Here is a 72089-nt window from a genome sequence, read left to right as displayed (position 1 = left end):
ATACTTGCCAAACTTGAGACCTCCGATTTAGGGAGGTGGGGGCGGGGCGTGGTTGGGGGTGTGGTTAAGAGGGGAGGAGTATATTTACAGCTAGAATTCACCAAGTCAAGTATTTCATATATATATATATATATACATATATATATAAGAAATACTAAGTCAAGTATTTCATATTATATATATATATATATATATATATATATATACACAAGAAATACTTGACTTTCAGTGAATTCTAGCTATAAATATATATATGTATATATATATATATATATATATATATATATATATAAAATAAATACTTGAATTTCAGTGTTCATTTATTTACACATATACACACACATAACACTCATCTACTCATTGTTGAGTTAAGGGTTGAATTGTCCATCCTTGTTCTATTCTCTGTCCCTATTTTTCTAACCATGCTGAACAGGACCCTCTCTGATGATGCATTGCTGTGTGGCACGCACAAAAGTGCTTTCATCAAATGCAGTAGATGGCAGTATTGTCCTGTTTAAGAGTGTCACAACATTGCTGTTTATGGCAGACGAACTGCTTTACGGTAGACGAAAACGTGACTGCTGTTGTGTGTTGTTGCCACGCTGGGAGGATGTTAATGAAACTGCCTAACAATAAACCCACATAAGAAACCAAGAACTCGCCCTCCATCATTCTACAGTTATAACGTGATTGGGCAGGTACGCTGTTTATATTGTGGGAAAGCGGACTCAGGTCCGCATGGACCTGAGTCTGCCTGAATTTCGGGAGATTTTCAGGAGAAAATTTGTCCCGGGAGGTTTTCGGGAGAGGCGCTGAATTTCGGGAGTCTCCCGGAAAATCCGGGAGGGTTGGCAAGTATGATATTCGATTGTAGGTTATTCTAAGCCTTCGGTGCTGAAAACCTCAATGCTTTCTTGCCCAGTTCAGTTCTTACTTTGGGGACGACAAATTGCAGAACATTCATTGAACGAAGATTGTGACTTCCTTGTTTCTTTGTTAAAAGACAAGACAGATAAGATGGAGTGACACCCAGAATGGTTTTGTAGATGAAAACATACCAATGATTGAGGCGTCGAGCACATAAAGATGTCCATTTAACCATTGAGTATAACACACAATGTTGAGTAAGGGGAGCGCAGTTGGTGATAAATCTCATCGCCCCGTGGTATACACTATCCAGCTTGTGGAGACAACCAGCAGTAGCATTCATGTACAACACATCTCCATAGTCAATAACAGGTAAAAAGGTTGTTTCCACCTATTTCTGTTTCACAGTAAAAGAAAAGCATGGGAATGTTAGGGGAACTGTGCCAGAGGAAAGTGATGAGCTTATAATATTTAGCACTGATGGACCTAATAATACAAAAAGCTCCTTGATAAGTTTCCCAGGAAGTGGGTCAAGCAAACATGTTTGTTTTATCCCATTTACACGCCGTAGCAATTCCCCTAATGTTATTTCATCAAAAAGAGAGACTATTCTGGAGGGCAGTATCCGTCGTATTTGACCCCTGTCTTCTGGTAGATGGAAATCAATAAAGGACCTGATCTTCTAAAATCCAAATAATGCACACTACGTGTACGTGTGCAAACTATGAAATTGTGTGTATTATTCGTGAGTATGTTGCGGGTGATCTACTACAGCTGACACCAGGGAGACACTGATTTCCCTCCACATTCATGTTATCATGCTCTCGAACCTGTGCTGTTTTGCAATGTTGATGAACCACCATTTCTGCAATATATAATCACAGTCAAGACAGCAGAGCCCCTTTTATGAGGGTTAAGGTGCGCTCTGCGAAATGGCACGACTGGTGTTTTTGCCACACAACTCCGGCAATAACTACGAAGGTGCACTAGAATGCTCCAGAGGCAAGACTTTTTTTTTTCAGATTATACACACACACATATATATATATACATATATATATATATATATATATATATATATATATATATCAGTGGTTCTTAACCTGGGTTCGATCAAACCCTAGGGCAGTGTTTTTCAACCACTGTGTGCCGTGAGATACAGTCTGGTGTGCCGTGGGAGATTCTCTAATTTCACCTATTTGGGTTAAAAATATTTTTTGCAAGCCAGTAATTATAGTCTGCAAAAGACGTGTTGTTGTTGAGTGTCGGTGCTGTCTAGAGCTCGGCAGAGTAACCGTGTAATACTCTTCCATATCAGTAGGTGGCAGCCGGTAGCTAATTGCTTTGTAGATGTCAGAAACAGCGGGAGGCAGGGTGCAGGTAAAAAGGTATCTAATGCTTAAACCAAAAATAAACAAAAGGTAAATTCCCCTAAGAAAAGGCTTAGGGCAGGGGTCGGCAACCTTTACCAGTCAAAGAGCCATTTTGACCAGTTTCACATATTAAAGATAACAATGGGAGCCACAAGAATTTTTCTGAAATTTAAAATGAAATAACACTGCATAAGAAGTTTTTATTTTTGCTTTGTGCTATGTATAAATCAGGGGTCTCAGTCACGCTGTCCATACATTACTACGGAATTTGAATGCTGGTGTGGAACGCGGGTTTTATATGAATGGCGCTTGTCTGCGTCATGCGTGCCGTGATGGTTCAGCATGTAGCACCCACTACAACCAGCGTGCCTGATCAGCCACACGTTGTATGTATGGGGCTTCCACTTGCTCACGTAGGTGACAGCAAGGCATACTTGGTCAACAACCACACAGGTTACACTGACGGTGGTGGTATAAAAAAAACAACCTTTAACACTCTTACTAATAATGCACCACACTGTGAACCCACACCAAACAAGAATGACAAACACATTTCGGGAGAACATCTGCACCGTAACACAACAGGACAAATACCCAGAATCCCATGCAGCCCTAACTTTTCCGGGCAACATTACACCCCCCCGCTGGGGTTGATGTGTGAGGGAGCAGGGTTGGGGTGGGGGCGGGGTTTGGTGGTAGCAGGGGTGTATAATGTAGCCCGGAAGAGTCAGGGCTGCATGGGATTCTGCATGGGATTGTTCTGTTGTGTTTATGTTGTGTTAAGGTGCAGATGTTCTACCGAAATGTGTTTGTCATTCTTGTTTGGTTTTGGTTCAAAGTGTGGCGCATTATTAGTAAGAGTGTTAAAGTTGTTTTATATGGTCACCGTCAGTGTAACCTGTGTGGCTGTTGACCAAGTATGCCTTGCTGTCACGTATGTGTGCAAGCAGAAGATGCATACTGCATAGCTAGGGGTTGGGCTGGCACACTGTTAAAAACAGAATGTAGAGGGAGCCAAATGCTGTACCATCATGGCACGCCCTTATTATAACTGTAAGGTTGAAATTCGGAGAATATTAATCCCGGAAGTTATCTGCGATAGGCACTGAAATCCGGAAGACTCACGGGAAAATCGGGGGGGTCGGCAAGTAAGCTGCAGAGCCGCATCACAGTGATCAAAGAGCCGCATGCGGCTCCGGAGTCGCGGGTTGCCGACCCCTGGCTTAGGAAAAGCTATGCAGAACGAAACTAAAACTGAACTGGCTTCAAAGTAAACACAAACAGAATGCTGGATGACAGCAAAGATTTACTGTGGAACAAAGACGGCGTCCACAATGTACATCTGAACATGACAATCAACAATGTCCCCCCAAAGTGTCACAATTCAATTAAAAGTAGAACAGAGGAACCCAAGGATGCAGATGGAATGTGAGTAAATAGTTCTTTACTAAACCAAAAAGCACTCACAACAATAATCCAAATAGAATGTAACAAAAAGCGACGGTGCGAAAAAGAGCACCGTGACAAAAAGAACAAAAGCTAATATACAAAGCTAACTAAACTTGGGTCGGAGTTGCAAGACGTGCAAACTAACAAAGTACATACCAAGCTGGATGGCACCGGAAATAGCCAAGAAGGAAAGAAGCACAAACACAAGGAGCACAGGAATCTTCATACAACAGGAGTCTAGGAGTGGAATTGCCGAGTGCCATCCAGCTGAAGAGGTGCTGCTTAAATAGTGTGAGGCTGATTAGACACAGCTGTGCACGTCTCACAACTCCGCCCACAGGAAAAGACAGGAACTCTGGGAAGAAGACAAACAATAAGAACCAGGTCTGCTGCACCAACAAAGGCAAACTGAACACAAACCACAAGTTGGCAGCAGGCGGTGACAGTATTCCCCCCCTAATCAACGGACGCCACCTGGCGGACCTCCTGGCTTACCGGGAAATCTATGATAGAAATCAGTAATTAGTGATTTATCAATAATAAGGGAACGTGAAATCCAAGAACGATCCTCTGGCGGGTAACCCTTCCAGTCGATCAGAAATTGCACCCCCCTACCCTGCTTCCTGGCGTCCAAAATGGTGTTGACAGTATAGGCTGGATGACCCTCCACCTGCTGAGGAGCTGGGGGAGACACTGGTGGAGGGCTAAGGTCGCTCGACTCAACGGGCTTTAGGCGGGAGACATGGTAGACCGGATAAGACTTAAAAGACTTGGGTACCTTGAGTCGAGCTGTGACGGGAGTGATCATCTGCTTCACCTCGTATGGTCCTATGAACCTAGGTGCCAGTTTCTTAGACTCTCCTGGCAGTGTAATGTCTTTAGATGATAACCAAACCTTCTGGCCGGGTTTGTAGTCGGGAGCTGGTCTGCGATGGCGATTTGCCATGATCTGGTTCCGACTGGCCGTACGAGACAAGGCGGCACGGGTATCACGCCACACACGGTGCACACGGCGCAGGAAGGTAGTCACGGAGGGAACTGTGGACTCGACCTCTTGAGAGGAGAAGATGGGAGGTTGGAAACCATGCACCACATGAAAAGGAGACAGGCCAGTAGATGAACAGATGAGGGTGTTACGGGCATACTCCACCCATGGGAGATAGGTGGACCACAGTGATGGATGCTGGTGACAAACACATCTCAGAGCCGCCCCTAAGTCCTGGTTGGCTCTTTCCGACTGTCCATTAGATTGTGGGTGGTACCCTGATGACATGCTGACAGTGGCCCCTAACAAGTTGCAGAAGGATCTCCATGTAGCGGATGAAAACTGAGGACCTCTGTCTGACACCACATCCATGGGGATCCCGTGAAGTCGAACCACATGGGTGACCAGAAGCTGGAGGACATGGAGGACATCCAGCAGGTGATGGGGAGTCCTTGATAGCCTCTGACACACGTCTCTCTACCTCCCACTGTACTGCGCCAAGGATCCGGGACTGAGGAAGGATAGTCTCTGGGGGAGTGTCTTCTGTCGGAGGAGAGAACATCCTAGACAAGGCATCAGGCCTTCCATTGAGTGAGCCAGGGCGAAAAGTGATACAGAAGTCGAACCTTGTGAGGAAGAGGGACCACCGGGCCTGGCGGGGATTGAGACGCTGGGCAGAGCGGAGGTAGGCTAGGTTCCGATGATCTGTGTAAATGATGAAGGGGTGTTTGGCACCCTCCAGCTAGTGCCTCCATTCTTGAAGGGCGAGGATCACTGCCAGAAGCTCTCGGTTCCCGATATCATAGTTCCTCTCCGCAGGGGAAAGGCGTTTGGAGAAGAAGGCGCAGGGGTGCAATTTCTGATCGGAACTGGAATGCTGGGACAAAAAAAGCCCCTACCCCGGTGTCCGATGCGTCCACCTCGACAAAAAAGGGGAGATCAGGATTAGCGTGGACTAACACAGGAGCGGAGGTAAAAAGGCATTTAAGGCGTCGAAAAGCGTGGTCAGCCTCCGAAGACCACACAAAAGGAACCTTAGCGGACGTTAATTTATTTAACGGTTGAGCTACTTTACTGAAGTCCCTAATAAAACGCCGGTAAAAATTAGCAAACCCCAAAAACCTCTGCAGCAGCTTCCTGGAGGACGGTGTTGGCCAGTCTGCAACCGCTTGGACCTTAGTCGGGTCTGGCTTAACCTGCCACCTCTCAACAATCAATCCCAAAAACGACACTGTGGGCGAATGAAAAGTGCACTTTTGGGGCTTGACAAATAAACGGTTCTCCAAAAGTCTCTGTAAGACCAAACGGACATGCTGATGGTGTAATTCAATGGAGCGTGAAAAAATAAGTATGTCATCCAAGTAGACTACCACAAAACGGCCTATCATGTCACGGAGTACATCATTAATTAAACATTGAAAAACACCAGGAGCATTTGTGAGGCCAAATGGCATGACGCAATATTCGAAGTGGCCAAGCGGTGTGTTAAAAGCAGTCTTCCATTCATCACCTTCACGAATGCGCACGAGGTGATACGCATTACGTAGGTCCAATTTCGTAAATACTACCGCCCCATGCAGGGGAGCAAATGAAGATTCTAGCAGTGGAAGAGGGTATTTATTCTTAATAGTAATCTTGTTAAGGGCTCGGTAGTCTATACACGGTCGCAACCCACCATCCTTCTTCTTAACAAAGAAAAACCCTGCCGCCACCGGAGCGGAAGAGGGACGAATGTGTCCGGCGGTGAGAGATGAGGAGATGTATTCCTCCATTGCCTGCTGTTCGGGGCGCGAAATATTATACAGCCGCGAAGAAGGTAGTGGAGACCCTGGAAGGAGGTCAATGGCACAGTCATACGGGCGGTGGGGGGGTAGCGACGTAGCCTGGTCTTTACAAAAAACATCACTAAGGGAGTGATATTCGTCAGGAATCAGTGAAAGATCAGGGGGCTGAAGACTGGGAAGAATGACAGGTTTAGTGGGAGACGAAGCGGAACGCAAACAGTGACTATGACAGAAAATACTCCAATTAGTAATCTTAGGTGTGGTCCAGTCTATACTGGGACTGTGACGTCGCAACCATGGAAGTCCAAGAACTACGGGTGCTGAACGAGAAGGCATTATCAGAAAATTAATCTCCTCACGGTGATTACCAGAAGTAAGAAGGGATGTGGCATGTGTCTGATGAGTAATATTAGCCAGGTGGCGCCCGTCAAGTGAGCTAACATTCTTAATACGTTCAATACACACAGAAGGAATATTTAAAGACTCCACAAGCCCACTGTCAATAATGTTCTCATCAGCCCCTGAGTCAATTAGTGCTTTAATAGGGCAAGAACCACCCACCCATGACAGAGTACCTTCCACTTGAAGTCTTCCCACTGTAGAAGATGCAGACGTTGCCACAGGAGCATGCGGCGAAGGTGGCAAACTCCCCCGTGGAAGATCTCCGGTGGAAGTGGAACGGCCCCCCTTGGGGCGCGCAGGACAGCGAACAACGACGTGGTCTGCAACTCCGCAGTACAGACATAGCTGCAACCTCAGCAGACGACTCCTCTCTGCTGATGACAGGCGGCTGCCACCCAGCTGCATAGGTATGGCCCCCTCTGGCCCCTCCTCCGGGGCACTGCAGTCAGAAAGCGGAAGCGACCACACCTTAGGCTTGGACGTAGATTGTGTGAAGCTGGTAGGTGACTGCCCTCTGGTGGATGGAGGACCCCTCCCCTTCTGGGCGTGTCGCTCTCGTAGACGGTTGTCCAATCGGATCGAGAGCGAGATGAGCTCCTCGAGGGTCTGGGTCTCATCTCGGACAGCCAGCTCGTCTTGGGTACGGGGGCTAAGACTAGCCAAAAATATTCCCCGTAATGCTCTCTCCCCCCAGCCACTCTCCGCTGCCAGGATCCGGAAGGAGACTGAATAGTCTGCCACAGAGGAGGACCCCTGGCATGTAGCGAGGAGGCGGCCTCCTGCCTCTCGTTCCCTCACTGGGTGATCGAAGACGCTGCGCAGCTCAGCAGAAAACAGGGGTAGGCTGGAACGAAGTTCGGGTTTGCTCTCACACACCTCCATAGCCCAGCGTGCTGCTCTTCCAGCCAGTAAACGGAGTACATATGCCACACGGGCGGAGTCTGTCGTATATGTGTGAGGCTGCTGTGCAAAAACTAAAGAGCATTGATATAAAAAAAAGTCTGCATTGTCCAAAGTCCCCCTCATACCTGGGCGGATGTGGTATGCTGGGCTCCCTGGTAGGAAAACCCGATGTCGAGGGGAACGAGTAAGAAGAGATTCCAGCTGCGGGTTGAGTAGCCTCTGAGCCTGGGAGCGGGGGAGGGACCAACAAGCGTGTATGCATCTCCTGCACAAGCGTTGTCAGGTTCAACAAAGTCTGTTCATGATGACTTATTCGTTGACCATGGGCCATGAGGGCCCGCTGGATCTGATTCTCATCTGCGGGTTCCATAATTGACTCTGTCACAATTCAATTAAAAGTAGAACAGAGGAACCCAAGGATGCAGATGGAATGTGAGTAAATAGTTCTTTACTAAACCAAAAAGCACTCACAACAATAATCCAAATAGAATGTAACAAAAAGCGACGGTGCGAAAAAGAGCACCGTGACAAAAAGAACAAAAGCTAATATACAAAGCTAACTAAACTTGGGTCGGAGTTGCAAGACGTGCAAACTAACAAAGTACATACCAAGCTGGATGTCACTGGAAATAGCCAAGAAGGCAAGAAGCACAAACACAAGGAGCACAGGAATCTTCATACAACAGGAGTCTAGGAGTGGAATTGCCGAGTGCCATCCAGCTGAAGAGGTGCTGCTTAAATAGTGTGAGGCTGATTAGACACAGCTGTGCACTCTCACAACTCCGCCCACAGGAAAAGACAGGAACTCTGGGAAGAAGACAAACAATAAGAACCAGGTCTGCTGCACCAACAAAGGCAAACTGAACACAAACCACAAGATGGCAGCAGGCGGTGACACAAAGAAGGATAAAAACAAATGAAAAATGTTTGATTGCTAAAACAAAGTAGATGCGGGAAATATCGCTCAAGGGAAGACATGAAACTAGAGATGTCTGATAATAACGGCCTGCCGATATTATCGGCCGTTAAATGCTTTAAAATGTAATATCGGAAATTATCGGTATCGTTTTTTTTTATTATCGGTATGGTTTTTATTTTAATTTTATTTTTTTAATTAAATCAACATAAAAAGCACAAGATACACTTACAATTAGGTACTATGGATACCCCCAAACAATGTTCCCTCTAATTTTCCATCTGATTTGCAGGTGTGTAATTTGTTGTGAGTTCATGCACTGTGTTGGTTTTGTTCTTTGAACAAGGTGATGTTCATGCACGGTTCATTTTGTGCACCAGTATAAAAAACATAACTTTTTTGTGAGTTTGAAAAAAAAAAAACATTTTATTTATCACTAAAGAAGGGTTCGGTGAATGGGCATATGAAACTGGCGGAGTTCATTACCTCCAACAAGGTTAAGAACCACTGATATATATATATATATATATATATATCAGTGACGTGCAGTCACTAGAGGCGGGGGCGGGGCCTCACCTGCCATCATGGAAAGAAAAAAAATGTAAAAAGAAAAAAAAAAAATTAAATTGTTATATGTATCCAGTGATTATACGATGAAGTTATTTTCCATTTAACTTCACCAGTTTTAGATTATTTTTATTCAAAATCGCTGAATTTTCACATTTGCCGTTCAAATACTGAGAAGAGACGGTGCGGTGATCAGCAGCCAGTTGAGGCACGTCACTCAGTGCCGCAACATGGATTGCGCAATGACTCGGCTAACTGCTGGCCTGCTGTGCAGTGAGACTGTATTGCTATATGAATTATATTATACATTTCCATAGTTTAGTTAGCTGAGGTATATAATGTACAGTGTATTTTGTCAACAACTGTATGTGTGTAAAGTATTTCTTGTGCTGAGCGATCATAAAACTGCTGCAAAAGACGCACTGGCTGAGGCTCGCCTCCTGCACCCCCGCCGTAGAATTTTTATATCAACTAAAGCCCACACTTAAACTTTCCACGTGCAAGATTGAATCTATTTTAAAAAATTATTTCATAAGAAGCCAAAAAGTGCAAAAACAATAATGTTGGTGTTGGAGGAGTTGTGAATGACTGCAGGGACACAACATTAGATACACCTGCAGACTGCAGGTGTACCTAATTCACAACTCCTCCAACACAAACATTATTGTTTTTGCACTTTTTGGCTTCTTATTAAATAACTTTTGTAACCTATTTTCATGGGCTTTCCTCTTTGTGATGTTAAGTTCCTGTTATGCGCTGTTATACAGCATATGCCTTGAGCTCTTATTTTGAAGGCGCTAAGAGCGGAAGTGATGTCACGTTGCGGAGGTTTTTGAAAGAAGGTAAACAAAGTGGTCCTCGTGTAAACTGGAGCCTCCGTGTTTGTTATTTTGTAGTTTCATACAGTATAGGCGACATTTATAAACCCTCGGTTACACTTTTTTAAATAGATTCAATCTTGCACGTGGAAAGTTTAAGTGAGGGCTTTAGTTGCGGCGCATGGACTTCATTTCTAAGTAAAGGTAAGACCATAATAACGTCTTTTTTATTAAATGTGCTTTTTGTGTGCTACAGTTTGTATGTGTAAAGTTAAAGTTAAGTTAAAGTACCAATGATTGTCACACACACTAGGTGTAATGAAACTTGTCCTTTTTGGTGATTTAACCCCCAATTCCAACCCTTGATGCTGAGTGCCAAGCAGGGAAGAATGCTGGTATGAGCTTTTAAACATAACCCGTTAACTGCTGCCAATCAAATGGTGAATAAGATACTCTTTAGGGTTCATATGTTTGTAAATCTGACTGTGATGAAGTCAGTGCCTCACCAGCCATCAACCTCACTGCACGTCACTGATATATATATATATATATACACACACACACACACACACACACACACATATATATTAACATCACGATTCGATTCTTGGGGGTAACAAGTCAATTCCCCAAAATGTAATAACTTATATATATATATATATATATATACACACACACACATACACACAAACACACTAGGGGTGTAACGATTGATCGATAGATATTGATATCGATATCGGTAAACCGATTTATATTCCTAAATTTCAGGTATATCGTTCTGTGCTCGGCAAGTTTGCCTTCCGGAAGATAGATATCGATCTAAGATTGCTTTTAAAAGGGAATCGGTCTATTTTATCAAAACTATAAAGAGGAAAACATTGGATTTAAGAATAGCAGACTTTATATTTACGTTTAACACTTTAAAAAAAAGGATTGGATATTTTTCCCCACCTGTGAAATCATCAAAACAAAAATGGCTGAGAAAGGTCACAACAAACGCAAACGGCAAAATAAAATATAATGAATTACAAAACAACAGCTTTGAGTTTCGGCACGATTGCAAAATCCATAACAAATACAAAGGACACAACACAATAATTCAAAGCCACGACACAACTTTAAGTTACAAAAACACCACGATGTGCGACACACAACACGACAACTGGCATCCAAGGAGAAGTAATTTGATGAGAAATAAATACATAGAAGAGATGGATGAAGGAGGCTATGGAAATTAGGAAGCTAGGGGCCAACACCATCAACGGGGATGAAGGGGTCATACAGGCTTCGGCACAACCTGGGTCACAGTCCGTCATTGGCGACGCCAGGGCGGAGAACAGATACTGTATTGCCGGGTCAGGGAACTTTATTTAGCAGGTAAAACTACTCTTAAAATTTTGGTTACTGTACTTGAATGTTAAAAATGTGAGCAGAGAGTGTTTCCTCCTGTTATGTCAACCTAAAGTGTGGGTTGAACTTTATTCAAAAAAGATGTGAATACATTAGCCATTAATTGTTGTTTACCTGCTTGTAATCATAATTCAATAATAAATGCAGCTGGGATAGGCTCCTTTTTGTGTTTTTTTTAAATAACGTCCCTGAATCGTATCGGCAACAACAAATATCGAATTGAATCTTTGTTAAAACAAATCGTTCAACCTTACTCTATATACACACATATATACACAATGTTAATAATGTATCTACTATATAAGAAAATGACCTTTGTTTTAGTGTTCGTTTGTCTCAAAGATGGAATTGCTGAACGGGTATGTCTGAGATTTTTTATTTCTGACAAAAATATATCAATTACCGACACAGCCACGAAGTCTCTCTCTCTCCATCAACGACTATACTGCCGCAATCGTCTCCTCCTGACTGCGGCTTGGCAATTTGTGTCTACTGTGCCAGTGTCAACTGTGATATCATGAGAGGCAAGCTCTCTGCGGGGGAAGGACACCAAGGATTAATGAAAACAAAGATTTAATGAAGGATTCTAGGGGGATTTACAGCAGTAAGGTTTCTCCAGCACAGTTAGGCCTCACCCCTCCTGTCGTGCTGTCCTGGTGGGTGTGGTCACCATCCACAATGGTCCAGGTCAGCGTTCCACATTGTTGTTCCAACTTTGGCGGACCGCCACACAACAACCTTCCGCTCGGTGTTCTCCTCTGCAGCTGAGAACAATTGGCTTTGTCTCTCCTTCCACGCTTTCCCTACAGACATGCCCGCTGGCCCTAAAAGCCCTACATGGCAATCTCACTAATCAGCCACAGGTGTGGGGTTGTGATGTGCCGTTCTCCACCAGATGGCGCCCAAAACTCTCGCAGGTTGGAGCCATCTCAGGGGAATATACTTCCCCTCCAGGACACAGCCTCTCGAGATGTCACACAACGCAGAACATTTTTAGAATTGACAAATCACAGTGCATGTCAGCATAGAGTATATTCTGCATATACGTGAAGGCAGATACGCTTAATGAGATGCAACACTCTGCGCACGGGATTAGTAGATCAGCTTTGCGTGCGCTATCAAGTTGGCGCATATTTTAATACAGGCAGTTAGATCAGGCCCACAGTGTTTAATACAAGCAGATCAGGACCCCTAAAAGGCTGCATGCCAAATAATAACAAAAATAATGTCTGTGAGGCGTCATTTTGACATTTAAAATGTTGTAAACAGGCAACAACCAACAGATATAAATTAGAGATGTCCGATAATGGCTTTTTGGCCGATATCCAATATTGTCCAACTCTTAATGACCGATTCTGATATCAACCGATACCGATATATACAGTCGTGGAATTAACACATTATTATGCCTAATTTTGTTGTGATGCCCCGCTGGATGCATTAAACAATGTAACAAGGTTTTCCAAAATAAATCAACTCAAGTTATGGAAAAAATGCCAACATGGCACTGCCATATTTATTATTGAAGTCACAAAGTGCTTTTTTTTTTTAACATGCCTCAAAACAGCAGCTTGGAATATAGGACATGCTCTTCCTGAGAGAGCATGAGGAGGTTGAGGTGGGCGGGGTTCTTTGGGGGGGGAGCTAGTATATGGTGGTGTATATTGTAGCGTCCCAGAAGAGTTAGTGCTGCAAGGGGTTCTGGGTATTTGTTCTGTTGTGTTTATGTTGTGTTACGGTGCAGGTGTTCTCCCGAAATGTGTTTGTCATTCTTGTTTGGTGTGGGTTCACAGTGTGGCGCATATTTGTGACAGTGTTAAAGTTGTTTATACGGCCACCCTCAGTGTGACCTGTATGTCTGTTGACCAAGTATCCCTTGCATTCACTTGTGTGTGTGAAAAGCCGTAGCTATTATGTGACTGGGCCGGCACGCAAAGGCAGTGCTTTTAAGGTTTATTGGCACTCTGTGTTTCTCTCTACGTCAGTGTACACAGCGGCGTTTTAAAAAGTCATAAATTTTACTTTTTGATACCGATACCGATCATTTCCGATATTACATTTTAAAGCATTTATTTATTATCGGACATCTCTAGATGCAATAGAAGAATGACTTGTGGTATAATGTAGAGTGGCAAGGCACACAAAAAAAAGTGGTAAACCAAAAATGCAGCACCTTACACCTGTCATCGCTCCTATTTTCTTGACACAGGCGAGTACAGGACCGTAAATACTTTCTGTAACTTAATAACACAACCACTGAATCTCTGAAGACAGTATAAAAATCTGTGTTAAAGGTGTAAAAAATACTGTTTGTATAATAAGCATGTCATTGTTTACAAATGAGGGTTAAGAGTTCAGTACTAAAAAAAAAAAAAAAAAGAATGTGGCTTAAGTACAGTTTTTTAATTGAGCTGCTGCATTTTTTGGTTGGGTTGTTTATTTATTTTGAGTAACTTCGACATTTCTAAAAGGGGAGGAATGTAATAGAGTGATCTATGTTTGTCTGTTGCCATCTCCTGGTGAATGTTGGCTATAGCGTACTGGGGTTACTTTTTAGTTGGCCAACGATTTACGTGGCGTTGCGCACCTGACGTCAAGTGTGTGAGTCTGTTCTGAAGTCTACAGTAAAGAGACGTACTTCATCACCTCGCCTGGTTATTGCCTCCAACTCAATATATTACAACAACATTGCTGTTTACGGCAGACGAACTGCTTTACGGTAGAATAAAACATGACTGCTGTTGTTGTGTGTTGTTACCGTGCTGGGAGGACGTTAATGAAACTGCCTAACAATAAACCCACATAAGAAACCAAGAACTCGCCCTCCATCATTCTACAGTTATAACGTGTTTGGGCAGGCACGCTGTTTATATTGTGGGAAAGCGGACGTGAATACAGGCTGTTGACACGTCACTCAGGTCCGCATGGAGCTGGAGGGGGCGTGGCTTCCAGCTCCGCCTGAATTTTTCGGGAGAAACTTTGTCCCGGGAGGTTTTCGGGAGAGGCGTTGAATTTCGGGAGTCTCCCGGAAAATCCGGGAGGGTTGGCAAGTATGGGTGCAGCTTTGGAGGCAGTTTGCACCTTACGTTGTTTGTAAGAACAGCATTCATGACACTTTGGCAAAAAACAAAACAAAATTATCCACAACTTGGCTCGATACATTCATCAAGTGCGCAGGGCTGATCCTGGAGCAGAGTCAGTTATTCCCTATGGGACAAAATGATGCAATTAATGAATTAATTAGACAAAGTTGTACTTACTGTTAGCTGACTGGAAGCCTGAGGCCGAATCAGTATCCTGGACATTATCATCCTTTCTTCCTGTATCCCTAACACGTTTTGGGTGCTTACTGTTATGTTGTCTACGCCGAATTCTGCACAGAATGATGGGGACGACTACGAGGATAATCAGCACAACGACGATTCCGGCCACAGCAGCAGAGAAGCTCCAGGGCGGACCTGGATCTAAAACGGAACATTAAGAAAAAGAGTCAGAGGGTTACACCTTGGACGCCTAGACCAAAGGCACTCACAGTTGGTCATGATCACGGCTTTGTCCAGCTTCGTGACCATCGCGTCGTCGGCGCCATCGAGTTTAAAAACGCACTCGTACTCCTCCCACTCGCCGTCCGGGATGGATGAGACGTTCAGGGTCACGCTCTTCTGGAAGGTTCCGTCGTGGTTGGGGAGTGTCTCCCAGGATTCCACGAGCTTTTGCTGGACCTCCTTGCCGGCTCTCCTCCAGAACATCTCGGCTCTCTCAGGGTAAAACCCTGTGGCGTAGCAGGTGACCGGCGACGACGGCGTCTTCTGGAGGAGCGACACCATTGGGAGCACTGCAGGGGATACGTTATGGTTATTGATTATTATTGGTCACAGTGGATTAATATGACCAGGGTCATCTCACCTTTTCGTTGCAGGAAGTCCCCCCCGTGGCGCATGTATTTCTCCAGTAACCGAGGACAGTCGTTCAAGTAGAAGTGCTTCATGAACGTTATTGTAACCTTCTCATCATCCCATTTCTCCTTGCTGGTGTGAGCCTCCTTTCTCTCGGCCACCCAACTCTCCGTCTCCAGGTCCAACCATATGAAGTCCTCACCGTTGTAACCGTACCGGTTAAACCCGGTAACCTTTCCGGTGTCGTAGTCCACCTCGCAGCCGCTCACCCGTTGCAGAATGTGGACCCCTGAGGAGGCGCAGGATACCTGTTTAGCATTTGATCACAACACATACTTGCCAACCTTGAGACCTCCGATTTCGGGAGGTGGGGGGGCGTGTTCGGGGGCGGGGGGGCGGGGGGCGTGGTTAAGAGGGGAGGAGTATATTTACAGCTAGAATTCCCCAAGTCAAGTATTTCATATATATATATATATATATATATATATATATATATATATATATATATATATATATATATATATGTATATATATATATGTATATATATGTATATATATATATGTATATATATATATATATATATATATATATATATATATACATATATATATATAAGAAATACTTGAATTTCAGTGTTCATTTATTTACACATATACACACACATAACACTCATCTACTCATTGTTGAGTTAAGGGTTGAATTGTCCATCCTTGTTCTATTCTGTCACTATTTTTCATGTCGATGTTATTGTCACATATGCATGTACAGTAGATGGCAGCATTGTCCTGTTTAAGAGTGTTGCAACATTGCTGTTTACGGCAGACGAACTGCTTTACGGTAGACGAAAGCGTGACTGCTGTTGTTGTGTGTTGTTACAGCGCTGGGAGGACGTTAATGAAACTGCCTAACAATAAACCCACATAAGAAACCAAGAACTCACCCTCCGTCATTCTACAGTTATGACATGATTGGGCAGGCACGCTGTTTATATTGTGGGAAAGCGGACGTGAAAACAGGTCAGGTCCGCATGGAGCTGGAGGGGGCGTGGCCTCCAGCTCGGCCTGAATTTCGGGAGAAAATTTGTCCCCTGAGGTTTTCGGGAGAGGCACTGAATTTCGGGAGTCTCCCGGAAAATCCGGGAGGGTTGGCAAGTATGTCACAACATCTTGCAGCCCATATCGGTGGAGTTTTGACATGAGAATATCATTGTCAACTGTATTAAACACTTTTGTGAGATCCCGGTAAACACCAGTAGCTAACATATTTACTGTGCGAACCCATAACCTGCATTGAATTGTGAATGCATTCTTCTCTGATTTTGTATAAAGATTTGCAATAAAAGTGGCTGTTGTAAGTAACTAAAGATGTCCGATAATATCGGACTGCCGATATTATCGGCCGATAAATGCTTTAAAATGTAATATCGGAAATTATCGGTATCGGTTTAAAAATTATCGGTATCGATCTCAAAAAGTAAAATGTATGACTTTTTAAAACACCGCTGGGTACATGAAGAAGTACAGAGCCCCAATAAACCTTAAAGTCACATAATATCTACGGCTTTTCACACACAAAAGTGAATGCAATGTAAATTTGGTCAACAGCCATACAGGTCACACTGAGGGTGGCCGTATAAACCAGTGTTTTTCAACCACTGTGCCGCGGCACACTAGTGTGCCGTGAGATACAGTCTAGTGTGCCGTGGGAGATTATCTAATTTCACCTATTTGGGGGAAAAAATATTTTTTTGCAAACCAGTAATTATAGTCTGCAAATGATGTGTTGTTGTTGAGCGTCGGTGCTTGGCAGAGTAACCATGTAATACTCTTCCATATCAGTAGGTGGCAGTAGGTAGCTAATTGCTTTGTTGTGATCACAATATGCAGACGACAGCGAGAGGCGGCGTGCAGGTAAAAAGGTATCTAATGCTTAAACTGAAAAATAAACAAAAGGTGAGTGCCCCTAAAAAAAGGCATTGAAGCTTAGGGAAGGCTATGCAGAACGAAACTACAACTGAACTGGCGACAAAGTAAACAAAAACAGAATGCTGGACGACAGCAAAGACTTACAGCGTGTGGAGCAGAGAAGGCGTCCACAAAGTACATCAGAACATGACATGACGATCAACAATGTCCCCACCAAGAAGGATAAAAACAACTGAAATATTATTGTTTGCTAAAACAAAGCAGGTGCGGGGAATAGCGCTTAAAGGAAGACATGAAACTGCTACAGGAAAATACCAACAAAACAAGAAAAAGCCAGCAAAATAGGAGCGCAAGACAAGAACTAAAACACTACACACAGGAAAACAGCAAAAAAGTCCAAATAAGTCAGGTTGTGATGTAACAGGTGGTGACAGTACACCTACTTTGAGACAAGAGCTATAGTGTTGCATGCTTGGTTATGGTTTAAAGTCATATCCGACGACTTTTTATTGTCAATATCGAGTTTCATATTTTATTGATTTCTGCTAGTGGTGTGCCTTTGGATTTTTTCAATGAAAAAAAAGTGCCTCGGCTCAAAAAAGGTTGAAAAACACTGGTATAAACAACTTTAACACTGTTACAAATATGCGCCACACTGTGAACCCACACCAAACAAGAATGACAAACACATTTCGGGGGAACACCCGCACCGTTACACAACATATGCTACGTCTTCGACGCATAGCTGCGATTGTCGTGTTCCTTCCAAGGCAGAAAACAAGCAGGAGTAGCGTGGAGGTAAGATGAAGTATTTTAATAAATTAAACGCAGGACAAAAAATACAAAACTGAGGACGGTAGCAAGCGTGGAGCCAAACAAAACCAAAATGTCACCAAGGGTGAAAAAACGAGGAAAATCACTAGAGCGAGGAGAAAAACCAGGAGAACGTAACTGTTGCCAATTGCAAACATTGACCCAGCAACTACTGCTGGGTGACAGGAAACTATACATTGGAGTGATTAACCAAAACACCTGGTGGGAACACTAATTGCAAAACTTAGACAGGTGAGGAGAATCAGTGCCCATGGAAACCAACAGTAAACAGGGAAAGAGGGTGCACCCAGGAAACAGACTAACACAGAAACATTACCAAAACATACATCATGCCATGACCCGGGTAACGGATCATGACAACATAAACACAACAATCCAATCCACTTTATTTATATAGCCCAATTAAACAACAAAAATGTTTCCAAAGTGCTGCACAACAATAATAAAAATAATATTAAAAACAACAGAACAAATACCCAGAAGCCCTTGCAGCACTAACTCTTCCGGGACGCAACAATATACACCCCCCGCTACCCCCAACCCCGCCCACCTCAACCTCCTCATGCTCTCTCAGGGAGAGCATGTCCCAAATTCCAAGCTGCTGTTTTGAGGCATGTTAAAAAAAATAATGCACTTTGTGACTTCAATAATAAATATGGCAGTGCCATGTTGGCTTTATTTTTCCATGAATTGACTTGATTTATTTTGGAAAACCTTGTTACATTGTTTAATGCATCCAGCGTGGCATCACAACAAAATTAGGCATAATAATGTGTTAATTCCACGACCGTATATATCGGTTGATATCGGAATCGGTAATTAAGAGTTGGACAATATCGGAATATCGGATAGCGGCAAAAAAGCCATTATCGGACATCTCTAGTTGTAACACATCAATCAATACCAGCTCCAATTTTACTCCCATTTTCATACCAACAAAGGAATATAAATAATGGACACAATAATGGAGTGTCATGGTTGTTCAAGGAATAGCATTTCAGGGGAGAATTCCATGTCGCATGCTCAACCGTGACAAACAAAAGGATCAGGACAGCGTCGGCGACATTTTCAGAAAGCTAGGTTTTTTAACTGCATGTGTTTTTAAGAATCTGCTGCAGAAATGTGAGTGTCTTTTTGAACCGAACTCGTGGGGCACCAGTTGAATAGCACAACAAATGCAAAAGAGAGGGCTTACAATAGAAGCTTGAGGAACACCCCAGAGCGAGGGTGTCCAAACTACGCATGTTTAATGGATCTTAAGGTCTGCAATAAAGTTTGATGATGATGACATTTACAAAACCCAAAACCAGTGAAGTTGGCACGTTGTGTAAATCGTAAATAAAAAACAGAATACAATTATTTGTAAATCCTTTTCAACTTATATTCAATTGAATACAATGCAAAGACAAGATATTTAAAGATCGAACTGGGAAACTACATTTTTTTGTGCAAATAATCATTAATTTAGAATTTAATGGCAGCAACACATTGCAAACAAGTTGGCACAGGGGCATTTTTACCACTGTGTTACATGGCCTTTCCTTTTAACAACACTCAGTAAACGTTTGGGAACTGAGGAGACCAATTTTTGAAGCTTTTCAGGAGGAATTATTTCCCATTCTTGCTTGATGTACAGCTTAAGTTGTTCAACAGTCTGGGGGTCTCCGTTGTCATATTTTAGGCTTCATTTTGCGCCACACATTTTCAATGGGAGACAGGTCTGGACTACAGGCAGGCCAGTCTAGTACCCGCACTCTTTTACTAAGAAGCCACGCTGTTGTAACACGTGCAGAATGTGGCTTCAAACCTTGTTTACCTTGTCCCAATAATCATCTGTTCAGTTTTTTAACATAAAAGTGTTTGATTGTTAAAAGCCACGAAATGCAACGGGTCCATCAGACCCACAAACGCTGGCTGAGTAACAACAATACGAACGTTGCACGGAAAATTTCTCTGCTAGTTTCTGCATCCCACAGGGATTCTTCCTTTGTGTTTCTGCGCCTGAGGTTCCCACACAAGGTTGCAACATTGTTTGTCAACACTGTCTGCTCTCATTTTCTCGCACAATTGACCCTCTGATGTTCTGTGTACCTACACTCTGTCCTCCTCCTGTCTAGGCCTGCTGTGTGTGTGTGTGAGTGTGTGTGTGTGTGTGTGTGTGTGGTACACAGAACATCAATTTCCACATTTCTATTAGCCCCGGGTCCAGTGGACCCGTCCAGGACATCTTTTATGTACAAACCCCGTTTCCATTTGAGTTGGGAAATGGTGTTAGATGTGAATATAAACGGAATACAATGATTTGCAAATCATTTTCAACCTATATTCAGTTGAATATGCTACAAAGACAACATATTTGATGTTCAAACTGATAAACTTTTTTTTTTTTTGCAAATAATCATTAACTTTAGAATTTGATGCCAGCAACACGTGACAAAGAAGTTGGGAAAGGTGGCAATAAATACTGATAAAGTTGAGGAATGCTCATCAAACACTTATTTGGAACATCCCACAGGTGAACAGGCAAATTGGCAACAGGTGGGTGCCATGATTGGGTATAAAAGTAGATTCCATGAAATGCTCAGTCATTCACAAACAAGGATGGGGCGAGGGTCACCACTTTGTCAACAAATGCGTGAGCAAATTGTTGAACAGTTTAAGAAACACCTTTCTCAACCAGCTATTGCAAGGAATTTAGGGATTTCACCATCTACTGTCCATAATATCATCAAAGGGTTCAGAGAATCTGGAGAAATCACTGCACATAAGCAACTAAGCCCGTGACCTTTGATCCCTCAGGCTGTACTGCATCAACAAGCGACATCAGTGTGTATAGGATATCACCACATGGGCTCAGGAACACTTCAGAAACCCACTGTCAGTAACTACAGTTGGTCGCTACATCTGTAAGTGCAAGTTAAAACTCTCCTATACAAGGCAAAAACCGTTTATCAACAACACCCAGAAACGCCGTCGGCTTCGCTGGGCCTGAGCTCATCTAAGATGGACTGATACAAAGTGGAAAAGTGTTCTGTGGTCTGACGAGTCCACATTTCAAATTGTTTTTGGAACGTGTGGACGTCGTGTCCTCCGGACCAAAGAGAAAAAGAACCATCCGGATTGTTATAGGCGCAAAGTTGAAAAGCCAGCATCTGTGATGGTATGGGGGTGTATTAGTGCCCAAGACATGGATAACTTACACATCTGTGAAGGCGCCATTAATGCTGAAAGGTACATACAGGTTTTGGAGCATCATATGTTGCCATCCCAGCAACGTTACCATGGACGCCCTTGCTTATTTCAGCAAGACAATGCCAACCACGTGCTACGTCAACGTGGCTTCATAGTAAAAGAGTGCGGGTACTAGACTGGCCTGCTTGTAGTCCAGACCTGTCTCCCATTGAAAATGTGTGGCGCATTATGAAGCCTAAAATACCACAACGGAGACCCCCGGACTGTTGAACAACTTGAGCTGTACATCAAGCAAGAATGGGAAAAACCTGAGAAGCTTAAAAAATGTGTCTCCTCAGTTCCCAAATGTTTACTGAGTGTTGTTAAAAGGACAGGCCATGTAACACAGTGTTGAACATGCCCTTTCCCAACTACTTTGGCACGTGTTGCAGCCATGAAATTCTAAGTTAATTATTATTTGCAAAAAAAATAAAGTTTATGAGTTTGAACATCAAATATCTTGTCTTTGTAGCATATTCAACTGAATTTGGGTTGAAAAGGATTTGCAAATCATTGTATTCCGTTTATATTTACATCTAACACAATTTCCCAACTCATATAGAAACGGGGTTTGTAATAGAAATGTGTAGGGGGGGGTGTATGGTGTGTGGTCATTAAATATGTATCCTGATATATGTTCTTCACAGAAAATGAGCCAAAGTCAGTGAGTTTCTGTTTGAAAAATTAATTAATTGTATCATTTTTCTTTCAATGAAAAATGAAAAAGGGTCCCACAGACCCGAACGCCACACTAAACGCTGGCTGAAACGGGGCTTAGGCGAGATAATTATCCGTTTAAGGGGTTAAACGACTTAATGTAGACATGGCTTAAGTTTTGAACTGAACTTAGGGGCCAGTATGGTGGTTTTGGAATAGCCCTGCATGGTCAGTGACTGCACAGAGGCGTGGGTTTAAGGGTAAATTATACGGTACCTCCCGACTGGTTAAAAAGGCTCTTCAGGTTGAAAATGTCGGCGTTGAAGTCTTGCTGGTGGTGCAGGCACTGCGCGGCGTACCACTTCAGGTGCAGCGGCTCCTCCTCCAAGTACGACTTGACCCAGTCCTGCTTGGCCTCTGCTTTCCTGATGTTGCTGTCATAGTAGCCCACCGGCATGTCATCCATCATGACCACGCCCACAAACTCGGGCAGGTGGGGCGCTCCAGAGGTGGCGATCAGGAAATAACTGAGGGAGACCTTCTCTGCTGGGTCAAGAAGAGTGAGTGTCGAGACGGACGAGTTAAATCGATTGCATACATTTGAAACGGGACAAACGGTAGAAAAAAAATGGATGAACCTGTCTTGAAAGAAATTGGATGTATTTTACACTGCAAGCCGCATGTTTACTTTTATTGGGTCATACATCCTTGAACTGATCGCCTGTCAATCATAGGACATACTTCATTTGTTTTGACTTAGCTATACGACCCTCCAGTACCAGAGGTGGGACCAAGTCATTGTTTTGCAAGTCTCAAGTCTCGAGTCAAGTCCCAAGTCAAGACAGGCAAGTCCGGACTCAAGTCCAAAGTCAAGACTGGAAAGTCTCAAGTCAAGTCCCAAGTCCTGCATTTTGAGTTTTGAGTCCTTTCAAGTCCTTTTAACCACCGACTAATATATTTACACAGATTGTATATGCTTTTAAAATGCTGTATTTATTTATTAAAACAAGTGCATTTGAAATTGCAGGAAAAAATAGTGCTGACATTACACTTCATAATAGCACTATTAACCAGTCATTTTAAACAATTAACTAATTCCTTTACAGAATAAACACATTTGAAAATAATAACTGTACTTATTTGCACAAAAGTGTTAACATTGTATTTCCATGGCATATTGCATTGTAACTAGTTCCACAGCTATTTCTATCCTGTTCTTACCTTATCTCATTGATCTCATCTCATACTGTATGTGTGTTGATGTGTGCGTACACATTAAATACATAACAAATACATGAACATAACAATAAAAAGAGTTGTACTTTTTAGATGTCAGGGCCCTATGCAATATGTACACATATTCTTAATATAGTATACATTTTAACTGACCTTTATTTGACTATGTTTGTCTTTAACCTTATGTGTAGGTACCTCATGCAACCCTGCTTAAAAAAAAATCACTTGACAAAAAGTATGAATAAGATAGTGAACTGCAGTGGACGCAACATATTGCAGTGTTTACAATGACGTTATAACCATAGACATCTTATAAGTAGACAGAGCATTGGCTGCTGTGACGCGAGCAATTTGGCTGCCATCTTGAAGTGGTGATGAGGAGCCGGCGTGCAGCCTAAACTGACAGTTGACAGGTAGAAAACAAAGAGAGTGTTCAGGGTTTTCCTGCTCAAATGAGCGGACTGTTGAAAATAGTAATCGGGGGATTACTTTTCACAAGTAAGATTTAACATTAACGTACTATTGGTTGTATTTTGTGAAAAGAATATTACCACAGAGTTGAGAAGGAGCAAAGATCTTCAATATTTGTATGTAAAAATCGCAAAGAAATCTACTGGGGGAGGATGACCCCCCTACAGGGGTTTGGTTTACAAACTTTCTGCCCTAAAACAAAAAATCACCAGCCGCCACTGATTATGATGCATTCTCATTTTAGGCAAAATATAAGACAATACTTTCTTAACAGTTTAATTGTAACCATAAATAAGTCTTCAAGTAACAATATTCAAATACTAACATTGTTGGGTAAGACAGAATTTGGTTTTATTCTGAATCCAGTGAAACAGATTGGTGGTTTTAGCTGATATAAAGACTTTCAGGTGTTTATATATGTTTATGTTTAAGTATTTGGCAGACGCTTTTATCCAAAGCGACATACATAAAAAATACATATAAAACAATCACTGTAAACATGATCATTTAAGGGAAGAATGTAATAGAAAATATCAATACAAAGTGTCAAGACAGAATAAACTCTCTGCTGCTGCAACAACAGAGATGCAGTTTAAGATGTATAGATATCTAATGTATTCATACATTGTTTATGTAGGATATACGCATGTATATATAACCTAATCATATTGTTTCTTCAAATTAAAAATAGCTGACCGTTTTTTTCCGCCTTCTCTGGGATTACAGTATATTCCCAGTTTTGATCTCGGACGTCTGGTCACTTATAGCATATAAGAATATCATACTTGCCAACCCTCCCGGATTTTCCGGGAGACTCCCGAAATTCAGCGCCTCTCCCGAAAATCTCCCGAAATTCAGGCGGACCTGAGTGATGTGTCGACAGCCTGTTTTCACGTCCGCTTTCCCACAATATAAACAGTGTGCCTGCCCAATCACGTTATAACTATAGAATGATCGAGGGCGAGTTCTTGGTTTCTTATGTGGGTTTATTGTTAGGCAGTTTCATCAACGTTCTCCCAGCGCGGCAACAACACACAACAACAGCAGTCACGTTTTCGTCTACCGTAAAGCAGTTCGTCTGCCGTAAACAGCAATGTTGTGACACTCTTAAACAGACTACTGTACATGCATATGTGACAATAACATCTCGGGCTTTTAGAGAGTGCAGTGCACAACTGCGCACACAACAAGGAGACGAAGCAGAATGCATCATCAGAGAGGGTGTTCAGCATGGTTAGAAAAATAGTGACAGAGAATACAACAAGGATGGACAATTCAACCCTTAACTCAACATTGAGTAGATGAGTGTTATGTGTGTGTATATGTGTAAATAAATGAACACTGAAATTCAAGTATTTCTCTGATAGGCTCCAGCGCCCCCCGCGAGCCCAAAAGGGAATAAGCGGTAGGAAATGGATGGATGGATATATATATATATATATATATATATATATATATATATATATATATATATATATATATATATAGCTAGAATTCACTGAAAGTCAAGTATTTCCTATATATATATATATATATATATATATATATATATATAGGAAATACTTGACTTGGTGAATTATAGCTGTAAATATACTCCTCCCCTCTTAACCACACCCCCCACCTCCCGATATCGGAGGTCTCAAGGTTGGCAAGTATGAAGAATATTCTATTACTGTTAAGCAAACTATGAATAATAAAACACGCCACAACATGTGTCCTTTATCATAGCTACACGTATGACAAAAACTGCGTGAAAATCAGTGGTATTCAATGAGGTAAGATGAATTAAATGTGCTGACAGTTCATTGCTCCTGCCAAATGAATTGTACTGAGTGGAGCAGATCACCACTCCAAGATGGCGGCCCCGCGTCTCGTCTGCGCCAGTAGGCAGTAGCGCTCGATGCTGCGTCTACTTATAAGATGTCTGTGGTTATAGCGTTAGTGAGTTCACAGCCTCACTGATTTAATTACACAACAAATAAAAGTCACGTTACTTAACCAATAAACGTTAGCTTACATTCAAAACTTACTTTTCCTTGTGCAACTAAAAATGTCGAACGAAGTTACTGACAGGAACAACACGCTGCCAAACACGCTGATAGATAGACACACAAGTACAAAATGAAAGATACGCAGCGATCCTGAATAACTTTTTAATCTTTGGGTTTTGGGGAAAGTAGCAAGTCATGTCAAGTCAAAAGGCTCAAGTCCAAGTGAAGTCACAAGTCATTGATGTTAAAGTCTAAGTCGAGTTGCAAGTCTCTTTACATTTCGTCAAGTCGAGTCTAAAGTCATCAAATTCATGACTCGAATCTGACTCGAGTCCAAGTCATGTGACTCGAGTCCACACCTCTGTCCAGTACCAAATTGTCGACTTGCAACAGCAGCACGTGGTGAAAGTAAAAGTAAAAGCTGGCGAGGTTTTAAAGTGAACAAATCACTTTTATGTTCGATGAGGTAAAAGTGTTGATAGCTTCAATTTACCTGAAAAGATCTGGCTGCTAAGCAGGAGGAGAATTAATGGCAACGGTATCATCTTCGTCTCTCACAAGAAGAACGAGTGACTTCAGCGCTGTTATGTTGGGCCAATCCAAGTGTTGGCTGTGTCGACACCACGTATCAGATTGATACGGCGTAATAAATCAATATCGGGAGGGAGGCTTGTGTAGCGGTTCGTATTACAATGTTGACATTGCTTTATTTATATATTGTTATACTTTTGATGAAGTTTCTTTTTTTTAATTTAGGATTACAGCATTGGCTTTATTTTGCACAAGACAAAAGGTCATATTTATATTATTATTACATTATTTATTGTGCACACTTTTAATTGGTCTCACATTTTTTTTCTTAAAATGTTTGTTCAGTGTTTTATTCAAATTACAATCATGATTTAAAAAAAGGGGGCAAATCCAGGGGCGTCACTAGCTTTTAAGGACAGGGGGGGCTTAGCCCCCAGGAGATGCACAGGATGTGAGCGAACGTAGCGCACAAGCACAAAACCTCACAAACGGCTAACAAAGACTTAGAAATTATTCATTGTTATTATTATTATTTCAGTCGGTTTATTTTCAATCTGTGTTGGGTACAACAAACATGGATTTGCACAGTGACATTTTGTTTACAGCAATCAACAAGAAACAATGACTTGCATGATCCTTCAAGATATACTGAAACACAATGAAAGTCATGGCATTAGCCTCTATGTTATTCATTCACAACATAGAGGCTAATGCCACCACTTTCGCTCACAATACAATAATTGTTTGTTCCCAAATATTTTGAAGTTGCACAGATTACATTTTCGGCACATATGTGACTAAAACGGTTGTAAATTCAAGCCCTGGAAATATTACTTAATTACTTGAATTAAAGTAATATCTGGATCGGGATAATTTGGCTTATATATAATATATTTATATATATATATATTATGGCAAGTCGTTAAGGAAATTAAATATATATTGAAGTCTGAATAGGAATGAGAAACGTTTAAATATACTGTAAATATAGATCTGCTGATCTGAAAAAGAGCCAAAGCTGTCAAAGAGCTGAGGGACCATCTTCAAAGTGCAATGCTGAAACAAATAATGCAAACAATAAAATGTAACTTCCAGGGTTTGAGATTAACGTAGTCCCGTCGTCCCGGGGACGGTAAAAAAAATGCACGGGACAAAATGAAATGCTCTCCGGGACGATGGCTTTTAACCATTTTTTTTCTTTTTATGTATTTATTCATTTTACATTTTATATTAAATGTCTTGGTTTTTCCTCCCTCTGAAAATCCTATGAAATGTTTAACAAGCCATCCTATAATAATACAACAGCTATTAATGTAACAATACAATCAAACAAATATATTTAATGATGTTTTTTTCATTATTTTAACAATAGGCTAATGTATATTACTTTATATGGATTCTACAAGAAACACAAAACTTAAAAAATAAATTATTTACAATTGCAGACACAAGGTTTCGTGCAGCTTCACTCATTGTAAAGGAAGACGGAAGTCCACGCAGGAGAAAAATGACTACAAAGATGGTGTCTGGGTTTTTGTTATATATATATATATATATATATATATATACATATATATATATATATATATATATATACACATACATATATATATATATATATATATATATATATATATATACACATACATATATATATATATATATATATACACATACATATATATATATACACATACATATATATATATATATATACATATATATACACATACATATACATATATATATACATATATATACACATACATATATATATATATATATACACATACATATATATATATATATATATATATATATATATATATACACATACATATATATATATATATATATATATATATATATATATAAAAGACTTAAAGGTATACGAGATAGGCTCCAGCTCCCCCCGCGACCCCAAAGGGAATAAGCGGCAGAAAATGGATGGATGGATAGAGGATGTTGTGGATCATGTTGACTATTGGTCCTCCTAAATGTCAATCATTCTGGTGATGATACGTAAGGACATACATATATATATATATATACATATATGTATGTATATATATATTGTAGCACTTTGAGATTTGGAATCAAATGTAAAGTAGATTACAAATACAATCTATTATATATATATATATATATATATAATAAATATATATATATATATATATATATATATATATATGTCCTTACGTAACATCACCAGAATGATTGACAATTAGGAGGACCAAAAGTCAACATGATCCACCCAGAAATAAATAAAACAAATGGCTTATCGATAAGCCATTTAAAAAAAAATTGTTTTAATATTTATTTCTATGTATCATTATTCTCATACTCACCTTTCCAGTAGAGGCCTCTCCTCTCTCACTTTATGTGCTCCTCTGCCCTGACTCCTACAGGTCAATAGGGGTTGTGGAGTGATTGTTATTATTATCTACTGATGATAGTCATACGTGAATGAGCTCAGCTCCTGTTCTCCTCCATGTGTAAAGTGAGAAATACAGCTGATGCTCCAGCAGGAAGTAACCCCAAAGATAGCAAATGGTAAAAAAGAGTGCACATTTAACTTTATAAATAACCAGGACCTTCATGATGCATTTCAGGCTAACTAGCTAATTAGGTAGCAGCATTGTTTTAGAGTGGGAATGTAACTTTTTGTCAAACACAGACCTGGTGTAAAGTGGAGCTAATACATTTTACTACAAGCACTGATGAATACTTACTTTCTTGAAAAAGTTTCTTATGTCCAGTTTGCATCCGTTCACGTTCTTGTTCTGCAGTGCTGTGTGCTAATGTGCTTCGTACACTTGCAGGACCGCAAGCAAGGTCGCAGAGAAAATGCGGACTGGATTTTGAGTGATGTGGACATTTTCTATATGAACAAGTCCAAGGACCGCAAGCAAGGTCGCAGAGAAAATGCGGACTGGATTTTGAGTGATGTCGGCATTTTCTATATGAACAAGTGGAATGGATTGGATACCGACGCACTAAAGGGTCTCTCTACCTTACGCTATATGAAGTGAGGGGAAACTGAGTGAATAATGACAGTTTATATTATTATTTATTTAAACTCATATTCGGGCCACTTTATAATGAATATGTCGGCATGTATTTGTAAAAAAAAAAAAAAAAAAAAAAAAAATTATTTTTATTTTTATTTTTTAACACCAAATTATTTAGGGGGGCTTAAGAATATTTTAGGGGGGCTTGAGCCCCCCTGAAATAGGCCTAGCAACGCCAATGGGCAAATCCACAAAATCAATCGGGGATCATGAAACATCAGGTGTCGGTATCGGATTGATACCAAAAAGATGACAGTATCGCCTACTCCTACTGTAAGACGGGAAGTCGCTTGTTGCAACAGCTCAGCAGTAACGGCCATGCAATGAGAGCAGCGAAGGAGATAGAATTACATTTTGATACAAAATATTTTAATATGTTCATAAGGCTTCATAAAAACACAATCATAAAAGCGGTAGAAAATGGATGGGTCGACATTGACATGAGCTGACTATATGGATGTATCAGCTATAAACCCCAAAATATTGGTTGAAGTACAAGACAGCAAAAAAAAAAGCAGATTTTTAAAGAAGTGCAAATGGATTTTCAAAATAAAAGCCACTGCACATTTACACTTGGGGTTTGGAGTGCACTAGTGTAATGTAAAATGCAGTGCACTGTCAGTACCCAGATGCTGCACTCAAAATGGTCAAAATGGTGAGTGCGCTGAGCTGGACATTTACCAGCTTCAATAGTCGCCATTTTTACAATATAATGATTTTTCATAATTTACATAAAACTTGTTATTCACTGAAACTCGATTATGCTCATTAGCACACATAAATAAAACAAAACAAACTCACACAAAAATTCAGAGTGCGTCTTCATCACAACCCTGAAATGTACAGTCCTGACATGTTATCATCAGCATGGATGACTGTCATGATCGCTGCCTCAAAGAATTCCGGTCCTTCAGTACTTTCACAGACATCACAGACTTCGTTGGGAACCCCTCCGGTGTGCACGACTCATTCCGCGAAGGCTTGGAATGGCGCAAGTGGGGGCGCGAGTTCAAGACCCACTGCAAGGAGAGATGACATTTGGAACTACTACCAACCATTCGTGTGTCTCAATTCAAGCACTTCTGTACTTACACTTTCCTTCTGAGTGCATAAGTGCGTTCACACTGAGTACAGCCAAATGCGTTGAACTGTAAATACCTAGATGTCATGTGCTTAGCTGTTGCGTAGCTGCTCGCTCCAAGTAGACTATATCCTATCATGTTTACCTTTTATAAATAACTTGACGAAAATATACGAAAATACCCACCTTGTGTGCTTATTGGAGGACATTGGGATGTTAACTGGCTGTCCAGCTTTGCAAAAGTCAACACGCTGCAGGACTAGTTGTATTACAGCTTTTATCGGAGTTGTTACGTGCAAGTCAATGTCAGCCGATACTTGTTTTTTTTTGCTGACATCGGAAGTGTGCGATTTGAAACGCAACCCATGACTGTCTCTCAATTGAAGAATAAGAAATAAGAAAATGCTTTGCACTGTCAGTACATGTCGCACTCAAGACAACCAAAATGGTAAGTGTGTCGTAATGGGCCCTTACCACCTCACTCGTCGCCATATTGGCTACATAGCGTAAGAAAAGGGACTAAGTTATATAGAGAGCCTGCTGACCAACAGCATCTCTGTCTGGACGGGAGCCTGCAATGCCTCAGACTGGATGTCTCACCAGAGAGTGGTGAGGACGGCGGAAAAGATCATCAGGACTCCTCTTCCTCCTATCCAGGAGATCGCAAAAAGCCGCTGCCTGACCAGGGCTCAGAAAATCTGCAAAGACTCCTCCCACCCCCACCAAGGACTGTTTTCACTGCTGGACTCTAGAAAGAGGATCCGCAGCCTCCGAAACAGAACCTCCAGGTTCTGTAACAGCTTCTTCCCTCAGGCCGTAAGACTCTTGAAGGCATCATAATCATCCCCTCAACTCCCCCCAAAATGGATTAACTCGCTGGAATAAAAAAGACAATATAACATACATCCATAAAGGTGGATGCATATGAAAAAGTGCAATATATTTATCTGTACAGTAACCTATTTATTTATTCATATATGCACCTTATTGCTTTTTTATCCTGCACTACCACGAGCTAATGAAACAAAATTGCGTTCTTATCTGTGCTGTAAAGTTCAAATTTGAATGACAATAAAAAGGAAGTCTAAGTCTAAGTCTAAGTTAAAGAAGCAACCCATACTAGTGAAAGGTAGCAAACTGAAGAAAAAAGCGGACAACAATTGCAATCCGAATCCCGAATACCTCAAGGCTTTGGATGTTGTGGGACTGTCGTGGCTAGGGGTTGCTCCAAGGGTACGGGGTCCAGGGTCCGTTGCTACGGGCCATTGACAGATGGATTGGTGCAGCGTCGGTAGTGATGCGGTCACTGTACTGGTCTGTTGTGGTCAGTCTACTGTTCCGAATGATCGAAAGGACAGGGTCACAAGTATAAGCGGCAGAAATGAGTTGTCTCCGCAAGATGTCTGGGATCACCCTCAAAAATAGGGTGAGGAGCTCGGTCATCCGGGAGAGACTAGGAGTAGAGCCACTGCTCCTTCACGTCCAGAGGAGCCAGCTGAGATGGCCTCCTGGACGTCTCTCTGGTGGGGTGTTTTGGGCATGTTCAGCCGGGAGGAGGCCTAAAGGAAGGCCTAGGACACACTGTGGAATGAGAGGAAGTGTCCGGGGATAGGGAAGTTGGGGCAACTCTGCTTAGACTGTTGCCCCCGCGACCCGGACTCGAATAAGCGACGGTAAATGGATAGATGGATGGATGGAATATTGCAATCGTTAATTCTGGTAAGTACACAACAGTAATGGATTTGGGACGGCACTAAACTGTCAAAATGGGCATACTTAGGAACTAAGTACACAGTGTACATATTGAAAATTACTGACAGAATCCATTGGAGACACATCCCTCGACTATTGGGTATGATTAGATGCAGGTGTACTGAATAACACCGTGGCCAATAACAGTATAAGGTGCATAATAAAATGTACCTACCGTTAGAAAGCTGGAATCCTGGAAGACAAAAAGACAGGGATAATCATGAGGATTATTGTTCAGACAACAAGAGGACTTTGAACTTGACTTATCCCCATTGTCATAAAGTCTATTGTGACAGTCAAAAACGGTCACGAGTGCTCACCGCTATATTTTCTTCTCCAAAGGTAAAGTCCAGTCATGGCGGCTGGCAGAAGGAGCAACAGCACCACGACACCTCCAGCCACGGGACCAGTGGGAAACTTTGGGGGAGGAACTGGAAGGAAGACAGAACTTTGAAACATGGAGCACCTTCCAATGGCCTGAAAGCTTAGTTAAAGGGCCTTACTGTTGAAAGGATGAACAAGATAGTTTGCAGTAACAAGGAACTTCTTTAAAGTCCTACTGACTACAGCAATGGTCATGTCTGACTTGACTCACCCCAGTTGGTTTTGATCTCAGTTTTGTTCAGTTTGATGACCAACTGGTCCTTGACGCCATCTAGTGTAAACACGCACTCGTACTCCCCCCACTCAGCGTCCGGGATGGACGACATGTTAATGATGACGCTCATCTGGAAAGTTCCGTCGTGGTTGGGGAGGATCTCACCATGTTCTACATGCTCGTGGACCTCTTCGCCGTCTCTCCTCCAGAACAGCATGGCCATGTCGGGGTAGAAACCGGTGGCATGGCAGCAGACTGGCGATGTGGGAGTCTTCTGGAGGAGAGACACCAAGGGAAGTTCTGCAGATTGAGACACCAAACAGCATCACATGATAAAAAAAAACATATACAATGTGTGTGTGCGCTGCACCATGCCATTGCAATGTCACCTTTTCTCTGTAGGACACTCTTCCCATAGTGGACGTATTTCTTCAGCCACTCGGGGCACCTATAAATGTAGTAGTTCTTGTTGTATTCAAGTCGGGCCGTCTCTGTGTCCCAAAGGAGTTTGGTGGTGAAAGCCTGCGGTTTTGGGGCAGTCCACGTCAAAGTCTGCAGGTTTAACGCAATGAAGTCTTCGCCATCGTAACCGTACTGATTGAAGCCCGTCACTTCTCCGGTCTCGTCGTCTATTTCACAGCCATTCATTCTCTGCAAGATGTGACTGCCTGGGAGGGATGAAGATCGTCAGGACCACTTCAACATCATTACTTGGAACCCACCAAGTCGCCGAAAACAATGAAGTTCCAAACCACTGCCCAGGACATCCTCAGCTTGCTTTATGGTTAACACTGCTGCTTCACAATAAGAATGTTCAACGTTTGACTCTCAGCTTTGGGTCACAAACATGTTGAAATTTTTTTCAAGAGCTGCATCTCAATTTGCATACTCACATATTACTTAGTCTTTTGAGTGGATGAGTGTGTTCACACTGAGAAACATGTCAAAATGCAATGCACTGTCAGTACCCGGATGTTGCACTCAAAAAGTTGAGTGCACAGCGATAGTCATTAAGGCAGTTTTTGACAAAGGATTTTCATAGTCAAATAGGATTAGTTAGATTTTGGGATCAATGGCATCAGTTTTTGTTTTGTGTTAAGAGCAAAGTTAGTGGGGATCCCCATAAGTGTGCTCTGCTTTTCTGGTAAGGTCTATTCAGGGGTACTGGAGAGGTGGCTCCACCGGATGGTCGAACGTCAGATTCAAGAGAAGCAGTGTGGTTTTCATCCTGGTCATGGAACTGTGGACCAGCTCTATACTCTTGACAGGCTTTTTCAGGGTGTATGGGCGTCCGCCCAACCAGTATACATGTGTTTAGTGGACTTGGAGAAGGCATTCCACAGTGACCCTCAGGAAGTCATGTGGCGAGTGATCTGGAAATATACCAGACCTCCAGATTGTGGCGGTCCGCTCCCTGCCTAATCAAAATCAGAGCTTGGTCCGCATTACCGGTGTTCTGTTGAATGTTGAGCCTTCCTCGAAAAAAGCTACCAAAACTGTGTTTAAAACGAAAATGTAAGCTACGATTGTTTGCGTCAATGTGAACTTTATTGTTTACATGGTTACTGTTTGGCGAACTTCGTCATGCTGTAATTATACACATGCCAACAGTCTGGTCAGAAAAGACAATGAGAGAAACTTAATTACAAATCACTATTTACTTGTACAGGGAAGAGGTGAAACATCTGGTTGACTGGTGCAGAACCAACAACCTGGTCCTGAATGTCGACAAGACCAAGGAGATCATCGTTGACTTCAGGAAGCACCAATCCAGCCACGCTCCACTCTTCATCAACGGCACAGCGGTGGAGATGGTAAGCAGCACCAAGTTCCTGGGGGTGCAGATAACTGGCAATATAACCTGGTCCCTACACACCGGAGCTCTTGTAAAATGAGCTCAGCAGCGCATGCACTTTTTGCGTCGGATGAAAAGAGCACAGCTCCCTCCCCCCATTCTCACCACATTCTACAGAGGCACTATAGAGAGCCTGCTGACCAACAGCATCTCTATCTGGACTGTAGCCTGCAGTGCCTCAGGCTGGAAGTCTCTCCAGAGAGTGGTGAGGACGGCGGAAAAGATCATCTGGACTCCTCTTCCTCCTATCCAGGAGATCGCAAAAAGCCGCTGCCTTACCAGGGCTCAGAAAATCTGCAAAGACTCCTCCCACCCCCACCAAGGACTGTTTTCACTGCTGGACTCTAGAAAGAGGCTCCGCAGCCTCCGAAGCAGAACCTCCAGGTTCTGTAACAGCTTCTTCCCTCAGGCCGTAAGACTTTGGAAGGCTAAAACACTGTCAAAATTAGTGAGGTTTAGTGAAGATTAATTTAGGGTTTTAGCGAGGTCCTCGGATTAGCCCTGCCGGGTTCCGCTTCTGCTCTGGCGGATCGCGAACAATCTTGACTATTTAGAGGGAGTGAAAGTCGAAACAAGGGTTTTGTATGTTAACTTGCGGAATGATTATTACTGTTGCCAGAGGAGAGCAGGGAAGGAGACCTCTTACCCGAGCAAATTGGTCGAAGCTATGACTCCGGGCAGAGGCAGCGCATTCTGGCGTGTGGTGGGACGGCGGGCTTCGTGTCCAGCAGTGGCCCTGTGTGCCCCATCTTGGAACATCCTCCCAACACACATGGGTACTCAACTCTCCCCTTTTTAAATTGTGAATTGCAATCACTTGAGTTAGTTTCTCCTTTGTCACTACTTAACCAAGATGGTGATGATTGAAGGTGGGTATAGTCACCCCTTAGAGCAAAACTGCGCAAAATACGGCCCGCGGGCCACATGCAGCCTGTTAAGATTTTCAATTTGGCCTGCCGGACGTTCTACATGATTTTTTTTAGACCTTTAACATCTTTCTGATCTCTCTCTCTATGTCCACTACTTGCTGTACATATCCTACCAAGTCAGACCTACACTGTTTCAATGTCCATTTCTCTGATGATGCAATTGTTGATGACTGAAGTGCTGATATCAACCAAACCTAACCCCCCCTCCACATCCCACACCCCGGATTGTAAATAATGTAAATAATTCAATGTATATACTCTGGTGATTAACTTGTGTGATGACTGTATTATGATGATAGTATATATCTGTACCATGAATCGATTTAAGTGGACCCCGACTTAAACAAGTTGAAAAACGTATTCGGGTGTTACCATTTAGTGGTCAATTGTACGGAATATGTACTGAACTGTGCAATCTACTAATAAAAGTTTCAATCAATCAATCAAAAAAACATCAAAACTGTCACCGCCATTATGATGTGCATTGCTGTTTTTAAATTACCATAAGTCTTGAACTATAGAAAGTATTTCAATGGTCAAAATCTGCGCTTTTGGGTGTTATACGAGTTATTACGGTAATCTACGTCGCAGCAGCTCAGACAAGGAACAAACCAGAGTGGGCGGGGTTTGTTTTCAGAGCAGCCAGTCCGAAACGCGTGTGTCAGAAACAAATGTGGAAGCAGATTTTTACGGGATAATATATCCTATTGTAGGTGTTTATTACACTTTGCATTCATATTTTGCCGTTTTTTACATTTTTGTTGTGTTTTGCTTGGTCTGAGAAGTAAAAGAGGAGCGACGTTCATATGTCTGTGCGATCATGTTTTGTTTTGGTTATGTTCAGTTTGGTTTTTGGACTCTTTGTGCACTCTTGTTTGTTTTGTCACCGTAGCGACCCATTAGTTTCACCTGTTTCACGTGTTGGACCCATGCACCTGTTGTCAATCACCACATCACTATTTAAAGGGGAACATTATCACCAGACCTATGGAAGCGTGAATATATACCTTGATGTTGCAGAAAAAAGACCATATATTTATATGGACAGATCAGCTTTCAGGAAAAGAGTGCGGATGAGGGTATGTCTACAGAATATATTAATTGATGAAAATTGGGCTGTCTGCACTCTCAAAGTGCATGTTGTTGCCAAATGTATTTCATATGCTGTAAACCTAGTTCATAGTTGTTAGTTTCCTTTAATGCCAAACAAACACATACCAATCGTTGGTTAGAAGGCGATCGCTGAATTCGTCCTCGCTTTCTCCCGTGTCGCTGGCTGTCGTGTCGTTTTCGTCGGTTTCGCTTGCATACGGTTCAAACCCATATGGCTCAATAGCTTCAGTTTCTTCTTCAATTTCGTTTTCGCTACCTGCCTCCACACTACAACCATCCGTTTCAATACATTCGTAATCTGTTGAATCGCTTAAGCCGCTGAAATCCGAGTCTGAATCCGAGCTAATGTCGCTATAGCTTGCTGTTCTTTCCGCCATGTTTGTTTGTGTTGGCTTCACACAGGAAAAATGGACGGGTGTTTATAACGATGGTTAAAATCAGGCACTTTGACGCTTTTTTTAGGGATATTGCGTGATGGGTAAAATTTTGAAAAAAACTGATTTTTAATGGTTTTAACCATTTTGAAATTGTGATAATGTTCCCCTTTAAGCTTGCAGTTGCCAGGCAGTCTGCCTGGCGACATTACCTCCTTGACACCCATGCTATCTGATATTCTTACTACTCATGCCATTGTCATGCTGCCATAGTTTTCTTGCTGCTCGTTTCTTGTCACAGTAAGAGTTATTTGTTTCATGTTCATAGTTTTTGCCCAAGCGCTAGTTTTGTTTTCTTAACCGAGTTTGTACTTCCGCCTTTGTGCGCGCCTTTAGTTTTGTACCTTTTATTAGTGTGAAAATAAAATCATGTATTTACCCCCAAGCCATGTCCGATCCAACTTTACTTGCATCTCGGGAAAACAAACACCCCATAGTCCACGTTATGACAAAATCCCACTTTCTTTATTTTCATGTACATTTTGGGTGTCCCATTCAGTAAAAAAAAAAAAAAGTAAAATTCTATTACTTTTTTTGAGGTGGTCTGTCGTAACGTTTTTAGAACTCTATCGGACATTGTGACTTTTGGACCCAAACACACATACTGTACAGCAGATTTTTACAGCTAAATGTGTATATATAATTTATACACACATACACCTTGGCCCCCCAGACACATTTTTTCTCTCAATGTGGCCCCAGAGTCAAAATATTTGCCAAGCTCTGACTTTGAGCGTGTCTAGTGCAACAAACGGGTACTGACAGTGTACTGTATTTTTGTGAGCACACTTATGCACTCAAAAGACTAAGTGTAAGTATAGAACTGTCCAAATTGAAATACAACATCTCTTTGTACAACTTGCAGCAATATCGTTTACATTCATTCCAATTGTGGTGTTGTAAAAAAAATGTCACGCCTCCTCATTATGTCAATTGCCCCCTGTGATAGAAGAGTGCACAAATACGCACCTCCAGATTGGTTTAAGCGTCGACTAAAATCCTCAAGTTTGGCTCTGAAGACCTGCTGGTTGCCGGAGCACTTTAACTTGTACCATTGCAAGTGATATGGCTCAACCTGGACCAGTTTCTTTATCCAGTCCTGTTTGGGCTCCGCAGACTGGATGTTGCTGTCACAGTAGCCCACCTGGACGTCATCCACCATGGCCACGCCCACAAACTCTGGGAAGTTTTTCATTCCCGACGTTGCGGTGAGGAAGTATTTGAGAGAATGTTTCGCTGAGGGGATGAGGACATTTTCGAATTAATTCTACTTGAAAAATGCACACAATAACAGTTTATTTCTAATTCGTGGGAAATGGGATTTTAGTTCTGGTCTCTTTTACTTTGACTGTTTTAGGGTGAATTCACATTTGCTGTGTAGTACTCTGGTCTGGAACAAAATTAAAACATTTAATGAGTTAGGCCAGGGGTCTAGAGCCGCATGCTACTCTTTAGCGCCGCCCTCGTGGCTCCCTGGTAGAGATGCGCGGTTTGCGGACACAACCGCGGAGTCCGCGGATTATCCACGGGTCGGGCGGTTGAAATAAAAAAAAAAAAGATTTTATCCGCTGGTCGGGTCGGGCGGTTGAAATAAAAATAAATTAGATTTTAAATAGATTCAGGCGGGTGGCAGTTAAACCAATTCGAAAATATATATACATAGTTAAATGTTGTTACCCACATACGAAAAACGAGCAGGCACCTGCAGCATATGCCACAACAGAAGAAGAAGAAAAAAAGAGATGGCAACGCCGGCAGCAAACGTGGTACGCGACAAACTAAAAAAGGGAATACTAAAGACCAGGGGAAAAAAAGGCCAGAAAAGTTCAGCGTGGACTCGTTTTTATGAGGTTGTAAATCAGGATGATAGTAATGCTGGCTACGTGATTTGCAAGAGCTGCGACGCGGTTTATGTCTACGGCAGTCACAAAACCGGGACATCTAACATGGTGCATCACATTTGTGCAAAACCCCGAACCTCCACAAACACCCTGAGCATGAGCAGTTTCGTCCGCCGTGATCCCAGAAGAGTGCCACAGGATGTTAAAACAAGATAGAACGCAGCTGCCTGCAGCAGTTTGAGTGGCGCGAGCGCGCTTGGAGGTGCGCTCAGCGCGGCTCCCAGATGATCGCGCACTGGTGTGCGTCTGGGCCGTGACAGCGTGGCACGCATTGAATGTCTCTGCTACATTGGATCAGTCTCCTTTCTTTAACAGGCAAAAGCTTTATAACCTCACTAATGATAAATGGGTTGTACTTGTATAGCGCTTTTCTACCTTCAAGGTACTCAAAGCGCTTTGACACTACTTCCACATTTACCCATTCACACACACATTCACACACTGATGGAGGGAGCTGCCATGCAAGGCGCTAACCAGCACCCATCAGGAGCAAGGGTGAAGTGTCTTGCTCAGGACACAACGGACATGACGAGGTTGGTACAAGGTGGGGATTGAACCAGGGACCCTCGGGTCGCGCACGGCCACTCTTCCACTGCGCCACGCCGTCCCTGCCTTGCATCGTCTATATTAGATATATAACAACGGGCGGGTGCGGGCGGGTGCGGTTTTGATTAAATGTTAGTTCGGGTGGATGCGGATGGTTGACGACTTTTGTGATGCGGTTGCGGATGAAATAATTGCCTATCCGCGCATCTCTACTCCCTGGACCTATTTCAGAAATGTGCGAAAATGGAAAAAAAGAAAAGAAAAAATGTCTATTTTTTGTTTTAATATATTTTCTGTAGTAGAACAAACATGACACAAACCTTCCTAATTGTTAGAAATCTCACTGTTTATGTTATACATGCTTCGCTGACGAAAGTATTTGGCAAGCACCGTTTTGTCCTCCTAATTTCAGTGAGCTTTGAATTCATCCTAGTTTGTTTACATGTACAACTTTCTCCAATGCTGCCACAGAAAGACGTGTTTTATGCCACGCCTTCTTTGTCTCATTTTGTCCACTAAACATTTTATGCTGTGCATGAATGCACAAAAGTGAGCTTTGTTGATTTTAATTGATTTGCTGGAGTGCTTATCGGGTGTGGTACAATGTCCAAATCTTAAACAGGAACAAAGGTGAATTTATAACAAGAGTTTTATTTACCCATAATCAAATGGTACAAGGTTGGATTGAATTGCCATGATTACAGACAGTTTTCTCCGGAGAAAAAGAAAGAGCTCCCTCAAGCAGGGAAAAAAAGGAACTTTAACCAGTCTAACCAGTTAGACTTGGTCTAACTGGTTATTTATCTGTCTCCCTGGTGGTTGACAACCAAATAACAATAACAACCAAACTTAACCCCACCCCACCCCCTCCACACTCCGGATTGTAAATAATGTAAATAATTCAATGTGATTATCTTGTGTGATGACTGTATTATGATGATAGTATATATCTGATAGTATATATCTGTATCATGAATCAATTTAAGTGTTCCCCGACTTAAAAAAGTTGAAAAACTTATTCGGGTGTTACTATTTAGTGGTCAATTGTACGGAATATGTACTTCACTGTGCAACCTACTGATAAAAGTCTCAATCAGTCTCAATTCAATCAAAGTTGTGTGTCCTGTCAACAGGGACCAGCTGTTTTTGGATCAACATTCTTGGATCTCTTCGCCATAACAAACAATCAAGATATAATTGTACAATGTCAGGGTGATGAGCCCTGTCCTCCTTAATGCTTTTCGACCTTGTTCTCGCACCAAAATATGGTACAAAGGTCAGAAATTCCACGACACAGGCATATTTGGCATACTTGCCAACCCTCCCGGATTTTCCGGGAGACTCCCGAAATTCAGCGCCTGCCTCTCCCGAAAACCTCCCGGGACAAATTTTCTCCCGAAAATCTCCCGAAATTCAGGCGGAGCTGGAGGCCACGCCCCCTCCAGCTCCAGGCGGACCTGAGTGACGTGTCGACAACCCGTTTTCACGTCCGCTTTCCCACAATATAAACAGCGTGCCTGCCCAATCACGTTATAACTGTAAAATGATCGAGGGCGAGTTCTTGGTTTTTTATGTGGGTTTATTGTTAGGCAGTTTCATTAACGTCCTCCCAGTGCGGTAACAACACACAACAACAGCAGTCACGTTTTCGTCTACCGTAAAGCAGTTCGTCTGCCGTAATCAGCAATGTTGTGACACTCTTAAACAGGACAATACTGCCATCTACTGTACATGCATATGTGACAATAACATCTCGGGCTTTTAGAGAGTGCAGTGCACAACTGCGCACACAACAAGGAGACGAAGCAGAATGCATCATCAGAGAGGGTGTTCAGCATGGTTAGAAAAATAGTGACAGAGAATAGAACAAGGATGGACAATTCAACCCTTAACTCAACAATGAGTAGATGAGTGTTATGTGTGTGTATATGTGTAAATAAATGAACACTGAAATTCAAGTATTTCTTTTATTTATTTTTATATATATATATATATATATATATATATATATATATATATATATATATATATATATATAATAAAATAAAATAAAATAAATATATATATATATAGCTAGAATTCACTGAAAGTCAAATATTTCTTATATACCGTATATATGAAATACTTGACTTGGTGAATTCTAGCTGTAAATATACTCCTCCCCTCTTAACCACGCCCCCAACCACGCCCCCGCCCACTGACCACGCCCCCCACCCCAACCTCCCGAAATAGGAGGTCTCAAGGTTGACAAGTATGATATTTGGTCAATCCATGACTGCAAGCTAATCGATGCTAACATGCTATTTAGGCTAACTGCATGTGCATATTGCATCATTACGCCTAATTTGTAGGTATATTTGGGCTCATTTAATTTCCTTCACTTGTGTCCTCTGTGTATTTAATTTATATTTGCATGTCTCATGACACATTATCTGTATGTAATATTGGCTGCATTTCTCATAGTTGTTTGTGTGCCATGTTGTTCCAGACCACAGCAAACGTTACCCAGCTTGCAAAGATTGTAATAAATCCATTAGAAGAAGACACCCTGCCGTTTCCTTAAAGGGGAACATTATCACCAGACATATGTAAGCATCAATATATACCTTGATGTTGCAGAAAAAAGACCATATATTTTTTTAACCGATTTCCGAACTCTAAATGGGTGAATTTTGGCGAATTAAACGCCTTTCTATTATTCGCTCTCGGAGCGATGACGTCACATCGGGAAGCAATCCGCCATTTTCTCAAACACCGAGTCAAATCAGCTCTGTTATTTTCCGTTTTTTCGACTGTTTTCCGTACCTTGGAGACATCATGCCTCGTCGGTGTGTTGTCGGAGGGTGTAACAACACGAACAGGGACGGATTCAAGTTGCACCAGTGGCCCAAAGATGCGAAAGAGGCAAGAAATTGGACGTTTGTTCCGCACACTTTGCCGACGAAAGCTATGCTACGACAGAGATGGCAAGAATGTGTGGATATCCTGCGACACTCAAAGCAGATGCATTTCCAACGATAAAGTCAAAGAAATCTGCCGCCAGACCCCCATTGAATCTGCCAGAGTGTGTGAGCAATTCAGGGACAAAGGACCTCGGTAGCACGGCAAGCAATGGCGGCAGTTTGTTCCCGCAGACGAGCGAGCTAAACCCCCTGGATGTCTTGGCTCACACCGTCCCTTATGCTACCGAAGATGATCAAGAGAAGAATATCGACCCTAGCTTCCCTGGCCTGCTGACATCAACTCCAAAACTGGACAGATCAGCTTTCAGGAAATGGGTATGTCCACAGAATATATTAATTGATGAAAATTGGGCTGTCTGCACTCTCAAAGTGCATGTTGTTGCCAAATGTATTTCATATGCTGTAAACCTAGTTCATAGTTGTTAGTTTCCTTTAATGCCAAACAAACACATACCAATCGTTGGTTAGAAGGCGATCGCCGAATTCGTCCTCGCTTTCTCCCGTGTCGCTGGCTGTCGTGTCGTTTTCGTCGGTTTCGCTTGCATACGGTTCAAACCGATATGGCTCAATAGCTTCAGTTTCTTCTTCAATTTCGTTTTCGCTACCTGCCTCCACACTACAACCATCCGTTTCAATACATGCGTAATCTGTTGAATCGCTTAAGCCGCTGAAATCCGAGTCTAAATCCGAGCTAATGTCGCTATATCTTGCTGTTAAATGTTATGTTTGTTTGTGTTGGCTTCACTATGTGACGTCACAGGAAAATGGACGGGTGTTTATAACGATGGTTAAAATCAGGCACTTTGAAGCTTTTTTTAGGGATATTGCGTGATGGGTAAAATTTTGAAAAAAACTTCGAAAAATAAAATAAGCCACTGGGAACTGATTTTTAATGGTTTTAACCCTTCTGAAATTGTGATAATGTTCCCCTTTAAACTTGGACACACACATCTGTACCTTTGGTCATTCTAAGACAGTCATTTCCAGGAGTTATCTCACCCTCTGAGGAGTCACCCTTTTACGAATGATTTCTAATGTTGCAAACAAGTGTAGAATAAAAATTAAAATACAACATTTCTGTCAACAAAGATTTGCATCAGCCTTTGATAGTAGGTTAATATAGCTATTATAGACACTTACATCATGTGTTGCCTTCACTATAAAACACTTACATAAGAATTTTAAAGTAATTTTGATAGTAGGCTAATATAGCTAATATAGACATTTACATCATGTGTTGCCTTCATTATAACACTTATATAAGGCTTTTAATTTTTTGCGGCTCCAGACAGATTTTTTTAATTTTTTTAATTTGGCTCTTTCAACATTTTGGGTTGCCGACTCCTGTGTTAGGCAAATAGGGCTGTGTAAAAACCGAGAGACACACTTCAAGTGTGAATGTTGACATCATTTTAAGTGTTTTATTGAAAAAATAATAATTCTAAAGTACACTTGGGATTCGGGGTAGCACAAATATGTACAAAAAATGTAAAATATTATATTTGATGGCATTTTTTTTTATTTTAAGAAGGGCACACACAAGCGATATCTTTAATGTAGTTTAAATGTATCTTTTAAAAACTGAATTTAATAAATATGCAATATGCAGGACACTTTACCAAAAGACATACCAAAGACTATAAAAATGGGACCCATTACCTCCCTGCTTGGCACTCAGCATAAAGGGTTGGAATTGGGGGTTAAATCACCAAAATGATTCCCGGGCGCGGCACCGCTCCTGCCCACTGCTCCCCTCACCTCCCAGGGGGTGATCAATTAAGGGGATGGGTCAAATGCAGAGGACAAATGTCACACCACCTAGTGTGTGTGTGACAATCATTGGTACTTTAACTTTAACTTTGCTGAATAAAAAAATGTAACTGTTCATTTTTTATCATTGTTACATTAATAACATAAATACCAGTGAATTTATATCCTCAAATATTAACGGATTAAAGTTCTGGTCTTTTGCAAACAAATGACGGCCATCGGTTGTCAGAATAAAATGCGGTACCGCTATAGTTGACGCCTAAATATGAAACCGAAACCTTGTGTCTTAACTGCGCACATCAAGTAAATGTGCCGACTTTGGGGGCAAAAACGCAGCAAGAAGTGAAGGCGAGCTCACCTGCTGATGAGATACCCAGGAAGAGCAGCAACACAAAAACCTTCATGTTGTTTGTGGTCGTGTGAGACCTTCTCGTCTCAAGTGGTGACAAGATGGAGCTGCGTCAACGGTGGGCGTAACGACCCAGATCTTCGTGTTATCGGTGTCTGGTCATATCGATACTTCTATGTTTGTTTTCACAAATATCTAGTCGCTGTGTTGTCCAAATGTATTAAAAAAAAATTGTCTTAATATCTGAATCGTCCACAAATATGTGTAACTTTTTTTTGTTTGCCTTGGCTTAAGACGATCATTCATGATCTTGAAAAATGTAAAAGTAAAAAAGTAAATTAAAAAAGTGTCAGTTTTTGGCTATATTGTTCTTGCATTTACTTGGTATCGGATCGATGCCAAACTTGGTAGTATCGCCCATCTCTTTTGCTCGGAAGGAAGTGGGTGGGGGCGATTTTTTTATCAGGCCAAGTATGTTTAACAAACAAGGAATTTGACCTGGTAGCTGTGCTTCCTGTGTTCAATGTAATAAATAAAAGAAGAAGAAATAAATCATAAATACAATACACATATTTAAAAGATCATGTGACTATAAAACATTGTGTCTTTATAATGTAACGACACAGTGTGTTATGGTCACATGACAAACAATTAAACAAATATAACGGTTATATTTGTTTAATTGTTACTTTTTCCAAACACTGTGTTTTGTCAAAAGTTAAGAATACGTAAACTTTTTTTTTTTTTTAAAGAAAAAGCTTTATTTTCTCGGTGACAATGAATAAGTTTCTAACCGGATGTGAAACCGTCACCAAGCAACACGAGATCCCATGGCGAAACATCTCGCGAGACTTCTCTCTCACGAACCCTCTCCACCTTCTTTTGTCACCTTGACATAATATAGAACTGGCTATTGTCTTGTATAAGCACTGGCTTGTGTCGCTGACATTATAAAACGTTTATATACAATCATTTATGAGCAAAAGTGTGGACGAAATGTCGTTACTTTTCTGACTGCTGACGGCAAGGGAGCAGCGAAGGAGGCTCGATTTGAATTTGGAACGCTTTCCCGCGAGATTTGGGCTTGTGCAGTTGTGCGACTGCCACGTCTCGGCTTGCAGCTACAGGTCGCATAAAACATAGCACAAAACACATAAAACAAGACACTCCACGCAGAGGCAGTCGGCGCGCAAACAGTGGGAATAGTGTCCACGCTCCGGTGAGAATCGATCTTTCTTATGAGCGGCGCAGTTTGTTTGCGTCAGTTAGCATGCTAACTATTAGCTAGCTGCGAACAGCTGCAGTTTTTGTTTGACGTCCGGCTTATTTTACTATTTGAGTTGGCGTTAAAGTTAATCCGTCTTAACCCAGGTAAGAGATAGTTGAGTTTAGTCAGTCACAAACGTGCATGAGAAAGTTAGACTAGGTCAACTGTTGTTTTTACTCTTGTAATATGCTCCCAGGTACAAACCCCGTTTCCATATGAGTTGGGAAATTGTGTTAGATGTAAATATAAACGGAATACAATGATTTGCAAATCCTTTTCAACCCATATTCAATTGAAAGCACTACAAAGACAAGATATTTGATGTTCAAACTCATAAACTTTTTTTGCAAATAATAATTAACTAGGAATTTCATGGCTGCAACATGTGCCAAAGTAGTTGGGAAAGGGCATGTTCACCACTGTTACACGGCCTTTCCTTTTAACAACACTCAGTAAACGTTTGGGAACTGAGGAGACATTTTTTAAGCTTCTCAGGTGGAATTCTTTCCCATTCTTGCTTGATGTACAGCTTAAGTTGTTCAACAGTCCGGGGGTCTCCGTTGTGGTATTTTAGGCTTCATAATGCGCCACACATTTTCAATGGGAGACAGGTCTGGACTACAAGCAGGCCGGTCTAGTACCCGCACTCTTTTACTATGAAGCCACGTTGATGTAACACGTGGCTTGGCATTGTCTTGCTGAAATAAGCAGGGGCGTCCATGGTAACGTTGCTTGGATGGCAACATATGTTGCTCCAAAACCTGTATGTACCTTTCAGCATTAATGGTGCCTTCACAGATGTGTAAGTTACCCATGTCTTGGGCACTAATACACCCCCATACAATCACAGATGCTGGCTTTTCAACTTTGCGCCTATAACAATCCGGATGGTTCTTTTCCTTTTTCCAAAACCAATTTGAAATGTGGACTCGTCAGACCACAGAACACTTTTCCACTTTGTATCAGTCCATCTTTGATGAGCTCAGGCCCAGCGAAGCCGACGGCGTTTGTGGGTGTTGTTGATAAACGGTTTTCGCCTTGCATAGGAGAGTTTTAACTTGTACTTACAGATGTAGCAACCAACTATAGTTACCGACAGTGGTTTTCTGAAGTGTTCTTGAACCCATGTGGTGATATCCTTTACACACTGATGTCGCTTGTTGATGCAGTACAGCCTGAGGGATCGAAGGTCACAGGCTTAGCTGCTTACGTGCAGTGATTTCTCCAGATTCTCTGAACCCTTTGATGATATTACGGACCGTAGATGGTGAAATCCCTAAATTCCTTGCAATAGCTGGTTGAGAAAGGTTTTTCTTAAACTGTTCAACATTTTGCTCACGCATTTGTTGACAAAGTGGTGACCCTCGCCCCATCCTTGTTTGTGAATGACAGAGCATTTCATGGAATCTACTTGTATACCCAATCATGGCACTCACCTGTTCCCAATTAGCCTGTTCACCTGTGGGATGTTCCAAATAAGTGTTTGATGAGCATTCCTCAACTTTATCAATATTTATTGCCACTTTTCCCAACTTCTTTGTCACATGTTGCTGGCATCAAATTCTAAAGTTAATGATTATTTGCAAAAAAAAATATATTTATCAGTTTGAACATCAATATGTTGTCTTTGTAGCATATTCAACTGAATATGGGTTGAAAAGGATTTGCAAATCATTGTATTCCGTTTATATTTACATCTAACACAATTTCCCAACTCATATGAAAACGGGGTTTGTACTGACTAGTACTTCCTACAAGTCCCAAGTTTAAGCATGCTTGTATAATAAGTCAGAAGCAAGTGGTTCCTTATTATGAAATGATTAAAAAATATATACTTAAATAATCTCAGCTATTACCCTTTTGTCCAGAGACTACCGTAACTTAATGATGATTCTCATGGTTTTTTGTTTTCCAGGTGATACTATGGGGTGCCGACATGTGCTGGCGGTGACACTCGCCACATCTGCAATCCTGCTGCTCGCCTTCCGTCTGAGTGACGCTCACGGCCACTCGCACGATGACCACGGCCATGGCCATCACGGCCACTCGCACGATCACCACGGCCACGGCCACGGCCATCACGGCCACTCGCACGGAGAGGACCACGGCCACTCGCACGGCCAGGAGGCGAAGATGTACCACGGCGCCAGCAAGTGGAGCGCTGAGGCCAACCTGTCGCCGGAGGAGGAGGACCATGTGCATCACCACGGGCACGCACACGACCACGCACACGACCACGCACACGACCACGGGCACGACCACGGGCACGCACACGACCACGGGCACGCACACGACCATTATGATAATGTTGTTCACCCAGACAAGAGCGAAGAGCCCAGACATGGAGGACTGAAGAGTGATGCAGAGAAGAGGACCATGACAGAATTGTGGATGCAGGTCAGAGTCTAAACAATAATTCATCTTCCTTAACAGCCTTCCTGATTCGGCGACACGCCCCCCTCTCCCTTCCCTCAGGCGATCGGCGCCACACTGCTCATCAGTGCCGCGCCTTTCCTCATCCTCTTCCTCATCCCAGTGCAGTCCAACAGTGACCAGCACCAGAACCTGCTCAAGGTGCTGCTGAGCTTTGCGTCGGGCGGCCTGCTAGGCGACGCCTTTCTCCACCTCATACCACACGCTCTAGGTAGGTGGCTGCTCATCATGATCAATAATCAAATCTCTGTGAGGTATTATTGTAGCAAAACAATGTGCAAATACTGTACATATCTCAATCAATATGTGTGTAATCAGATTTGCATGCCCACGTTCTAATTTGTGTGTCAGTGTTGCGATTTGTATGTACGTAAAAAAAAAAAAAATCTGTGTATATGTGTTCTATTTGTGTGTGCTTAAAAAAAAGATTTGAGAAATTTAAGTACAGTAGTTTTTAATATGTACCCAAACTAATGTGCTCTACTTCATGGGTGTCAAACTCTGGCCCGCCATGTAATTTCACTTGGCCCTTGAGGCAATATCATATTAACACTGAGCTGGCCCGCCGATTATATACAGCGGTGGTGCCGCGGTAACACCGCATTCACCGCTAATTCTCATACTTGCCAACCCTCCCGGGAGACTCCCAAATTTCAGTGCCCCTCCCGAAAATCGTCACGTCCGCTTTTCAGCCAGTCCAACAAGTGCTGGCCCAGTCACATATGTGCAGCTTCTGCACGCACACACAAGTGAATGCAATTCATACTTGATCAACAGCGATACATGTTACACTGAGGGTGGCCGTATAAACAACTTTAACACTGTTAGAAATATACGCCACACTGTGAACCCACACCAAACAAGAATGACAAACACATTTCGGGAGAACATCCGCACCGTAGCACAACATAAACACAACAGAACAAATACCCAGAACACCTTGCAGCCCTAACTCTTCCGGGTTGTAATATAAACCCCCGCTACCACCAAACCCCGCCCCCTCAATCCCGCCCACCTCAACCGACGCACAGAGGGAGAGTTAGGGCTGCAAGGTGTTCTGGGTATTTGTGCTGTTGTGTTTATGTTGTGTTACGGTGCGGATGTTCTCCCGAAATGTGTTTGTCATTCTTCCTCTGTTTACATTTTTACACTAATTTGTTACACTTTATTAAGCAGTTCTTACATGTAAATTTTTTTTTGCACCTTCATTTTCAGAGGTTATTTTTAAATGTTAAACGTGATTGTATAATTTAGTTTAAATTAATTGAGTGTTTTTCATGGTTGTGTTGACATTTCCTTTCTGCCTTGATAGCTGAGGGGATTACCGTATTTTCCGCACTATAAGGCGCACCTAAAAACCACAAATTTTCTCAAAAGCTGACAGTGCGCCTTATAACCCGGTGCGCTTTATATATGGATTAATATTAAGATTCATTTTCATAAAGTTTTGGTCTCGCAACTACGGTAAACAGCCGCCATCTTTTTTCCCCGTAGAAGAGGAAGTGCTTCTTCTTCTACGCAAGCAACCGCCAAGGTAAGCACCCGCCCCCATAGAACAGGAAGCGCTTCTTCTTCTACTGTAAGCAACCACCCGCCCGCGTAGAAGAAGAAGAAGCGCGCGGATATTACGTTTCATTTCCTTTGTGTGTTTACATCTGTAAAGACCACAAAATGGCTCCTACTAAGCGACAGGTTTCCGGTTCATGAAAAGACGCAATCTCTCCATCCGCACACGGATTACTATTTCACAGCAACTGCCTAAAGACTTTCAAGAAAAGCTGGCTACTTTCCGTGCATATTGTAAAAACAAGATAGCTGAAAAAAAGATCCGGCCAGAGAACATTATCAACATGGACGAGGTTCCACTGACTTTTGATATTCCTGTGAACCGCACTGTGGATACAACGGGAGCACGTACGGTGAATATTCGCACCACAGGGAATGAGAAGTCATCCTTCACTGTGGTTCTAGCTTGCCATGCTAATGGCCAGAAACTTCCACCCATGGTGATATTCAAAAGGAAGACCTTGCCAAAAGAGACCTTTCCAGCCGGCGTCATCATAAAAGCTAACTCGAAGGGATGGATGAAGAAAAGATGAGCGAGTGGTTAAGGTAAGTTTACGCGAAGAGGCCGGGTGGCTTTTTTCACGCAGCTCCGTCCATGTTGATATACGACTCCATGCGCGCCCACATCACGCTGGTTTTTAATATATTATTAAAGTTTGACTGACCTATCTGACTGTTTTTTTGACATTCCTTTAGCGCAGTTAGATGCGGCTTATAACACGGGGCGTCTTATAGGTGGACAAAGTTTTGAAATATGCCGTTCATTGAAGGCGCGGCTTATAACCCAGGGCGCCTTATGGTGCGGAAAATACGGTATAATCAGAGGAAGACTACCGTGTTTTTCGGACTATAAAGCGCGCTTAAAATCCTTTCTTTTTTTCAAAACTCGACAGTGCGTCTAATGTACGGAATCATTTTGGTTGTGCTTACCGACCTTGAAGCTATTTTATTTGGTACATGGTGAAATGATAAGTTTGACCAGTAGATGGCAGTCACACATAAGAGCTACGTGTAGACGGCAATATGATTGCAGTCACACATAAGAGATACGTGTCGACTGCAATATGACTGAAGTAAACACCAAAATTCTATATGTTCCATTGAAAATATACAACATTACACACGGCGCTCAAAAATCTATCAAAATATTTTAGTACGACTTCGGTAAGCTATGAAGCCGCACCGCTTAATGGACTGTACTGTGCTTCAACATACGTGTGTAAGGTAAGACATATTATCTGGCATTTTGTTTCGCAATATTATGCAAAAGCAACTTTTCTTACCTTCCGGTACCTGCTGATCTGTATTTGGGATCTGCATAAGTCCTGAAAGTTTGCGCGCTTCCGCCTTTGTAGTCCGTGCCGACAGCTTCTTCTTTTTCTCTATCTTCTTGTTATGGGACATTTATCCTCCGCTGTTGCCATTTGTAATATAAAGAAGCATAAAGTTTTTACTTATATCTGTCAGTAAACTCGCCATGAAAGCGCTAAAACATACCGGTGTAGTGAGTTTACATTATTCACCCAAGGAACTTTGTTATTAGAGTTCCTGTCAGATGGTTTTTCACGGGACACATTTCCGGCGTTGTTTCTTGCACTAGTGAGCCACGGATGAGGAGATGCTGCTCCGTTATTGATTTTAAGTAAAGTCTGAATGTCATTAAAACAGTTAGCTCCATCTTTTGACACTTCTTCCACTCCCGTCCTTGCACGCTACACCGCTGCCGAAGGTGAGCCACGTAAATAAGACCGCCCACAAAATGTTGCATCCTGAAGGGACTGTCAGAAAGCGGCTTGAAGATGATGTGTAAAACATCATCTATGCAACATTTTGACCAAAGAACCACCATTACATGTTATGTAGACCAGTGTTTTTCAACCTTTTTTGAGCCAAGGCACATTTTTTGAGTTGAAAAAATCCGGAGGCACACCACCAGAAGAAATCATAAACTCAGTTGACAGTTAAGTCATTGTCGCAATTGTTAGATATGACTTTAAAGCATAACCAACCATGCATCACTATAGCTCTTGTCTCAAAGTAGGTGTACTGTCACCACCTGTCACATCATGCCATGACTTATTTTGAGGTTTTTTTGCTGTTTTCCTGTGTAGTGTTTTAGTTCTTGTCTTGCGCTCCTATTTGGGTGGCTTTTTCTCTTTTTTTGGAATTTTCCTGCAGCAGTTTCATGTCTTATATTTCCCGCATCTACTTTGTTTTAGCAATCAAGACTATTTCAGTTGTTTTTATCCTTCTTGGTGGGGACATTGTTGATTGTCATGTCATGTTCGGATGTACATTGTGGACGCCGTCTTTGCTCCACAGTAAGTTTTTGCTGTCGTCCAGCATTCTGTTTTTACTTTGTAGCCAGTTCAGTTTTAGTTTCGTTCTGCATAGCCTTCCCTAAGCTTCAATGCCTTTTCTTAAGGGCACTCACCTTTTTGTTTATTTTTGGTTTTAAGCATAAGACACCTTTTTACCTGCATTTACAAAGCAATTAGCTACCGGCTGCCACCTACTGATATGGAAGAGTATTACACGGTTCCTCTGCCGAGCTCTAGACAGCACCGACACTCAACAACACATAATTTGCAGACTATAATTACTGGTTTGCAAAAAATGTTTTGTTTTTTTCCCCAACTTTTTTTATTGGCATTTTCAAATAGACAGAAAAAAGTGCAAGTCGAAACAGTACAATTTTAAAGTCAGTAAATGATTCACACCCTTTCCCTTAAAACCCAAACCTCCCACCCCACTCAGGTCCCACCAACGAGGGACAAATGGCACAATTATATAACAAGTAAGACGACGAAGACAGATACATTCTCACACACACACACACACACATACGAGGCCAGAGACAGACAGATATATATATATATGCAAAAAAATTTTTTAACCCAAATATGTGAAATTAGATAATCTCCCACGGCACACCAGTCTGTATCTCACGGCACACTAGTGTACCGCGGCACAGTGGTTGAAAAACACTGATGTAGACCACAAAGAAGTGTTTTAATTTTAGGGGAAAAAAAGACCCCTTTAATGCGGCCTGTAATCCGGTGCGCCTTTTGTATGAAAATAGACCTGACTAGACCCGCTCATCGGCAGTGCACCTTATAATCCGGTGCGCCCTATGGCCTGGAAAATACGGTACATTTTAAATGACAATGGTTACATTTAATGTATTTTTTTCCTGGCCCTTATTTTTGATAGGTCATAAAAAATATCTATATTGTGATACAGTTTTCAGCAGTATTGTCTAGCCCTAGTCTGGTATCTACTATTTGCATCGCCCACCATCGGAATCGGAGGCTGGTGAATCGGAAGCTAACTTGTCTAACATCGCTTGGTGCTAGGCGCCGACTAGTGGTGAGTGTAGGGAAAGGAAAGGTGAAGTAACACGCACAGAACTGCAACAGCAGAAGTGTAGAAAAATATAAGTGTAAAGAAAAAAACAGACAATTGCAGGGAGTTGAACATGGACACTGATGCACCGATTTTTTAAATAGATTTTTTTACACACACAAATTAGAACAGAGACACACAGCTCTGATTACACCGATTGATACACATTTGCACATTGTTTTGCGACAATTGTACTTCCATACCGTCCCTCGTGTTAAACGACACAGACGTGAAGAAAAAAACTCAAAATCTCTGTTTTGCAGAGCCGCACTCGCACCACGGCGACGATCATGGAGACTCGCACGACCACGGCCACTCTCACGGTAGGCAGATAGGTATCTGACAAAGTGTCCAAAAATTGACTTCACATAAGTTAACTTTTCCCGGCTTGCTCCACAGGCGCCGCCCATGATCACATGATGTCCGTGGGACTGTGGGTTCTTGGCGGCATTATCGCCTTTCTGGTTGTGGAGAAGTTTGTGCGTTTGGTGAAGGGAGGACACTCGCACTCGCATGGTAAGATTACAAAACCCCTCACGCAAAATAAATCCATGTAGCCATTAACATTTTGGGGATCTTTTCCAGGTGCCAACAAGGAAAAGGACAGCGACGGAGAGGAAGAGAAGAAGAAAGAAAGCAAAGGCAAAATGGGGGCAAAGAAGAAAGAGAAGAGTGCAGGTGAGCTGAAGAGTGTTTTATAAAGCTGTTATGTGTCTAAGCCAGACCTGTGCAAATTAAGGGCCGGAGGCCGCATGCGGCACGTTAAGCTTTTCAGTCAAGCCCGCCGGACATTTCCCCAAATTTTTTTTTTTATCTTTAAGATGGAAACTAGCTGCCATTATGATGTGCAGTGATGTTTTTAAATTACCTTAAGTCTTGAACTATACAAAGTAGAGATGTCTGATAATGGCTTTTTTGCCGATATCCGATATTGTCCAACTCTTAATTACCCATACCGATATCAACCGATACCGATATATACAGTTGTGGAATTAACACATTATTATGCCTAATTTTGTTGTGATGCCCCGCTGGATGCGTCAAACAATGTAACAAGGTTTTCCAAACTCAACTCAAGTTATGGAAAAAAATGCCAACATGGCACTGCCATATTTATTATTGAAGCCACAAAGTGCATAATTTTTTTTAACATGCCTCAAAACAGCAGCTTGTAATTTGGGACATGCTCTCCCTGAGAGAGCATGAGGAGGTTGGGGGTGGGGGGTAGCATATTGTAGCGTCCCGGAAGAGTTAGTGCTGCAAGGGGTTCTGGGTATTTGTTCTGTTGTGTTTATGTTGTGTTACGGTGCGGATGTTCTCCCGAAATGTGTTTGTCATTCTTGTTTGGTGTTGGTTCACAGTGTGGCGCATACTTGTAACAGTGTTAAAATTGTTTATACGGCCACCCTCAGTGTGAACTGTATGGCTGTTGAACAAGTATGCATTGCATTCACTTGTGAGTGTGAAAAGCCGTAGATATTATGTGACAGGGCCGGCACACAAAGGCAGTGCCTTCAAGGTTTATTGGCGCTCTGTACTTCTTCCTACGTTTGTGTACACAGCGGCGTTTTAAAAAGTCATACATTTTACTTTTTGAAACCCATCCACCCATCCATTTTCTACCGCCTAATCCCTTCCGATACCGATAATTTTGAAACCGATACCGATCATTTCCGATATTACATTTTACAGCATTTATCGGCCGATAATATCGGCAGTCCGATATTATCGGACATGCCTAATACAAAGTATTTCAATGGTTGAAATCTGCGCTTTTGCATGATATACTAGCTACTACGGTAATCTAAGTCACAACAGCTCAGACAAGGCACCAAGCAATGTGGCTGAGGAGCGTTTCCACAGAGTGTTTCCAGAGCCAGCCTGAAAATGCGGGTGTCAGGGACGGAAGGAGATTTTTACAAAACAGTTCTAAAGCTGAGTGACGTATCAGATATCAGATTGGTGTGTTTTTTTTTTTTTTTTAACCCTTCGCGTTCATATTTCGCGGTGTTTGTTCCATTTTTGTTGTGTTTCGCTTGATTGTAAAATATGTCGATCGAGAGGAGGGGTAAGGTTCATATGTTGTCAATATTCAGTGTTTTATCGTGCATAGTTAATACATATTGTAAATCCCACATTCTTTATTTACATAATGTACATTTTGGGTGTCTCATTCAGTAAAAAAATTTAAAATTCCATTCCGCTTTTAAGGCAGTCTGTCATCACGTTTTTAGCATTCAATCAGACATTGTGAGGTTTTGTAGTAGTGTTTCTAAAAATAGATATACCGGCCCACAGACACATGTTTTTCTTTTAATTTGGCCACAGAGTCAAAATAATTGCCCAGGCCTGGTCTAAGCTGTGATTTCCACAAGATGCGTCACGGCTGCGGTGCTTAATCGCCATGGCGGTGGACTCCTTTCGTTTTTATTCGAGTCAATGTGTCCATTTCCACCGCCTGCGTTCTAGTTCCCTGCGCTAAATATACGCAAAGCTTCTATTTTTGCCAGTTGTCGCAACACGGAGAATCAATTCAGCTAAAATCTGCTTGTGTTGGACAGGAAGCCATATCCGGCTTACTTTCAAAATAAAATAGTCCGTTTTCAAGGTGGATCTTATGTTACATTTTGAAACATCCCTAATGGGCTGGGACGGACATAAAGTCAACTTGTCACAAGTTTTTAGACGTAATCTCACCTCGTTGAACCAAATGCTGATTCTGGAGGCCTAAAATTTAAGGATCATATACAGGCATATCCCGGGCAGCTATGTGCGCACATGGGGTCCTGTGTCAAATGCCAGCTGATAGGGGGAAGCAGGGGTGTGATTCGTGGGAGATGTGTGTGTCGACAGCGCTCGCCTGTGGGTTTTGATGGACCTCGAGACGTTCCGAGGTGTTTACGTCAATGTTTACTTTGTCACATGATTAAGCGCGGATTTGCGGGATTTCGTAAAAGTCTGCGCTTTTTCGCTGCACGGCAGAGCCGCAACAGAACGCCGGTGGGGATCGCCAAACGGCAGATGGCGATTACGTTTCCTGTGGAAGTCAGGGGTCAGACTCTGGCTCACACGCTGACAGCTGTTCATATTGCAGACATCAAGGTGTCGGGCTACCTCAACCTGGCGGCGGACTTCACTCATAACTTCACCGATGGCCTAGCCATCGGCGCCTCCTTCCTGGTGGGTCCAGCGGTGGGCACCATCACCACCATCACCATCCTGCTGCACGAGGTCCCGCACGAGATCGGCGACTTCGCCATCCTGGTCCAGTCCGGTTGCACCAAGAAAAAGGTGGGCCGCCCGAGTCCCGGTTCATTTTAGCCGCCATCCCGACCTTCCAGCTGTTTAACTTCCTGTTTCCCATCAGGCCATGTGTCTGCAGCTGGTCACGGCCTTGGGAGCTCTGGCTGGCACCGCCTGCTCGCTGCTGGCGGAAGGGGTGGGCGCCGCGGCGACCGCCTGGATCCTGCCCTTCACCGCCGGCGGCTTTGTCTACATCGCCACGGTGACGGTGCTTCCAGAACTGCTGGCGGGGCGCTCCAGTTTCAGCCAGTCTTTGATGGAGATTCTGGCCCTGCTGTTCGGAGTGGGCATGATGGTTCTAATCGCAGAGTACGAGTGAGAGAAAAAAAAAAGTTTTAATTTGTTTCAATCTTTTTATCGCGTTGTGGGACAAACAACTTTTGGTTGCCTTTGGCGGTGTCACCTTTTATTTGTATGAAAAAACATCATGCTGGGTTTTTTTTGGTTTGCTGTGAGGAACCAACCACATGGACACGTCTTGACGGGACTTTTAGCACTTTCTCACGCTCATAAATTGTTCTGCATTTTTGGCTTTTGAGGCAATGAGGAAGCAGAAATGGACAGAATTCACATAATAGGTCAAAAAAGTAGTCAAAGCACCGGAGATGTGTTCTCACGTGAAGTTTGGCTATGGCAAGATGGACCAAAAAAAGTACACTAATGTCTGCAACTGTGACCAACAATAAAAGCTGATAACATTCAAAATTAGACTGATGTCCTTGCTTGATTGTGTTTTGTTCAGGAGAAAACACACAGAAGCTAATACAAATTACAGAAGAAATGAACAATTTAAAAAGATGGTTTGACAAAAACAGATTACCGTATTTTTCGGAGTATAAGTCGCACCTGCCGAAAATGCATAATAAAGAAGGAAAACAACATATATATAAGTCGTCCTGGAGTTTAAGTCGCATTTTTTGGGGAAATTTATTGGATAAAACCCAACACCAAGAATAGACATTTGAAAGGCAATTTAAAATAAAGAATAGTGAACAACAGGCTGAATAAGTGTACGTTATATGAGGCATAAATAACCAACTGAGAACGTGCCTGGTATGTTAACGTAACGTATTATGGTAAGAGTCATTCAAATAACTATAACATATAGAACATGCTGTACGTTTACCAAACAATCAGTCACTCCTAATCGCTAAATCCCATGAAATCTTATACGTCTAGTCTCTTACGTGAATGAGCTAAATAATATTTGATATTTTACGGTAATGTGTTAATAGTTTCACACTTAAGTCGCTCCTGAGTATAAGTCGCACCCCCGGCCAAACTATGAAAAAAACTGCGACTTATAGTCCGAAAAATACGGTATCTTTGAATTTCATCCATCCATCTACTTTCACATATCCGAGGTCGGGTCGCGGGGGCAGCAGCCTAAGCAGGGAAGCCCAGACTTCCCTCTCCCCAGCCACTTCGTCCAGCTCTTCCTGGGAGATCCCGAGGCGTTCCTAGGCCAGCCGGGAGACATAGTCTTCCCAACGTGTCCTGGGTCTTCCTCGTGGCCTCCTACCGGTCGGACGTGCCCTAAACACCTCCCTAGGGAGGCTTTTAGGTGGCATCCTGACCAGATGCCCGAACCACCTCATCTGGCTCCTCTCCATGTGGAGGAGCAGCGGCTTTACTTTGAGCTCCCCCCGGACGACAGAGCTTCTCACCCTATCTCTAAGAGAGAGCCCTGCCACACGGCGGAGGAAACTCATTTCGGCCGCTTGTACCCGTGATCTTGTCCTTTCAGTCAAAACCCAAAAGACCATAGGTGAGGATGGGAACGTAGATCGACCGGTAAATTGAGAGCTTTGCCTTCCGGCTCAGCTCCTTCTTCACCACAACGGATCGATACAGCGTCCGCATTACTGAAGACGCCGCACCGATCTCACGATCCACTCTTCCCTCACTCATGAACAAGACTCTGAGGTACTTGAACTCCTCCACTTGGGGCAGGGTCTCCTCCCCAACCCGGAGATGGCACTCCACCCTTTTCTGGGCGAGAACCATGGACTCGGACTTGGAGGTGCTGATTCTCATCCCAGTCGCTTTACACTCGGCTGCGAACCGATCCAGTGAGAGCTGAAGATCCTGGCCAGATGAAGCCATCAGGACCACATCATCTGCAAAAAGCAGAGACCTAATCCTGCAGTCACCAAACCGGATCCCCTCAACGCCTTGACTGCGCCTAGAAATTCTGTCCATAAAAGTTATGAACAGAATGGGTGACAATGGGCAGCCTTGGCGGAGTCCAACCCTCACTGGAAACGTGTCCGACTTACTGCCGGCAATGCGGACCAAGCTCTGACACTGATCGGACCACCACAATCAGACAGTCCGATACCCCATACTCTCTGAACACTCCCCGAATCTTTGAATTTCAGCAAAACTAAAATAATAATATTCGGTAGTGAAGGTTTGATGAAGCCTCATGAGGCATTGAATCACTTGAGTCAATTGGTTCGAGAATTTCTGGAAGCTTCAATGCATGCTCCGGCACAAGACACCACTTGCTGGTCAAATGTGGGATTACAAGCAGCTGCATCTTAACCACTTAATGTGTGATGCATTGAAATGTTGCGTCTGTTATGGCTCTGAATCAATGACAATGAAGCACAATAAATGTTTGACATAATGTATGTGTTATATATATATATGTATATTGTGTGTGTTTGTATTTTGCCAACTGGGCAGGGTTTAGACAGTTTTTCTGTCACCTTGAGGAAATGGCATAAAGAGCAAGATGACAATATAATGTAACTTGCACGATGATGCACAAAACAGGGGATTTAGTTCATTTTTATTTTTGGTTTAAGGCTATTTTTTTTTTTTTTTGGCAGAGCTCCATTATACAACTATTGATTTCTGGTAGCTGTTTTAAAAGAATAAATACATAATGCTTTACTTTTGCCAGGAATCGAACCCTCCTCTTGTGGAATAAATGATAGATGAACAAACCATTGTACTACCAAAGTTCTGATGACATAAACGAAATGAAGTAGTAATTAAATATTTATTAAATGATTATCAAGTTCATCGTTTAGATTCAGTATGTCGTCCTTATTTGATATTAGCGGCATGTTCAAAACTATTTTTATCTTCTATTCATATTACGAACTGACCACGAGTCTCAAAAGTCTTGGGCGGTTTAAATGTTATCAAAATCTCCCGGCAAATCTGAACCACGTCCCGAAACCAAAGTGGTAGGCCACGTAAACTGACAGAGAGGGGTCAGTGGGTGCAAAGAGGTCGCAGACAGTTGCTATAGAGCTCCAAACTTCACGTGACCTTCCAATTAGCCCACGTACAGTATGCAGAGAGCTTCATGGAATGGGTTTCCATGGCCGGGCAGCTGCATCTAAGCCATACATCACCAAGTCCAATGCAAAGCGTGGGATGCAGTGGTGTAAAGCACGTCGCCACTGGACTCTAGAGCAGTGGAGACGTGTTCTCTGGAGTGATGAATCTCGCTTTTCCATCTGGCAATCTGATGGACCAGTCTGGGTTTGGAGATTGCCAGGAGAACGCTACATTTCGGCCTGCATTGTGCAGAGTGTGAAATTTGGTGGAGGAGGAATTATGGTGTGGGGTTGTTTTTCAGGAGTTGGGCTTGGCCCCTTAGTTCCAGTGAAATGAACTATGAATAATCCAGGATACCAAAACATTTTGGACAATTCCATGCTCCCAACCTTGTGGGAACAGTTTGGAGCGGGCCCCTTCCTCTTCCAACATGACTGTGCACCAGTGCACAAAGCAAGTTCCATAAAGACATGGATGACAGAGTCTGGTGTGGATGAACTTGACTGGCCTGCACAGAGTCCTGACCTGAACCCGATAGAATACCTTTGGGATGAATAAGAACGGAGACTGAGAGCCAGGCCTTCTCAGTGTGTGACCTCACCAATGCGCTTTTGGAAGAATGGTAGAAAATTCTTATAAACACACTCCGCAACATTGTGGACAGCCTTCCCAGAAGAGTTGAAGCTGTAGTAGCTGTAAAAGTTGGACCGACATCATATTGAACCCTATGGGTTAGGAATGGGATGGCACTTCAAGTTCATATGTACACATATATACATACATATATACATATACAGGTAAAAGCCAGTAAATTAGAATATTTTGAAAAACTTGATTTATTTCAGTAATTGCATTCAAAAGGTGTAACTTGTACATTATATTTATTCATTGCACACAGACTGATGCATTCAAATGTTTATTTCATTTAATTTTGATGATTTGAAGTGGCAACAAACGAAAATCCAAAATTCCGTGTGTCACAAAATTAGAATATTACTAAAGGCTAATACAAAAAAGGGATTTTTAGAAATGTTGGCCAACTGAAAAGTATGAAAATGAAAAATATGAGCATGTACAATACTCAATACTTGGTTGGAGCTCCTTTTGCCTCAATTACTGCGTTAATGCGGCGTGGCATGGAGTCGATGAGTTTCTGGCACTGCTCAGGTGTTATGAGAGCCCAGGTTGCTCTGATAGTGGCCTTCAACTCTTCTGCGTTTTTGGGTCTGGCATTCTGCATCTTGCTTTTCACAATACCCCACAGATTTTCTATGGGGCTAAGGTCAGGGGAGTTGGCGGGCCAATTTAGAACAGAAATACCATGGTCCGTAAACCAGGCACGGGTAGATTTTGTGCTGTGTGCAGGCGCCAAGTCCTGTTGGAACTTGAAATCTCCATCTCCATAGAGCAGGTCAGCAGCAGGAAGCATGAAGTGCTCTAAAACTTGCTGGTAGACGGCTGCGTTGACCCTGGATCTCAGGAAACAGAGTGGACCGACACCAGCAGATGACATGGCACCTCAAACCATCACCCAACCATGCAAATTTTGCATTTCCTTTGGAAATCGAGGTCCCAGAGTCTGGAGGAAGACAGGAGAGGCACAGGATCCACGTTGCCTGAAGTCTAGTGCAAAGTTTCCACCATCAGGGGCCCATGATGGAGGGGGGCCCAGAGCCCTGTAAAGATTCTTTTCATGGGGCCCAAAATCCCTAGCGGCGCCCCTGCACCTGCAGTCTGCAGGTGTACCTAATGTTGTGGCCCTGCAGTCAGTCACAACTCCTCCAACACGAACATTATTGTTTTTGCACTTTTTGGCTTCTTATGAAATAACTTTTTTAAATAGATTCAATCTTGCACGTGGAAAGTTTAAGTGTGGGCTTTAGTTGATATAACAATTCTACGGCGGGGGTGCAGGAGGCGGATTACTGCGAGCCTCAGCCAGTGCGTCTTTTGCAGCCGTTTTATGATCGCTCAGCACAAGAAATACGTTACACACATACAGTTGTTGACAAAATACACTGTACATTATATACCTCAGCTAACTAAACTATGGAAATGTATAATAAAATTCATATAGCAATACGGTCTCACTGCACAGCAGGCCAGCAGTTAGCCGAGTCCGGAATCCATGTTGAGGCACAACTGAGTGACGTGCCTCAACTGGCTGCTGTTCACCGCACCGTCTCTTCTCAGTATTTGAACGGCAAATGTGAAAATTCAGTGATCTTGAATAAAAATAATCTAAAACTAGCAAAGTTAAATGGAAAATAACTTTATAGTATAATCACTGGATACATATAACAATTCAATTTTTTTTTTTTCTTTTTACATTTTCTTTCTTTCCATGATGGCCTCACCTGCCTCTAGTGACTGCACGTCACTGTAATGTAGGAACCAGAATATTAATAACATAAAGAAACAACCCTTTTGTGTGAATGTGTAAATGGGGGAGGGAGGTTTTTGGGGTTGGTGCACTAATTGTAAGTGTATCTTGTGTTTTTTATGTTGATTTAATTTTAAAAAACAAAAAACAAAAACAAAAACGATACCAATAATAAAAAAAAACCGATACCAGTTATCTCCAATATTACATTTTAACACATTTATCGGCCGATATTATCGGACATCTCTACTAGCAACATTTCAATTGTGCCTTAATTATGAAGGAGATCTCTCAGGGAGATTATTGTCTTTATGCTATATTGTGTAATTTTGTCATTAAATAAAAGCATCACGCACACTTATAGTTCATTAAAGTGAAATTAATGACATAGTTTAAGCCACATACCTCTCCTGAGAAGGGTCCACACCGGATGTAATATCCTCAATGAATGTCGGACCAACTGCACTCAGTAACGAAACAAACACGCTCACATAAATGTTGCAGTTATTGCAACCACAGACAGCAGAACACGTGTATTTTAACTTTTATACACTTACTTGAGTTATTTGCTGCACTGACAAGACGCCTGTTCGGTGCGTGTTGGCAACCGTGGCGAAACTGCCGAGTCAAAACTGGCGTGTGACGTCACGATTTACCCCTTTATTTCATAGGGCGCACCAACCCGGGAACATGAAAATAAAATACTCGGCTCTGTTTGCCACTTACCTAATAGAAATACCGGACAAGTGCGTCTCTTGACAGCTAAATAAGGAACGCGTACTTTTGCTTTTAAATACCGGACGATTTCTTTTTCAAGGTACGTTTGGCAACCCAGTTGACGTCGCATTCAAGCGAGCGGCGCCATCCTCACGTTCACGTTTCGCTTTAAGATGCTGTTTTAAACTTGATGTGCACCCATGATAAGAAAGTTTGTCGCTGCAATACTACATCACCTCAGTTTTATCTAATGTTCCATCGAGGTTTATTTTGAAGCAAAAGTGGCCGCAGAGTTCATCGCTCTAACGATCGCTGGTGTGTGACGTCATCACTTCCTGTGCAATGCGCGCTGTCTTCTGTCAAAATATACACTTTGTTTAATCATCATTCATCTATGGTTATTATATATATATATATATATATATATATATATATATATATATATATCAGCATACTTGCCAACCTTGAGACCTCCGATTTCGGGAGGTAGGGGGCGTGGTCGGGGGTGTGGGGGTGGGGGCGTGGTTAAGAGGGGAGGCGTGGTTAAGAGGGGAGGAGTATATTGACAGCTAGAATTCACCAAGTATTTCATACATATGGTGTGTATATATCAGAGGTGTGGACTCGAGTCACATGACTTGGACTCGAGTCAGACTCGAGTCATGAATTTGATGACTTTAGACTCGACTTGACAAAATGTAAAAAGACTTGCAACTCGACTTAGACTTTAACATCAATGACTTGTGACTTCACTTGGACTTGAGTCTTTTGAATTGACATGACTTGACATGACTTGCTACTTTCCCCAAAACCCAAAGATGAAAAAGTTATTCGGGAGCGCTCCGTATTTTTCATTGTGTACTTGTCTATCAGCGTTGCGTGTGTCAGCTGGTGTGCTCTCAGTACAACAGCCAATCAAATTACATCTACTTTGTTTTCATCACACAGCATTCATCCAATCAAATTGCAGGACAACCAACGAAGAAGACATGTCCAAACCACACGCCAGTGAACAAAAAATGATACCTAAAATAATTTTGTTTGGGTATAAAAATTACGAGGTGGTCAACACAAAACGGTTTGCAGTATGCAACACATGCGGTTCGAAAATTACTGATGGAGAGGCAACAACTTACCGTGCGTGACTGCTCGCTGACTGCTCGCTGTTTCGAAAAAGCTAAGTATCGTTCTATTTGTGTGCTTTTAAATTGTTCTGCAGCTTTCTTTATTACTTTCTCAACATATTTAGTAGTACTATTTAACTTGCAAATCACCCGATCTCTGTCTTTCCACCCCTCCCGCAGCTAGCTAGCAGCTAGCTGCTAAGCTAACGAAGCTAGCGCGGAGAAAGGCGTCGCCGGGCGCCGGTCAGAAGGAGTCTACTCCTGCACACCGTGACCAGGACTTCTCGGAAGACAGCAGGAACTTCACTCGGTGACAGAAAACACCGTGAGTATGGCTTCCTGCGCGTCTTGCACCTTACTCACGGAGAGGCTGGCCCTGCTAGAGGGCCGTGTCCGCCAGTTAGAGCAGAGTAATCTCGTAACTTTAGATGTTGCGGACACATCTGCTAGCGTTAGCTGTAGCGAGCTAACTAGCCCAGCCTGTAGCAGTCCTAAGCGGCCTACAAGCTACGGTGTACCGGTTGAGACGCATAATAGATTTAGCTCTTTAGCTAGTCCTACACCCCAGTCTACCGGGCACCACACCTTAGTCATAGGGGACTCCATCACCCGAAACATAAAGCTTAGCAAACCAGCCACAATTAAGTGCATCCCGGGGGCCCGAGCACCTGACATTGAGGCTAATCTTAGGGAGCTAACTCGCAACAGGCCTAGTAAACACGTACGACAGGCTAATCGCACCACTAGTTATGCGAATATAGTTGTACACGTTGGCTCCAATGACACTAGAATGAGACAGTCAGAGATTACAAAGAGAAACATAGCCAGGACTTGTGATCTCGCTAGAAAGATGTCCAGGCATCGAGTAATTGTCTCTGGCCCCCTGCCTGCGAGAGGCAATGATGAGAGATATAGCAGATTAGTCTCGCTTAACAAGTGGCTGGCTAGCTTCTGTAGACAACAGGGACTAACGTTTATTGATAATTGGCCCTCTTTCTGGGGCAAACCAGGCTTGCTGATGAGGGACGGCCTTCACCCTAACCAGGAAGGCGCCATCATCCTGTCTAAGAATATAGACTACTGTTTAAGTCACATTTGACTAACTACACTAGAGCAAGCCCGGTCACAGGCAATTACAGAGCCTGCTAGTCCGGGTGAGGAGTCAGTTAAGCTAGAACTAGCCAGCACCAGGCTGGATAATTCCTGTACGCATAGCAATTTTCTTAGAATAACACACAACTCACATAATGTGTTTTCTGTTGTGAATGTGTCCGGGGTAGATATGCATTCTACTGAGGTGGCAAATCATGATGCGTTCAGTCGATCGCAGCATCAAGTAAACAATCTGAAAATTCCCGTCGTATCAATTCCTAGATATGGTCAAAACTATTTAAAGTGCACTACGTATAATAAACGCAACATTATTAATATTTCTACTACGGATAATTTAAACAAAAACTCGTCAAAACAGCCCAATACTTATAATATGGGCTTTTTAAACATAAGATCATTGTCTCCCAAAACGTTATTAGTTAATGAGGTCATTAGAGACAACAATCTTAACGTCATTGGTCTTAGCGAAACCTGGCTCAAACCAGACAAATTTTTTGCGCTAAATGAGGCATCTCCTCCTAACTATACGAATGCGCATATTGCCCGTCCCCTTAAAAGGGGTGGGGGGGTCGCACTAATATACAATGAAAACTTTAACCTTACCCCTAACCTAAATAATAAATACAAATCGTTTGAGGTGCTTACTATGAGGTCTGTCGCACCGCTGCCTCTCGATATGGCTGTTATCTACCGCCCCCCAGGGCCCTACTCGGACTTTATTAATGAATTCTCAGAGTTCGTTGCTGATCTAGTGACGCACGCAGACAATATAATCATAATGGGGGACTTTAATATCCATATGAATACCCCATCGGACCCTCAGTGCGTGGCGCTCCAGACTATAATTGATAGCTGTGGTCTTACACAAATAATAAATGAACCTACGCATCGCAACGGCAATACGATAGATCTAGTGCTGGTCAGGGGTGTCACCACCTCCAAAGTTATGGTACTCCCGTATACTAAAGTAATGTCCGATCATTACCTTATAAAATTCGAAGTTCTGACTCATTGTCAACAAACTAATAATAATAATAACTGCTATAGCAGCCGCAACATTAATGCCGCCACAACGATGACTCTTGCTGACCTACTGCCTTCGGTAATGGCACCATTCCCAAATTATGTCGGCTCTATTGATAACCTCACTAACAACTTTGACAATGCCCTGCGCAAAACCATTGATAGTATAGCACCGCTAAAACAAAAAAGGGCCCCTAAAAGGCGCACCCCATGGTTTACAGAGGAAACCAGAGCTCATAAATTATCATGTAGAAAGTTGGAACGCAAATGGCGCGCGACCAAGCTTGAGGTTTTCCATCAAGCATGGAGTGATAGTTTAATATCGTATAAACGCATGCTTACCTTAGCTAAAGCTAAATATTACTCAAATCTCATCCGCCTCAACAAAAACGACCCTAAATTTTTGTTTAGTACAGTAGCATCGCTAACCCAACAAGGGACTCCTCCCAATAGCTCCACCCACTCGGCAGATGACTTTATGAATTTCTTTAATAAGAAAATTGAACTCATTAGAAAGGAGATTAAAGATAACGCATCCCAGCTACAACTGGGTTCTATGAACACAGATACAACTGTATCTACGACGGATACTGCAATACAAAATAGTCTCTCTCTTTTTGATGAAATAACATTAGAGGAACTATTACAGCGTGTAAGTGGGATAAAACAAACAACATGTTTACTTGACCCACTTCCTGGGAAACTTATCAAGGAGCTTTTTGTATTATTAGGTCCATCAGTGCTAAATATTATAAACTTATCACTTTCCTCTGGCACTGTTCCCCTAGCATTCAAGAAAGCGGTTATTCATCCTCTGCTCAAAAGACCTAACCTTGATCCTGACCTCATGGTAAACTACCGACCGGTGTCCCACCTTCCCTTTATTTCGAAAATCCTCGAAAAAATTGTCGCACAGCAGCTAAATGAACACTTAGGGTCTAACAATCTCTGTGAACCTTTTCAATCCGGTTTCAGGGCAAATCACTCTACGGAGACAGCCCTCGCAAAAATGACTAATGATCTACTGCTAACGATGGATTCTGATGCGTCATCTATGTTGCTGCTTCTTGATCTTAGCGCTGCTTTCGATACCGCCGATCATAGTATTTTATTAGAGCGTATCAAAACACGTATTGGTATGTCAGACTTAGCTTTGTCGTGGTTTAACTCTTATCTTACTGACAGGATGCAATGCGTCTCCCATAATAATGTGACCTCGGACTATGTTAAGGTAACGTGCGGAGTTCCTCAGGGTTCGGTTCTTGGCCCTGCACTCTTTAGTATTTACATGCTGCCGCTAGGCGACATCATACGCAAATACGGTGTTAGCTTTCATTGTTATGCTGATGACACCCAACTCTACATGCCCCTAAAGCTGACCAACACGCCGGATTGTAGTCAGCTGGAGGCGTGTCTTAATGAAATTAAACAATGGATGTCCGCTAACTTCTTGCAACTCAACGCCAAGAAAACGGAAATGCTGATTATCGGTCCTGCTAAACACCGACATTTATTTAATAATACCACCTTAACATTTGACAACCAAACAATTACACAAGGCGAATCAGTAAAGAATCTGGGTATTATCTTCCACCCAACTCTCTCGTTTGAATCACACATTAAGAGTGTTACTAAAACGGCCTTCTTTCATCTCCGTAATATCGCTAAAATTCGTTCTATTTTATCCACTAGCGACGCTGAGATCATTATTCATGCGTTCGTTACGTCTCGTCTCGACTACTGTAACGTATTATTTTCGGGTCTCCCTATGTCTAGCATTAAAAAATTACAGTTGGTACAAAATGCGGCTGCTAGACTTTTGACAAGAACAAGAAAGTTTGATCATATTACGCCTATACTGGCTCACCTGCACTGGCTTCCTGTGCACTTAAGATGTGACTTTAAGGTTTTACTACTTACGTATAAAATACTACACGGTCTAGCTCCGCCCTATCTTGTCGATTGCATTGTACCATATGTCCCGGCAAGAAATCTGCGTTCAAAGAACTCCGGCTTATTAGTGATTCCCAGAGCCCAAAAAAAGTCTGCGGGCTATAGAGCGTTTTCTATTCGGGCTCCAGTACTATGGAATGCCCCCCCGGTAACAATTAGAGATGCTACCTCAGTAGAAGCATTTAAGTCCCATCTTAAAACTCATTTGTATACTCTAGCCTTTAAATAGCCCCCCTGTTAGACCAGTTGATCTGCCGTTTCTTTTCTTTTCTCCTCTGCTCCCCTTTTCCTTGAGGGGGGGGGGGGGGGGGGGCACAGGTCCGGTGGCCATGGATGAAGTGCTGGCTGTCCAGAGTCGGGACCCGGGGTGGACCGCTCGCCTGTGCATCGGCTGGGAACATCTCTGCGCTGCTGACCTGTCTCCGCTCGGGATGGTGTCCTGCTGGCCCCACTATGGACTGGACTCTTACTATTATGTTGGATCCACTATGGACTGGACTCTCACAATATTATGTCAGACCCACTCGACATCCATTGCTTTCGGTCTCCCCTAGAGGGGGGGGTTTACCCACATATGCGGTCCTCTCCAAGGTTTCTCATAGTCATTCACATCGACGTCCCACTGGGGTGAGTTTTTCCTTGCCCGTATGTGGGCTTTGTACCGAGGATGTCGTTGTGGCTTGTGCAGCCCTTTGAGACACTTGTGATTTAGGGCTGTATAAATAAAGATTGATTGATTGATTGAACTTCCAACTTCGTCCGGCATTTGAAGTTGCACAAAGAACGGTAAGTTTTGAATGTAAGATAACGTTTATTGGCTAAGTAACGTAACTTTTATTTGCTGTGTAGTTAAATCAGTGAGGCTGTAAACTCACTGCTAACGTTATAACGTTATTGCAAACACGGGAATCTGTTGCAGTTCACTACCTTATTCATACTTTTTGTTCAGTGATTTTTTTTTAAGCAGGGTTACTTTAGTCAATATATCACACGTAACGTTAGACGGCGGTCAGCAGCACCGCGTATTTTAGCCACCTAAAAAAAGACAAAAATAGTAAAATAAAGGTCAGTTAAAATGTATACTATATTATGAATATGTGTACCGTTTTAGCTAGCTTTCTGACATACTGTTGGTTGTTTACCTCAGTGGTCCCCAACCACCGGGCCGCGGCCCGGTACTGGTCCGTGGATCGATTGGTATCGGGCCGCACAAGAAATAATTTTTTTTTTCTTTTTCTTTTTTTAATTAAATCAACATAAAAAACACAAGATACACTTACAAGTAGTGCACCAACCCAAAACAACTCTCTCCCCCCTTTTGTTCTGGGCATTGAACATGAAGACTCTTCCTTCACTGTTCCGAGTGGCCATGAGAGTCTTGGCAGTGCCTGCCTCCAGTGCTCCAGTGGAGCGAGTTTTCAGCCATGGTGGCATCATACTACGCCCCCATCGTGCACAAATGACTGACAGACTCTTGGCTAATTTGGTCTTTTGCAAATGCAATGCAGCATAGGGCCCTGACATATAAAAAGTACAACTTTTTTGTTTTGTTCACGTATATGTCATGTTTTTTCAATGTTAACACTTTTGTACAAATAGGTACATTTGCACTTTATTTTTTAATGTTTCTGTTCTGTAAAGGAATGAGTTAATGTTTAAAATGACTGGTTAATAGTGCTATTATAAAGTGCAATGTCAGCACAATTTTCTTTCCTGCAATTTAAAATGCACTTGTTTTAATAAATAAATACAGCGTTTGAAAAGCATACACAATCTGTGTTAATATATTAGTCTGTGGTTAAAAGGACTTGAAAGGACTCGAAACTCAAAATGCAGGACTTAGGACTTGACTTGAGACTTTCCAGTCTTGACTTTGGACTTGACTCGGGGCTTGCCTGTCTTGACTCGGGACTTGACTCGGACTTGAGGGCAAAGACTTGAGACTTACTTGTGACTTGCAAAACAATGACTTGGTCCCACCTCTGGTATATATATATATATATATCCTGAAAATATGCAAACAAAACTGTGTTTAGATAATTGATACTTCAAACTTGCATAAATAAATCTTAAGGAATATAAGATAACTTAACTCAAAATGTAATTAATAAAATGCTAAAGTTGTTGATAAACAAGTAATTATTTTAATAATTAAATATGGTCAATTTAAATGAATTATTATGATCATTTAAAATTAATTATTTCAAATATGTTTATTTTAATGTATAATTCTATGGCTGGATGTAATAAGGAGTCAGAAAAAATAAAAATAAAAATACAATTAATTTTGATATTTTTAGCAAAATATTGTAAACATTTATTTAGTTGTTTTTTTCAATTAATAAATATATTTATATTTAGGTAAGATAAACATAATAATACAATTTATCTCTAGTCTGGATGATTTAGTTCTTGTCATTCTGTTGTCCTCCCGTCATGAAAAAAGGCTGTCCTCACTCAGGTCTGCATGGAGCTGGAGGGGGCGTGGCCTCCAGCTCCGGCTGAAAATCGGGAATTTTTCCGGGAGAATATTTGTCCTGGGAGGTTTTCGGGAGAGGCGCTAAATTTCGGGAGTCTCCCGGAAAATTCGGGAGGGTTGGCAAGTATGATATCAGTGACGCGCAGTCAGGGGAGGCAGGTGAGGTGGGGCCTCACGTACCATCATGGAAAGAAAAAAATTGTAAAAAGAAAAAAAAATAATTAAATTGTTATATGTATCCAGTGATTTTCCTATAAAGTTATTTTCCATTTAACTTCACCAGTTTTAGATTATTTTTATTCAAAATCCCTGAATTTTCACATTTGCCGTTGAAATACTGAGAAGAGACTTGCGGTGAGTCAGCAGCTAGTTGAGCCTCACTATGGATTGCGCAATGACTCGGCTAACTGCTGGCCTGCTGTGCAATGAGACCGTATTGCTATATGAATTATATTATACATTTCCATAGTTTAGTTAGCTGAGGTATATAATGTACAGTGTATTTTGTCAACAACTGTATGTGTGTAACGTATTTCTTGTGCTGAGCAATCATAAAACGGCTGCGAAGACGCAGTGGCTGAAGCTCGCAGTAATCCCGCCTCCTGGTGGTAGAGGGCGCTAGTGATCCCAGAGATCATTCTTGCGACTACTCGGCCGCAGAAGAAGTGACAACAAGCAGCAACAGTTAGCAGCGATCGTTTATTTTTTCCTCTTGCCTGGACTTTTAACATGGAGGATTACATATCTAAAATAAAACAGTTTTCTAAACTGGACTTTCAATCGAAGCAGGAGGTAATAATTAAAGGAAGATCTCCATCAAGACAGAGAGACTTTTAAAACTGAGGAAAGATAAGGAAGACTTCGAAAACAAGTTATCGATGCTTTTGTTCAAAAGGAGCTGCGCATGGACTTCATTTATAAGTAAAGGTAAGACCATAATAACGTTTTTTTTTTAATAAATGTGCTTTTTTGTGTGCTACAGTTTGTATGTGTAAAGTTAAAGTTAAGTTAAAGTACCATTGATTGTCACACACACACTAGGTGTGGTGAAATGTGTCCTCTGCATTTGACCCATCACCTTGATCACCCCCTGGGAGGTGAGGGGAGCAGTGGGCAGCAGCGGTGTCGCACCCCGGAATCATTTTTGGTGATTTAACCCCCAATTCCAACCCTTGATGCTGAGTGCCAAGCAGGGAAGAATGCTGGTATGAGCTTTTAAACATAACCCGTTAACTGCTGCCAATCAAATGGTGAATAAGATACTCTTTAGGGTTCATATGTTTGTAAATCTGACTGTGATGAAGTCAGTGCCTCACCAGCCATCAACCTCACCGCACGTCACTGATACATATATATATATACATACATACATACATACATACATACATACATACATATATATATATATATATATATA

General features: G+C 42.3%; 3 protein-coding genes across 8 annotated transcripts; 1 reads left to right on the top strand and 2 right to left on the bottom strand.

Annotated features, from left to right (window-relative positions):
- Window positions 1–12147: 12147 nt before the first annotated feature.
- On the bottom strand, window positions 12148–26328 carry LOC133577164 (major histocompatibility complex class I-related gene protein-like). 2 transcript variants are annotated; one of them, XM_061930776.2, is made up of 6 exons: window positions 26210–26328; window positions 22295–22564; window positions 15381–15659; window positions 15007–15309; window positions 14825–14938; window positions 12148–14681 (listed from the first exon to the last, which is right to left on the bottom strand). In XM_061930776.2, the coding sequence occupies exons 1-6, from the start codon at window positions 26259–26261 to the stop codon at window positions 14671–14673; spliced, it is 1029 nt and encodes a 342-aa protein (XP_061786760.2). In that variant the 5' UTR covers window positions 26262–26328; the 3' UTR covers window positions 12148–14670. The 2 variants fall into 2 exon arrangements, with proteins under 2 accessions (XP_061786760.2, XP_061786761.2); XM_061930777.2 differs by having other exon boundaries at window positions 22295–22561; window positions 26210–26315.
- Window positions 26329–30194: 3866 nt separating this feature from the next.
- LOC133577162 (major histocompatibility complex class I-related gene protein-like) lies at window positions 30195–63226 on the bottom strand. Of its 4 annotated transcripts, none has more exons than XM_061930774.2 (8): window positions 62821–63226; window positions 62669–62723; window positions 38050–38316; window positions 33139–33417; window positions 32747–33049; window positions 32472–32582; window positions 32327–32344; window positions 30195–30337 (listed from the first exon to the last, which is right to left on the bottom strand). In XM_061930774.2, the coding sequence occupies exons 3-8, from the start codon at window positions 38273–38275 to the stop codon at window positions 30285–30287; spliced, it is 990 nt and encodes a 329-aa protein (XP_061786758.1). In that variant the 5' UTR covers window positions 38276–38316; window positions 62669–62723; window positions 62821–63226; the 3' UTR covers window positions 30195–30284. The 4 variants fall into 4 exon arrangements, with proteins under 4 accessions (XP_061786758.1, XP_072768624.1, XP_061786757.1 ...); XM_072912523.1 differs by having other exon boundaries at window positions 62669–62728; window positions 62821–62836; XM_061930773.1 differs by lacking the exons at window positions 62669–62723; window positions 62821–63226 and adding an exon at window positions 44619–44772.
- On the top strand, window positions 45487–57288 carry LOC133577161 (zinc transporter Slc39a7-like). Of its 2 annotated transcripts, none has more exons than XM_061930771.2 (8): window positions 45487–45828; window positions 47792–48273; window positions 48352–48520; window positions 53544–53603; window positions 53680–53796; window positions 53866–53958; window positions 56375–56571; window positions 56648–57288. In XM_061930771.2, the coding sequence occupies exons 2-8, from the start codon at window positions 47800–47802 to the stop codon at window positions 56900–56902; spliced, it is 1365 nt and encodes a 454-aa protein (XP_061786755.2). In that variant the 5' UTR covers window positions 45487–45828; window positions 47792–47799; the 3' UTR covers window positions 56903–57288. The 2 variants fall into 2 exon arrangements, with proteins under 2 accessions (XP_061786755.2, XP_061786756.2); XM_061930772.2 differs by lacking the exon at window positions 45487–45828 and adding an exon at window positions 45837–45980.
- Window positions 63227–72089: the final 8863 nt, after the last annotated feature.

Source organism: Nerophis lumbriciformis, linkage group LG37, assembly GCF_033978685.3.
Source record: "Nerophis lumbriciformis linkage group LG37, RoL_Nlum_v2.1, whole genome shotgun sequence".
NCBI lineage: Eukaryota > Metazoa > Chordata > Actinopteri > Syngnathiformes > Syngnathidae > Nerophis > Nerophis lumbriciformis.
Note: the sequence above shows the minus strand (reverse complement) of the source record. Positions and strands in the feature narration are given on the sequence as shown.

What these genes read in the sequence shown, in the direction of transcription:
- LOC133577164 (XM_061930776.2), bottom strand. Translation starts at nt 26,261, where the DNA reads ATGATACCGTTGCCATTAATTCTCCTCCTGCTTAGCAGCCAGATCTTT. An exon ending in TAGCAGCCAGATCTTTTCAG is followed by an intron (nt 22,565 to 26,209) that starts GTAAATTGAAGC and finishes TTCTTGACCCAG; the next exon opens with CAGAGAAGGTCTCCCTCAGT. An exon ending in GGACTTCCTGCAACGAAAAG is followed by an intron (nt 15,310 to 15,380) that starts GTGAGATGACCC and finishes TATCCCCTGCAG; the next exon opens with TGCTCCCAATGGTGTCGCTC.
- LOC133577161 (XM_061930771.2), top strand. Translation starts at nt 47,800, where the DNA reads ATGGGGTGCCGACATGTGCTGGCGGTGACACTCGCCACATCTGCAATC. An exon ending in CCTCATACCACACGCTCTAG is followed by an intron (nt 48,521 to 53,543) that starts GTAGGTGGCTGC and finishes TCTGTTTTGCAG; the next exon opens with AGCCGCACTCGCACCACGGC. An exon ending in CCGGTTGCACCAAGAAAAAG is followed by an intron (nt 56,572 to 56,647) that starts GTGGGCCGCCCG and finishes GTTTCCCATCAG; the next exon opens with GCCATGTGTCTGCAGCTGGT.
- LOC133577162 (XM_072912523.1), bottom strand. An exon ending in ACGCTTAAACCAATCTGGAG is followed by an intron (nt 33,418 to 38,049) that starts GTGCGTATTTGT and finishes CATCCCTCCCAG; the next exon opens with GCAGTCACATCTTGCAGAGA. An exon ending in TGAGATCAAAACCAACTGGG is followed by an intron (nt 32,583 to 32,746) that starts GTGAGTCAAGTC and finishes TCTTCCTTCCAG; the next exon opens with TTCCTCCCCCAAAGTTTCCC.